General features: G+C 38.8%; 3 protein-coding genes across 4 annotated transcripts; all 3 read left to right on the forward strand.

Moving 5' to 3' along the window:
- Positions 1-9483: 9483 nt before the first annotated feature.
- Positions 9484-10011, forward strand: LOC143878933 (uncharacterized). The gene has a single exon (XM_077381150.1). It carries the CDS (start codon positions 9484-9486, stop codon positions 10009-10011), a length of 528 nt encoding a protein of 175 aa, XP_077237265.1.
- A 69-nt stretch (positions 10012-10080) lies between these two features.
- On the forward strand, positions 10081-10545 carry LOC143878934 (uncharacterized). The gene has a single exon (XM_077381151.1). It carries the CDS (start codon positions 10081-10083, stop codon positions 10543-10545), a length of 465 nt encoding a protein of 154 aa, XP_077237266.1.
- Positions 10546-35393: 24848 nt separating this feature from the next.
- On the forward strand, positions 35394-36960 carry LOC143878558 (uncharacterized). 2 transcript variants are annotated; one of them, XM_077380828.1, is made up of 4 exons: positions 35395-35523; positions 35693-35890; positions 36393-36483; positions 36582-36960. In XM_077380828.1, exons 2-4 carry the CDS (start codon positions 35800-35802, stop codon positions 36703-36705), a joined length of 306 nt encoding a protein of 101 aa, XP_077236943.1. In that variant the 5' UTR covers positions 35395-35523; positions 35693-35799; the 3' UTR covers positions 36706-36960. The 2 variants fall into 2 exon arrangements, with proteins under 2 accessions (XP_077236945.1, XP_077236943.1); XM_077380830.1 differs by lacking the exon at positions 35693-35890 and having other exon boundaries at positions 35394-35523.
- Positions 36961-72089: the final 35129 nt, after the last annotated feature.

Consider the following 72089-nt stretch of genomic DNA (forward strand, 5'->3'; position numbering starts at 1 on the left):
ACCATTTCTGCACGAAGCCTTGGTGAGAGATCACACCCTCTTACAACGATTCACCTTTCTTAACGGGCCGAATCGGAGACCCTCAAATAAAAATAAAGAAATAAAAGAAAAGAACTCTCTTGCTTCTTGATAGGCGGATTACAAACAATGAAGCTCTCAAACTCTCAAAGGAATAGATACAAATGTAAAGCCTATGGAGATCCTCTTGATAGAATGTAGAAATACAAGTTCAAAGAGGTTTAACCTTTCATGTAAAAGTTTGGGTTCAAGAAGATAGGATTTGATCTTGCAAAAAATTGTTTAGAAAGGTTTTGATAGTATATATATAGCCCACAAGAAAATATGACCGTTTGGGGATAAAACTGTAAAAAAACAGGGTTGAAAAAGTCAACCTGCTCAGGCCCCAACGGCTAGCTTTCCAAGCCGCGACGGTTGACCTAGGCACGGCGGTCGTCCACCCTTATCGGGCTCTCTATTTAAATTTAAAATTCATACCGGGGCGGTCGCCTAGCGTGGGCAATCTGTTTTGAATTAAATTTTGCTCAAAAATACTATTGCGGTCGACCGGCCCCATGGCGGTTGCCAGCCAAGACTAACCGGGAATGGTTCTGTTTCAACAGAACCATTTCCGCGGTCGCCCGACTAACCCCGATCGACCGGCATGATCAATTCGAGATGCCCTGGAATTCCAGGTTCGACCGGCCTTGTGTGAAATTCTATTTTTAACTTTAAAATCCATGGGCTTTTAGGCCATGGTCTTTGGGCTTAGGTCCTAGGTTTCCAAACACATTTTTGGGTGTGTGTATGGTTTTCAAAAATATAAAAACTTAAGTATGAAAACCATTTGAAAACCTTTTGAAAGTGCTTTTAACATAAAATCAAGAGGACTATACATACATTCTAATAGTGTATACCATTGAGTCTTCTTGGAATGTCTTTGCTCCTTTGCACTTCCTTTGAGAGAACATATTGAACTCTATCTTGGCTCTTGTGACTTTCTCCAATCTTCAAATCATGTTGAAAGGTGCATGAGCAGTCACCATGGCATGTTCATCTTCAAGCTCCTTCTTGACACTTGTTGGGAACTTGTAGGATCTTCATGTTGAGCTTCTAGACTTGAACATCTTCAAATGAGGATGCCTCCAATGTAGGTGCAAGCTCTTGGTTACTTTGCTTTCTTGATCCACAAGCTATGTGTTGAGAAGAGTTGTGTAATGGCGATTATGACATGAAAATCCTGTATACAACACAACATCTCAAGGCAACACATTAGTCCATAAGGCTAATCAATGTGAGTTTGCTAGCATCAAAATAAGAGGTAAAGTGTATGATTAGACCTATGGGAACCCTTGGGCATATATGTTCTTCGACCATTTGTGTGAAACTAAGGATCCTATTCAATCAACTCGCGAGTTCGCGGCATTTGGAACCATCGCGAACGTTCGAGGAGTAGATCAAACAGAGGGTTTTTCTTCTCTACTCAAAGAAAGATATTTTGCGAGTTCTAATAGTTTACACTAGGGACGGAGCCAGGAATTTGCTCTAGTGGGGGCAGAGGATGGTGGTTTTATAACAATTACTAAATTAATATAAAGTAAAAAAAATATCAAAGGTTCACATAAATTTCAAATCAAATTGCTTTTAATAAAAAAAAATTCATTCTCGACCCCATTTAGTGATGAAAACACTCTCATTTTTCTCTTGTTTATTTGTGTACTGTAATAATCAACTGGGGCTTCAATTTATCACATTTTTTTATAAAAAAATAAAATAAAATTGGAATATGGAAATAGGATTCATGGTTAGAACAAGGGGATATTTTATACTGTATTTGAGGTTAAAGTCCAGTATTTTTCAAAAAGTACAGTGGGCCCAGTATTTACATTGTTGGATTTGGCCACAATGTAAATAAGTTGTACCCCGTAAATCATCTCGATAGGATGATCCTAACCCTCAGATTTATAAAATTTCCCATAATGTGCAGTCCCTCTACCAATCAGAGGGTTAAGGTCATCCTATGGAGATGATTTACATGTACAACTTATTGAGGTTGTGGCCCAACAAATGAACGGTTTGGATCATCCTATGAAGTGGGCCCAACTTACTTTTTGAAAAATTAATGGACTTTACTCCCTCCCACACCATAAAAAATGGACACAGTTATACACTTATTTTTCTCCCTTTAAATATTTGTCTCATCTTCCTTCCTACTCCAAATGTATCTTGCTTTTGGACCCTAGAGGCTTAGACATATTAGGTGTTGAAATTTAGAATGAACGGTAGTGATGAGGATCTTAAATGCTTTAAAAATGCCACAAAAATAGTTGTTTTTTGAAACAAGGTGAAATCCCTTAAAATACCTAATTAATTTTCTAAGAAATCCATGGGGGCAGGCAAGATTACGTATGGAAATTATACGGTGGCAAAACAATTCCGCAAAAAACTAGGGGGGGCAACTGCGCCTCCTCACCCACCCTTGGCTCCTTCTCTGTAGTCTGTACACCCCGTTTAATCTAAGCCACCTAAAATATTGAACGGCTATGAGTAAGCGACAAATCGCCATATAGGTGAAACGGCCTCTTTTATTAGAAGAGTTTAGCGAGTGGTTCTTTGTCCTCTTTATTTAGATCAACAATTCCTGTTATCTAACCGGTGTGCTACACGTATGGGTTATGGCCAGCCAAAATAGTTTGGATAACACTATCCTAGTCGTCCAAATGTTTGGCAAATACACCCGTGTTTCGCCACTAACAAATTATATTCTCCCCCTTTAATTCACCCGGCCACCTCCTTCTATTGTATAGAGAGGAGTCACCAATACACAAGTGGAAGTGGGATAGGGGCATAGGGCGGGGAAGAAAAGGGAGCGAATATATGATGGAGTTTCACTTTTCAATTTTTTAAAAATTCCACAAAAATCCAGGGGGGGCAACTCTGCCCACCCCTCGCCCCCCCTTGGCTCCTTCTCTGTAGTCTTTACACCCCGTTTAATCTAAGCCACCTAAAATATTGAACGGCTATGAGTAAGCGACAAATCGCGATATAGGTGAAACGGCCTCTTTTATAAGAAGAGTTTAGCGAGTGGTTCCTTGTCCTCTTTATTTAGATCAACAATTCCTGTTATCTAACCGGTGTGCTACATGTATGGGTTATGGCCAGCCAAAATAGTTTGGATAACACTATCCTAGTCGTCCAAACGTTTGGCAAATACAACCCTGTTTCGCCAGTAACAAATTATATTCTCCCCCTTTAATTCCCCCGGCCACCCCCTTGTATATGATGGAGTTTCACTTTTCAATTTATTAAATGTAGCTGCTATGGCGGTATTATATGTTGTCTGTCAAGAATAAAAAGCCACAACAACTTCGCGTGAAAGGAAAAATAGTAAAATAATCAAATTAGTAAAAGCCAGTTGTTTTTTCTGCTATAGCGTCCAAGGTTTAGGAAATCCAGGGGCACCAAACGAACCCCGCACCGAACAAACCCCTTCAAATCCTCCTATAAATATGCATTCTTACCTTCCATTTCAGAACCCACTAACTTTACTCTCTCATTCTCTCTAAACTTCTATTCGTTTTGCTCTTAGCCTTCCTGATTATTGAAGATATGGGCTCCTTGCAGTCATGGGTTTCTGAGCACAAGCTCACCAGCATAGGTAAAATTTGCTATTCGAAAGGCTATATTATCTCTAGTTACTTATTTTGATGATAGAACTCCATATTTTACTAAACAATTTCGTACTCAGATCTTACCCATCATGGTCACAGTCTCATCCATACGCTTCTGTTTTGGGACAAATTATATGATGTGTGACCATATAATAGGTTATTTTTCAAAAAGTACGGTAAGGCCCACTCAATAGGATGATCCAAACCGTCATTTGTTGGGAAACAAGGTGAGTAGGTTGTTCCTCAATAACCAGTTCTATAGGATGATCCTAACCGTCGGATCTAGAGGGATTGTACTATATGGTAAGGCAGGGCATGAGGATGATCCAAACCGTCCATTTGTTGGGAAACAAGGTAAGTAGGTTGTACCTCAATAATCAGTTCTATTGGATAATCCTAACCGTCGGATCTAGAGGGATTGTACTATATGGTAACGCAAGGCACTAGTGTCATCACGACGGTAACAATACTGAGATTTGTGTGCTGGCGAGATCTCCGACCAGAGGAGACAGGTGATGGCAAAGGGTGGGTTACAATCCTTCAGCCGCGCTATTATCTCCCCTGTTGGCAAAGATCTGCAGCTGCTCACCCGGACTCTTGGCAATTTTGGGCCACATTGTGTCGTCATCCGGTGAATCGTTCAAGATTTACCCCCGTCACTTTTTATCCTCGAAAATGATTATATTTTTTCAAGCAAAAGCCTCTCTCCATAGAAAACATAAAGCACGTTCAAGCAAGTTTTTGTTTATTTGGTTTTTAAAGCATATTAGGGAGTTTTCTCATCTCATACTCCCTAATAAGTCTTGTCGATCATTTAACTCATTTCATGTATAATATATTGTTTCTCAGGCGCGCTCTGGGCATCAATTCTGGCTAGATCTCCATCACTTATATTAACATAAGAGAAGTGTGACTTAACTATTCAAATCAAAACACTTGTAATGTCGAATGCAGGATGCACGCACAAGCATTAACCCTTGCAGTGCTATCGAGCGCGGCGATCATACATTACTACGACAGCAAGCATGCCAATGTTGAGGAAGGCAAAAATGTTAGTCAAGTACCCTTGGCTAATTGAGAAAGTATCAGCAATTATTATGAGATTACCCTTTCTACGAGTCTAGGATTTATCCTTCATGTAGCCAATTATAATTAGGGAAAGCGTATTGACACCCACTAATGCAGACTCTTTCCAGCAAGTTAGTTTGTCTAATTCGATTACAGCTTGTTTGGAAACCTAAATAGACCGTTATATGTCTAATTCGATTACGGCCTGAATAGACCGTTATATGTATATGAGGAAAATGATTGTGAGCTTGAAGCTCATAGCTTATATGAGCTTGAGGGCCCAAACACATATGGGCCCATATTGTTAAGATGATCCAAAGCATTCATTTGAAAGGCCCTTATATACATAGGATGTGTACAAAAAATCAGATCCATAGGATCAGCCTAACCCATCCAAAAGTGGAGGGCAAAATGGACAGACACCGTTTGCCACAAATCTGCCCATTTTCTCCCTCCGCTTTTGGAGGGGTTAAGATGATCCAATGGAGCTGATTTTTGGTACACACCCTATCTATGATGGGGCCTTGTAAATGAATGGTTTGGATCACCACAAAAAATGTGGGAATCATGTGTTTGGACCCTCAAGCTCATATAAGCTATATGAGCTTATATATATATATATATATATATATATATATATATATATATAACACTAGTGGGACACCCCATGCGATGCACTGGGCAAGGAAAAAAATGCTCTTAGTAAAATTTCTTTTAAAAATAGAAGAAGATACATTCAAAAGGATGAATGAATATAGGAAAAACGGATAAATAGCTATAATAAAGGGAAAACCTATATATAGAGAGGGATAGTGGTAATACCAAATACCATAAATTAATAAGCAAATGATGAAGCAAGAAAGATAACTATTGGTTTAAATCAATATTTGTGAGAAATCGTTTTTTAAAACCCTTAATATATCGAAAATCAGTTGTAATTTTTCAAAGATCAATAGTTTAAACCAATAGTTTCTCAAAAATTTATTTTTAAACTCATAATCTACATGGTTTAAACAACAAAAATTCCTAATTTCTGCAAAATCAATGGTTTAAACCTACAGTTTGTAAGAAGTTATTGATTTAAACCACTAAGTTTTGAACTATTAATGGTTTAAACAAATACTTTGGGTGAAATATCTGCTTTAAAACCTAAAATCTGTTGAGAAAACCCCTAATTGTTAAACAATTAATGGTTTAGACCAACAATTGATAACAAATTATTGGTTTAAACCCACGTATTATGTAAATCTGTTCATAAAGACCTACATTTTCACAGATCAATGGTTTAAACTTATAAGTTCACAGACATTATTGGTTGAAACCCCTAAATTGGGAGAAATCATAAGTTCAAACCCCTAATATTTCTGAAACCACTTAAGAAAACCTCTAATTTTTAAAAAATCAATGGTTTAAAACCTATAGTTTCTAACACATTATTAGTTTAAACCCCTACAGTTTGAGAAATAAATGGTTTGAAGTAATAATTTGTTAAAGATCAATGATTTAAACCACTAATGTTTGAAAAATCAATGGTTTAAACCAATAATGTGTGAGATGTCATTGGTTTAAACCCCTAATATTTTAGAACTCAGTTGAGAAAACCCCTAATGTTTCAAATATCAATGGTTTAAATCAATAATTTCTCACAGATTATTGGTTTACACCCCTAAAGTTTGAACAATCAATTGTTTAAACCAATAATGTGTGAGATATCATTGGTTTAAATCACTAATATTTTAGAACTCAGTTGAGAAAACCTCTAATTTTTCAAATATCAATGGTTTAAATGAATAATTTCTCACAGATTATTGGTTTACACCCCACAATCAATTGTTTAAACCAATAATGTGTGAGATATTTTTGGTTTAAACCCCTAATAATTTAGAACTCAGTTGAGAAAACATCTAATTTTTCAAATATTAATGGTTTAAATCAATAATTTCTCACAGATTATTGGTTTACACCCCTAAAGTTTCAACAATCAATTGTTTAAATCAATAATGTGTTAGATATCATTGGTTTAAACCACTAATATTTTAGAACACAGTTGAGAAAATCCCTAATGTTTCAAATATCAATGGTTTAAATCAATAATTTCTCACAGAGTATTGGTTTACACCCCTAAAGTTTGAATAATCAATTGTTTAAACCAATAATGTGTGAGATATCATTGATTTAAACCACTAATATTTTAGAACTCAGTTGAGAAAACCTCTAATTTTTCAAATATCAATGGTTTAAATCAATAATTTCTCATAGATTATTGGTTTACACCCCACAATCAATTGTTTAAACCAATAATGTGTGAGATATCATTGGTTTAAACCCCTGATATTTTCGAACTCAGTTGAGAAAATCCCTAATGTTTCAAATATCAATGGTTTAAATCAATAATTTCTCACAGATTATTGGTTTACACCCCTAAAGTTTGAACAATCAATTGTTTAAACCAATAATGTGTGAGATATCATTGGTTTAAACCACTAATATTTTAGAATTCAGTTGAGAAAACCTCTAATTTTTCAAATATCAATGGTTGAAATCAATAATTTCTCACAGAGTATTGGTTTACACCCCACAATCAATTGTTTAAACCAATAATGTGTGAGATATCATTGGTTTAAACCCCTGATATAAAACCCCTTATGTTTCAAATATCAATTGTTTAAATCAATAATTGGTCACACATTAATGGTTTAAACCAATATTTGTGAGAAATCATTGTTTAAAACCCCTAATATATTTAAAATAAGTTGTAATGTTTCAAGGATCAGTGGTTTAAACGACTAGTTTCTCATAAATTATTGGTTTAAACCCATAAACTGTTGAAAATCAATCGTTTAAACCAATAATTGTTAAGAAATCATTCGTTCAAACCCTTAGTATTTGGGAAATCAATTGAGAGAACCCTTAAACTTTGAAAGGTTGGCTTTAAAGCAATAATTTGTCAGAAATTATATGTTTAAAAACATAATATTTCTGAAATCAGTTGAGATAACCTCTAATTTTCGAGAAATCAATGGTTTAAACATATAATTTGTGAGACATTATCGGTTTAAATCCCAAAAGTTTGGAAAAAATAAAAAAATAATGGTTTAAACAATAATTTGTTGAGAAATCAGTTGTTTTAAACACAGAACTTTGAGAAATCAGTTGAGAAAGCCCATAATGGTTAAAAAATCACTGGTTTAAACCACCATTCCATTGCTTCCTTTGTAGGGGCATAAACCACCATTCGATTGGTTCACTCCAAAGTACCATTCTATTGCATTGCACCAATACTAACCTCCCTTCCATGGAAAGGTATGTAGTTCCCTTTCCATTCTCCTCTCTTTCCATTTTTAGCACGTTTAAATTGCTTTAAACAACTTCTAATCAATATTTTATTTTGTCTTTACAGGAGAGAGGAACGAAGGGCTTCTTTTGTCTTACACATCGACGGCATTCTAAAGGATGTGGTATTATTTGAATACGTGGGCGGGAAGATGTTGCCTCTTATTGTTGGTCGGAGAGCAAAATACAGAGATTTTGACAATCTAATTCATAGCAAAATTTGGACCAATCGAAGTGAGGTTTCTCTATCTATAAAGTGTCGATATGTTTTCGACTCATCTCATATCTTCTTATATGATATTCGAGATGACGACGACCTTGATCTAGTAATGATACTCTTTGATAGTACGGTCATTAACACTATGAGCCTATATGTAACTAAAGAGTTCAGATTCGGAGGAACCAATTCTCCAGAGCCTACGATTCCTTCCACATTTGCAGAGGCTTCGAGGCCGAATATTAGTACTGTCCTCGTGGTTCCTGCATCACTGATTCTAACGGCCATTGCTCGAAAAGAGAAAAGAACGCTTGGCGGTATTCATACCATACATCGGTAAATTATAGTATTGAACAATTGTTGGGTGTGATTAATATTCATTCCTTTCATTTGTAAATCAATTACTTTAACTTTAATTGGCTACCGATCTGCAGGTATGAAGTGGACTTGAATCAGGATTTTCAAGATCCCACTTTGAATGAGACCGACGCGACTGAGACCTAGTTTGAGAAAACCCAACCAGGCAGAAACGATTGGGACTTCTGTACGGATTTTGGAGGTGATATTCATGCTATTGATTTGGTTCGACCGAACGATGGCAGTAATAACGACGATGAAGAGGACTTCGGTTATGATGAAGAGGACTTCCGTTATGATGAAGAGGACTTCAGTGATGACGATGAGATGGGTGATGAGGAGGAGGATGAACCTAGTAATTATCTAGGCAATGCTTTAGAAAATACCAATATAAGGCAGCCGATGGAAGCGGATGAAATGGTTGTAGGGGGTGATGAAGTAAATGTGATCGTGGGACCTGAGGATTTCACGGTCGGGGCAATCTTCCCAAATCTTAAAGTCTTTCAGAAGAAAGTCACAGAGTACGCAATCCGGCATCGGTTTGTATTTGTCCCACAAGAGACAAATCCCACAAAGTACGACGTTAGATGCAAGGATCGTACATGCCCATGGCGTATCACAGGGACCACTTATACATATTATGTTAAGGTAAAAACATTTATCCCTCAGCACACATGCTCAAGCACAATGAAAAGGAACGATCATCCCATGGCCACTGCAAAGTGGGCTGCTGAGTGCTCTCTAGCCTTATTCGAAAGCCCAGAAGATGTTAGGGCTCCTATGATAAGACGGTACATCAAGGCCTACTAGAGTATAACAATGTTGTATCGAAAAGCCGACATGGCAAAGATGATCATACATGAAATTATGTGTGGGAATGCAGAGGCGTCATATCGCATCCTGACTGCATATGCTGATGAGTTGGTGAGAAGGAATCCTGGCACAGTAGTGCGGTTGTGCCGAACTCGAGAGTTGCGGCCAAGAGGGGATGATACATTTGGGTGTTTCTTTTGGTCATTTGGCCCTAGCATTAGTGCATTCAACCGAACAGTTAGGCCCCTCGCCCTAATTGATGGGACCCATCTGCGGGGGAAGTACAGGGGGACTCTACTAGCCGCAACTGCGATAGATGGCAACAATGGGTTATTCCCGCTGGCACTTGCAGTAGTCGAGGCCGAGACGTATGATAGCTGGGTATGGTTCCTGCATTTGTTCCGTCAGAATTTCATTTTGGCAGGACGAGATGTCATCACAATTGGGTCCGACCGGATGAAGGGGTTGCCTAGAGCCGTAGGGGAAGGTCTCCCAGGGTCGCACCATTTCTATTGCATCCACCACCTCAGTGTCACCTTCCATGGAAAATTTTAGAGTGAAGATCTGTGGAAACTTTTTATGAATGCTGCATATTCCCTAAGGGAGGGTGCTTTAAAGGATGCGATGGAGAGTATTAAAACCATGAGTAAAAGCACAGAGAAATGGATATCGGAGATTCCTAAACAAAATTGGGCCAACGCTTATTTCGAAGGTTCTAGATATAACGTGCTGATAACTAACGCGGCTGAGAGGTTCAATGCACTTTTAAAGGGCGCAAGGGAGCTGCCTATTGCAGCACTTGTCGAACAGACAAGATGGAAACTATCTGACTTCTTTCAGTACCGTCAGAAGGCAGGTAGGAAGTGGACGACTCGTTTGACCCCAAACACGGAAGACTGGTTGGCCGAACAATGTATTCTAGCAGGTGCTTATATGGCGCACCAGTGTGGTTGGACCGTATATGAGGTCAAGTCCAAGTACCACGTTGATGAGGTGGACTTGGAAAAGAAAACATGTACGTGTCGTTTGTTCCAAACGATGGGAATGTCGTGCTCCCATGCGATAGCAGCCATGGGACTGGACCAATGAGACCCATACAGTTACTACGAGGAATGGTATCATGCCGATACGTATCGGATGACTTAGGATGGAGCAATTTATCCCACGTTAGACTGATCGCAATGGCCAGAGCGTACCCATCCTTTGCCGTTGGTATTGCCGCCAAAATCAAGACGACAGCCAGACCGACCGAAAAAGTGAGAACGGAGAGAGATGCAAAGAGGAGTGCACCATAAGTGCGGTACTTGCGGTCAACTTGGACATAATAAGAGATCGTGCAAGAATCCGCCCATCGTAAGTCCTCAGCCAAACGCGGTCCCAATCGGGCCTTCCGCCCCAATGGGAAACCGGTATGTAATTTTTAAACTTGTGTTTTCTCTTATATTATGATCCTCAATACAATCAGTGCCCCAGCTTTAAACTATTCTTCTAAATTTTATTAGAAAAAGTCCTATCCCGGCCGCCTCCGTTCTTTTAAGTACGATTCTTTTGTTGTATTTTTGGGGTCATTTGAATTGAAGGGAGTTGGATTTCGTTGATAGAAACTGTTTCGAGGGTCGTCATCTAGACGCAACTCCAAAACTTCTGGTCTAAGGACCAATGACCCACTACGCAATTCAACCAGTGAGGATTCATCTGAAGATTATGAAGTTATATGGGAATGGCCTAGCATTATGTGTAGATATGTTTTTTGAGAAATTTTACTGTTTTATACCCTATAATGTACAGCCTTCAATTTGTACCTAGAAAATGGTTGATTATATAACAGCTCCGGCATTGGATTTGCGCATAAGAAAATTGTTTACTCTCTATATTTCTCTCCATCAATGAAGTTTGAAACACATGTTTCATTTTAGATGCTACTTTCATGCCATTTGCAAATGGGGTATCCTTGATCTTTATTGCACTGGGGGCAATTATGAAGCCAAGTTTTGTTCTGCCTAAAATGGGTATCCTTGATCAAGCACACTCACTGTCAAAAAGTATAAAGCTATATAAATATAAAGCTCCAAAAATATCCAACCATCATATAGCAGCTGTAGAAATATAAAGCTAATACAGCCCAAAACATCCACAAAGAGACTCCTAATATAGCAAAGGAGTCGGACCCAAAAAATTGAGCCATCAGCAAATAACTACATCCATCTACTGCTCTGGAGGAGGTGGTGGCGGATAAGAAGAGGAACTGCCCGGGTGCTGACTCGACGGACCACCGGAGAGGTACTGATAAAGGGTAGAGAACTGGGCGTCAACGTGAGTGGAGAGCGACTGGAAACGAGTAGACATCTCTGTGTCAACATGGGTAGTGAGCCGCTCAAACTGCGTGGTCATAGATCGCTCAAGGGCCTCCTGCATGGCTGCAAAACCCTGAGAGAAATCCGAAGAGGGATAGGGCGCCGCAGGGGCCTCAGTGTCCGGAGCGTCCTCGTCTTCTTCTTCATCGGGGTCTACGGCAACTTCTTCGTCAGGGTCAACGGCAACAACTTCATTCGCAAGTGCCATGCGCCGGAAGGTCCGATCATCAAAAGGAGCGGTGGGAGTGTCGGTGGCCTCACCTTTCAGAGTGATACCGAAGTGGCGAAATACATAGGTAAGGAGCATGCCATACGGCAATGAGGGGCGGTATCGAGAAAGAGTCTGGAACATGAAGCGAAAGATGATGTATGGTAGACAAAGTCGGCAACCCTCAAGGATGCAATATATGAGGTATGCCTCAAGGAGTCAGATGGCATCGGTCATGCCACCGCGTGGGGTGAAGTTGTTGAAATGAAGTTATGAAGCATTTTGGCCACGGGTATGAGGTCAAAAGTTTGCACAAGCATGTTGGGCCGATAGTGCTTGGTAATTCAGCCAAACATAGTGTCGTGATCAAGATCTGGGAGGGAATGGATCCCATTGCCTGGCCAAAAGTAATGGTCAAAGCCGTCGGAACTAATTGCGAGAATCTCAGCAAGTTGATGAATATTGAGTTTGATGGAGGTGTGCTTGACACGAGATTCAATTCGGAAGTAAGAGGGAGTGATAGTGAGATTGGTATAGAAAAGACGAACTAACCGAGGGTAGACAAGCTCGTGGAGATGAAGAAATTGGGTCCACCCAACGGCATCAAATCGTGCTTGAAGGTCGAAATGGTGGAGAACGTCGGGTTCAATGAATCGGCCGGTGAGGATGCCCCGATTAGCCAGTTTTGGCCATGTCTTCTTGGCTTGGGCGGAGGAGAAGTATGAATCGGAAATAACCTCAGTTTCCGGAACCGGAGCTTTAGCCTTGGCTTTCTTTCTTGATGGTCCTTGATCGTCTCGCCCGTCGGAGGAACCGCCAGGGTTTGGATTTTTTGTTCTAGGCAAGGTTGGAAAATTAGGGTTTGAAGAGAAGGAACAAAAAGAGAGAAAAAGAGGGATTTGAAGCCCTAAATGGAAGAATATGATGAAAGAAGGGGAGACAAGGAAGAAAAACGGGTTGGATGTAGGATGGAGATGAGAGATTGGGGAAAAGAAGAGGAAGGGACACCTAAAAGATGGAAAAATGAGAGAAAGAGGAAAGGGTTTCAAGAAAAATGGTGTGGGTAGGGTTTAGGAGAGAAATGTAGGGTTTGGTAAGGAAGAAGAGGATCGATGATGGATGGTGGATTTAGGGAAAAAAAAACAAAAACAAAAACAAAGTAGGTTTTTGAGATGGAGGAGAAAAAGGGAGAAAGAAATAAAAATGAGAAAAACGAGTCGGTCCAGGCATTATGCGCGCCTGGGCCGACTCTCGGAATTCTAAGAAAAAGAATTCGGAATTCCGACAGCTTTTTTTTTGCGTAATTGGGTTGCTGCGGAATTCTGAGAAAAATACTCAAAATTCCGAGCGCAGACTTCCGAGAATTTCGCGGAATTCCGCAGTAACAATTTCGTCTGTTGGGGTTTTGTATATGGCTACTGCGGAATTCCGAGGCTTTTCTCGGAATTCCGAGATTTTCGTCGGAATTCCGCAGTAGAGTTTGTACGTTGTTTTTTTTTTTTTTTAATGTTTCCCCAAATTTCGAACTGATTATTGCCCACAAATTCCGAACTGATTATTGGCCACGGAATTCTGGGTTCAAAACTGATTATTGGCCACAAATTTACTTTTATAAGTTCGACTGAAGTAATCAACTTTCGGCTTACATTGGATCTCAAAATCTAAAACAAATTTATAGAGTACAAACCATCATCCATGTATTTGATAAGATCGACATATAGAACAAGAGAGATGTTTTCGTGTTGGAATGTGTACCACTTACATATCCGTGTAAAGCCTATCTTATTTACAACAGCATTTTCTGGTTGTTGCTACAAAAAGACAAACCAAATACAATGTTGATATGAAAAATGATTTTAGGCATCTTCCCAGCTGTGGGACCCGATCCCGCGAGAGGGGTGGGGCGCGAGCCGCCACGCTCTCTCTTGGTCTCTCGTACCCACGCGATTGGCGTGTGCATTTTTAATATTGATTTTAATTCATCTTTTATGTGAACTTGGGATCACTGAGGCAATCCGAATTCCACACAAAAGAGACTGACAGAGTCGCCACCTAGATGTGGGATCTAGGACCCATTATTAACCAGAAATCTAGACTCGCTACCTGTTACGAGAATGGAAGGTATATGGAGTTATCCACCACATGCACCATTCCTGCCCGATAATCGGTCTTCGATTCCAAAAGCTAACTCTTTTAAATTTATTTTAAATGGCTCATTTAACTCTATGTTAGTGTGCGAAATATGTGACATGCATCCTATGATCTAATTTCAATGTAGATCCTAAGTGTGCATCTTGATTACTTTATTTGTTTGAATTCAATCTAAGTGAAAGTTCTCCTAAAATTCTAATTTCATGGAAAATCCTAAGTGATTTGATTAAGTATTTACAAGAAAATTAATATACAAAACACCACAATTTGTTGTAGTGCCGACTCGCGGTTGGTATGCCATCAGACATCCAAGCTGCCTACGTACCCAAGCCTCACTGGGATCAGAGTCGACGTAGTTCGGTTCACCTAAGCTAAGCTACTTATGCCTAACTCAACTAAGACACCGACCTAGACGGGATTGACTGTTTCAACAGTTTTATGAGAAGTTATTTAATTCAAGTTGAAGATTTTATTATCCTAGGATTTCATCTAAGATGCTATATGATTCTTATCTAAATGCAAGTTGTTCCTTAGACTAATGCAGGTTAGCCTACATCTTAGTTTACTAGGCTTGTCCTAGGGAAAGATTGGGCGACTAGTGTAACTAGACCTATGGTACGGTTGCTATCCATAGCAAGCGTCCGTGATGAGGCTGGACTCCTAACTCTAGGACTCCCTAAAACCTAGGACAAGACACGACACCAGTGTTCCTAAATTGGGCTCTAAGGGTTCTTACGACGGAAACCGTGATCCAACGGTTCCGAGAGACGCGAGACAAATCGATTCAAGTTCGTGAAGTTAGTTAATTTCAGATTTCAAGGATTTTCAGGGTTTGGACATTTAAGGATTATCAATGGCTCTAGGGTTCACCAATTTCGGCCCAGAATAACATCCAAGGAAGGGAATCGTGCGCTCTTTCCTTGCGCAATTTAATACTTAGGTTATAGCATCTTATTGCCTGGCATATCTCAGGATTTTCGTGGACAGTAACCTCGGAGCCAATAACATGCTATACCTTAAGTATTCAAATTGTCAAAGATCGGTTGCAATTGGGATACGATTATGGATGCACTAGCCATTTTTCCAGGGAAATCTAAAGATCCTAAGATTTCTGTTTCAATGGATTAAGGAGTTAATACGTGACAGAGTTTTAAGGTTCTTTAGAGATTTGCAGATGATTTTCAATTAATTTCAGATTTTCAATCAATTTTATCAATTTTAAACATATGAGTGATTTTACAAGTGAAACTGTTGTAAACGAATTTGAAATGAGTTGAAACTTCTGCAGCAGCAAGATATGATGAGATGTAGCTTACTGAAAGATTTTTACAGATTTTTACAAAAAGCTCATATTTAATTTTGATTTAACAATTAATTGATCAGATTGCAAAAATAACACAGAAACTACAAGAAATAGGAATCTAAATTCAATGAAATTTCTACAGTAATAAGATATAAGTAAAAATAGCATGCTGTGAGAGTTTCATGAATTTGACAAACCATTTACTATCAGTTTCGGATTTTTTAATGATCAGACAAGATTATGAATTAACAATACATCCCATATGAAACAAGATCTAAATCGCTTGAAAATTTTACTAAAACTACAAATATGGAATATAAGACTACTGTAAAAATTTTGGGAATTTTATTTGTTCATCTGATGTCTGTAAAAATTCTCTTAAAATCTGGTAATTTTCAAAGAAAGCATAAAATAATACACCAAACCAATTCCAAAAATTCTCACAAATTCATGGTAGAATGTATCAGCATTATATTATTTTCCGACGAAATTTCATTAATTTTGGAATTCGTTTAGTATATATTTTAGTTTTCTTCGTCGAAAAGCTATTTTTGAAGAGTTTTCTATTTTTAAAACACAATTTTCGAGAAAATTACGATTCCGGAAAACGTCCTCCAACCTTGTTCTGATGTGATTAACACAAGAAAAATTTAAAATTCCAAAAAATAGATCATCCTGAGATGGCTATTTTTTCGAATTTCGTAATTACTCAGCCAATATTTTAAATAAAATACCACTCTTCACTCAAATTCTAAAAAACCGTTGATCCAATGTCCGATCCGATCCGATAGTTATTTTACTCTATTTAAGTAGAACATCGTATTAAATTTTGGGACGAAACGGATTTGAAACACTCATGCAGATCATGATTTTGAGCATACACATTTAATATTACATTAAATTCATTTAAATGCTTAAAAATCATGCAAAAATCCGAAAATATACCAAATCATCCGAGAAAAATCTGAGAATAGTGTACTAACCTGTGATCGAGTTCCTCGCCGCATCCAAATGCCAAAAACTCTGAAAATCACGCCGACGGGCAATCCGCTCGCTTTCTTTCTTTCTCTTTTTTTTTTCTTTTCTTTGCTTTTCCCGCTGTGAATGGGGGTGGCTGGAGAGAGAGATGGAGAGAGAGAAAGAGAGAGAGATGCCAAGAGAGGGAGTGAGAGAGATAGAGAGGTAAAAAGAGAGAGACAGAGAGAGAGATAAAGAGAGAGAGATGGATAGAGAGAGAGAGAGAGATAGAGAGGTAGAGAGTGAAACAGAGTGTGAAGCAGAGGCGGGGATAGTGAGAAACGAGAGTGATTGAGACAGAGAGAGATGAAGAAAAATGATCCGCAGAGATTGAGAATGAGAATAAAAATGAGAAAAACAGAGAGAGAGAATCGGCCAAAGCTCTATATAAGAAAAACGATGCTCTGTTTTTATTTTTTTCTTTCTTTTGTTGTTTTTTTTTTTATATTTTACCCTTCCTCTCTTGCTGTTGGGAAAGAGATATAGGGGAGATGGATATATATATAGAGATGGTGGAGGGCGGCTGGGAGATGGTAGAAATCTAGTGATGGGTGAGAGAGATAAAAAACAGAGTGAGAAAGTGAGAGAAGTAGAGAAACGGAAGGAATAACATTGAGAGAATATGAGTGATGGAGAGAGGGATTAAATCCTCTGCTTTTCTTCAAGGGAGATGTTTCGAAACTCCCACAGAGGAGAGATCAAGATCACCCAAAACCAAGCTGCCGTTTTTCTGTTCTTTTTTTTTTTTTTTTTGAACTCTCATCAGCGACCGAAAAACGGAGCGTGATCGAGGAAGGAGATAGAACAGAGGCTATGACAGAGGGAGGGGTAGAGGATGTAGAGAGATTGAGAGATGAGAGAGATCAGAGCTAGCCGAGAGAGAGCCGTTCCGAGGGTGTTTTTTCTTCCTTCTTTCTTTTTTTTTTTTTTAGGTAAGAACCGTATCTTTTATTTAGAACATCCTCCCTTTTCTGCCGAAACTTTCTTCTTCTCTTAATGAAGTTGAAGTTGGGAGATAAAAATAGCAAGCTTTATCGAATGGTAGAGGAATGTTAGGTGTCACAAAGATCCAAATTTGAACATTTCCAAAGTTACCGACCTACATAAAGCAATTTCTATTTTTGAGAGCCCCAAATCCGTCCACTCTAATCCCAATACTACGTCCTTCTATGAGATGATCATGGCCGTATATTTGACATGCTACAATGTAGATTGAATGCGCCTGCTCCAACATTATTTTGATAAGATGATTCGAACCATCCATTTCAATGGGCTACCGAATAAATGATTCGTTCTTTTAATTCATCGTCGCAAGCTGATCTTGGCTGTCCAATTGATAGGGCCACTTGACAATCTTGACCGTTGAATGTTGGACTATAATATGAATAAGATTGCACCCCCTTGAACTATTCTCAAAGACTGATCTGGACCGCTCACTTTGAATGGGCCACAGTTTGAATTGGCCGCGCCTCCCCTAACACCACCTTGATAAGATGATCCAAACCATCCGATTAGTGGGCCACCAATCGGTTGGTTGCTAAAAATTACTTCTCTGAAATCTTGACCGCTCCCTTGATGGACATCTTTATGCATTGGATCGAAGTAGGCTCAAAAACTCATTTTTCATTAAAACAATGCGCGGGCCTCCTGTTTGATCCAAATCTAAACAAATGTTCAATGCGGGCCCGCCGAACGGGTCCAGATTCTCCCTTGCTCGGATTCTCGTGAATAACCCCTCTCAACACTTAGCGGAAAAATGCGAAACACGACAGAAATGATCGAGAAAACCTACGAGGTGGACACGGGAATAGAAAACACTTGAAAAACCGACAGCGGAATACTAACTTCTTTGTTGATTAAAGCGGAACAAAATGGGGGTGCCTACAGATGCCCCTTTTTGGTAGAGATGACGTAGTCATTGAATACCAAAGAAAAAATAACAGAACCATTTTGCGTAGCTTTAATCGACAAAGGACTCCCTAGACACAATGAAACCTAACATAATGCACGACCCTAAACGAAATCCTAGAATTGGAATGCAATAAAAAAATCCCGCTGGAGTGCCTCTCACAAACGGGCAACTAGAGAATGAGATACCACTTTTGAATGGATTCTGAAGAGGATGAAATACCTTATTTATACGGATTCCAAGGAATGAGACATCACATTTGTGTGATGTTCAAAGGGGATAAGAGACCATAGTCGTATGGACTCGAAGAGAATGAAATACCGTATTTGTACGGATTCCAAGGAAATGAGACATCATAGTTGTATGATGTTCAAAAGGGTATAAGAGACCATAGTTGTATGGACTCGAAGAGAATGAAATACCGTATTTGTACGGATTCCAAGGAAATGAGACATCATAGTTGTATGATGTTTAAAGGGTATAAGAGACAATAGTTGTATGGACTCGAAGAGAATGAAATACCGTATTTGTACGGATTCCAAGGAAATGAGACATCATAGTTGTATGATGTTCAAAGAGTATAAGAGACCATAGTTGTATGGACTCGAAGAGAATTAAATATCGTATTTGTACGGATTCTAAGGAAATGAGACATCATAGTTGTATGATGTTCAAAAGGGAATAAAAGACCATAGTTGTATGGACTCGAAGAGAATAAAATACCGTATTTGTATGGATTCCAAGGAAATGAGACATCATAGTTGTATGATGTTCAAAAGGGTATAAGAGACCATAGTTGTATGGACTCGAAGAGAATGAAATACCGTATTTGTACGGATTCCAAGGAAATGAGACATCATAGTTGTATGATGTTCAAAGGGTACAAGAGACCATAGTTGTATGGACTCGAAGAGAATGAAATACCGTATTTGTACGGATTCCAAGGAAATGAGACATCATAGTTGTATGATGTTCAAAGGGTATAAGAGACCATAGTTGTATGGACTCGAAGAGAATGAAATACCGTATTTGTACGGATTCCAAGGAAATGAGACATCATAGTTGTATGATGTTCAAAGGGTATAAGAGACCATAGTCATATGGACTCGGAGAGAATGAAATACCGTATTTGTACGGATTCCAAGGAAATAAGACATCACATTTGTATGATGCTCGAAGAGAAAATATTATTTTCAAATGGATTCAGAGAAATATGATAATTTGAGCTTTGAAAGAAATCGAAATTTCCAATTAACAACTTTAGAAGCAAAGGATTTAACAACACCATGCACCAAAGGACTTTCAGGGCTTAAATATGAGATGCCACTTCATTAGCAACCTGCCCCAGTTTGAGGCATTCTAGCCTCCTTCTATTCATTGACCAGAGATCATTCTTCAAAGATTTTTCGCCATTCACGATAGTGTCACCTTTTTCCAAGTTTCTCAGAACCTGTTAATGAACCTGCCTTCAGAGTGATTGCACCCTACAACAATTCTAAAAATAGAGTTCGTAAATTTTTCTAAAAAATAGAACCACAGACATTTGTAATAAAAAGACAAAATAAGAAAGATTACTCAAGTAATCTCGTGATGCTTCTGACTTATCAGCATTTTCTTTTGGGTTAGGCTATCCTCTTTTAAAGAATGTTTCTCCATTGATAAACATCTTCACTTATTTTTAAGACAGTGATACTCCATATATCTTTCTATCGACTTTCAGATTGCTTTGAAATTAATGCCCCTAGTTTCAGGAATTGTTGTTATTAACTTTGCCTGACCTACTGCGACTTCAGAGATCGAGGTAATTCTTCTGGCGTGAATCCCATCTTACCACGACCAAGTTCCCCTTTTCGGATTTTCAACTTGGCGGACCGGTCGGCCTTAACTTTTGCCTGAATCACCTTTTCAGGTTTTCGACTCAGCAGGCCACCCCCTTAACTTTTGCCTAAGTCGCCCTTTCAGGTTTTCCACTTAGCAGGGGAATGATCCTAAATTTTGCCTAGATCGCCTTTTCAGGTTTTCAATCTAGCGGATCTTCAAGCTCCATTTCTTTTTTTTCTTTTTCTTTATCTTTTCATTTTCTTTTTCTTTTTACTTGAACACCAAAAGGACTTTATAGGTGGGGTAGGGCTTTTCAAAGAATGGCTTAAGGTTTTGCAAGAGTTTCGACCGAACCTGTGAACAGGTTGCCTACGTATCCCAGTGTAGGAATCAGGTCATGCGTAGTTCAGGGCGGATGCCCCTAGTTCGAAGGTATTTCAATTTTTCTTTTCATTTTGCATGGATTTTTTTTTTTTTTTTTTTAACTTTGGAATAATTGATTTTCTTCTTTTGAAACAACCGAACTCGGTTTGATCGAGCTGCCTACGTACCCCGGTGTAGGGATCAGGTCATGCGTAGTTCAGGGCGAATGCCCCTAGTATATTGGGTTTTGAAGGAAAATTTTATTTAGGCTCAAAAGGGTTTGCAAAAGGTTATATATATATATTTTTTAATCTTGGGTTATGAATTTGGGATTTATTCGGCCAAAAGACGGCCTTCTGGTGTTCAAGCATAGAACCTCTTGAGTTGATCAAGATTTGTTGGTTCCGTTAATATTTCTCCATTTAAATTACGGAGCTTGACGGCTTTTCCGGGTAAGATTTGGTCCACAATGTAGGGTCCTGACCAATTTGGCTTAAACTTGCCCCTTGGGTCAAACACTGGTGCTCGGTTCTCTTTCAAAACAAGATTGCCTTCTTCTAGATCTCTGATTTTAACCTTTTTATTAAAAGCCCTGGCTATTCTGCGCTGATAACCCTGCACATGGTAAAGCGCCTTTAATCTCTTCTCGTCTAGCATGTTTAGCTCTTTATATCTGGCATCTGCCCATTCATTTTCTGGCAACTTGACCTCAGTCAATATCCGGAGCGAAGGTACACGGATCTCAACAGGTAGTACTGCTTCCATCCCATAAACAAGAGAGTAGGGGGTTGCCCCAGTTGAAGCTCTAATTGACGTTCTGTAAGCCCACAAGGCGTACGGCAACTTGTTCGACCAATCCTTGTAAGTTTCTGACATTTTGCTAATGATAGTCTTGACATTCTTGTTTGCAGCTTCTACCGCTCTATTTGTCTGTGGATGATAAGGCGAGGATTTATGATGCTTAATCTTGAACTCTTCGCAAAGAGCGATTACTTCCTTCTTGAAATGAGATCCATTATCTGAGATAAGTTCATGGGGAATTCCATATCTGCAAATGATGTTGGTGCGTATGAATTTAGCAACTGATGCGGATGTAAGTTTTGCATAAGAAGCGGCCTCGACCCACTTGGTGAAGTAGTCAATTGCGACGAGTATGTACTCGTGACCATTAGATGACCTAGGAGAAATCTTGCCAATGATGTCGATTCCCCATACCGAAAAAGGCCAAGGAGAGGTAAGAGAATGCAATTCGGTGGGTGGTACATGGATGAGATTCGCATGTATCTGACATTTATAGCATTTCTTCACAAATGTATGACAATCCGCTTCCAATGTTGGCCAATAGTACCCCAGACGTAGGATCTTCTTTGCCAGCATCTTTCCATTCATATGAGGCCCACACACCCCTTCATGAATATCTGTGAGAATTTCCTCTGCCTGATCTTCAGTGACACATAAGAGTTGAATTCCATCGAAAGACGGTCGATACAACTCTCCTCCACAAATGAAAAAATTAGCTGCCAATCTCTGCAAAGTCCTTATTTCTCGGAGCATTTCTCGGAGCTCCGAGAATGTTCTCGGAGTTCCGAGCTCGGAGCTCCGAGAATAATTCTCGGAGTTCCGAGCTCGGAGCTCCGAGAATAATTCTCGGAGTTCCGAGACTGGTTTCCAGCAAACAGTGTCGAACTTGTAAAATTCATATCTCCCTCATTTCTAGTCGGATTTTGACGTTTCTATACTCTACGGATATGAGAAAAATGAGAGCTATCTGCTAAAAATATTTTCAAAAATAATTGAAAATGTTTTAAATAAGTTTTGATAGGATTTAGTTGCTGGTCCAGGTTGTTGGTTCGGAACTCTGTTTTGTTTATTCTTGTGTTGAATGACATATGGGTCCCAACATGTTGGTACACCACCATGGCCATTCACTTATCCATTTAAGTCCTTAAAGGGTGTGTTAGTCTCTTTGAAAAACATATTTTTAGGGGTTTAAACAATGTGCCTTGACAAGAGAATATGCAAGAGAGATAGAAATACATTCTACCCTTTCTATCACTCTCTTGAAATCTTCTTTTGAGCTGGGATCTTCTATGGTTGAGCTTCCATGCTTGACATCTTCAAGTTGTGGTACAAGCTCCTTGGTCCTTTGCATTAGGTTCTTGATCCTCCACCTTTGCCCTTCATGAACTTTCTTTGTTTGTTCAATGCTTTGAGATGGTTGATGATGAGCTTCTCCTTGGTACTTCCAAGGTGTGATTGGTCCAAGTATGTTCCAAGCTCATTTGCCATTGTGTTTGGTTCATCTTCAAGCATAGGCCAACAAGGTGCGTGCTAGTACGATTTGACTTGTGTAGGACCTGTCTAAAGCACAACACTCAAGGCAAATGATCAGTCCATAAACAACTAATCAATTTGCGTTTGTTAATCATCAAAACAAGATGATTGAATGTACCCATGGGGAACCCTTGGGCTTACAATCTCCCTTTTTGATGATGACAAACCAAATTGATTAGATAGGTGGGAGGAACCTCTTATGAGGATAAGATAGACAAATTAATCATTACTACTCCCCCTCATCATATGCATGAGTTATATTTAACAAGTTATAATACAAGAATGCATATGGTAATGGATCTAATCAATTATACAAATTCTCCCCCTTTTGGCATTAGCAAAAAGGAAGGATTAAGCATTTAAGCACAATTACATAAAGCATCAAAGATATTCAATGAAAATATGATGCTCCCCTAACTTCTTATCATGAGCTAGCAATTAAAATCAAAGTATATATGGCATGATAAGAGACAATCAACATAGGAAATAAATAATCACAAAACAAATAAAGCCTATGTTGGCAAAACAAAGAGACATTTCAATTTTAGCACAAATTTTTAGGGTGTATCTTAGTATATATATAAATCCAATATTAATCTACCCTATGACCCATAATATAATAATAGATTAGCAAGTTAACGCTTTTGTTTAAAATGATAGATCATTTAAGCTTCCCCCTTAGTATTTGTCATTGGCCTTAGATAAACCTAAGATTTAAGGCATGGAATGACAGATAGGCCAAAGATATGACAATGGAATACTTGGCCCCCAAAACTTATTCTTGGAATAGATGATATCATATTAGACTATCCAAGATAACTCAAAACGCCTAAAGGATATGACACTAACACCTAGGCAATGGGCTTCTTGTCTTCAACTCACTTGAAAATACAAGACAAGCCCGATCATAATCCATATGGAACAACAATGCTCCAAATGAGTGTACTTATCATATGCATAATGATATACACATTTAATATCATATGATAAGCCATTTAGGACAAAATCTTATCATACTAAGCTCCCCCTTTGAAAATGAGTCATGCAATGCATGAATCCAAAGGGATGTCCTTGCATAGACTCCAAAGGTTTTTGGATAATTTTCCAAAAGATACCAAGTTAAACTCAACCCTTGGGCTACAATGACACTTACTCTCCAAGTGTCGGTTTATCATGATAAAATGATAGCCATAGTTTAGCTCATCATGATAGACAAGCATAGCACAAAAGATTTTCAATCTTTGGCTCATGCTCCCCCTAAATGTGATATCATATTTTCAAATTCACGCTTTACTTCCCTAAGTATGTAACGTACATAACTAGCTAGGGAGATCACATACAAATGTATACCTATTCATGTTTGAGATGTTGGCACAAGGCCAATTTGTTAGATATTTTAATTAAGGTGAATGTACCATCTCCCTCTTAGAATCTAAGAAGGCTAAGGGCACCAATTGAGTGACTTTTAAGATTAAGGTTTAACATCTCATACGTGTAGATATTATCAAACAAGGGGTGATAACTATAGAATATATATATACCAATTTGAGTTCAATTCTATAGGACTAAGACATACTGAGAATGGTCAATAAAAAATAATGTCTTAGAGAGGCATCCATGATTCATGAAGGTGAGAGTCTACCTTATGAGAAAGATATGATCATCAAGGTTTCCATGGATAATCTACCATGTTTGGACACAAAGGACATGACACATAATGTGCATGGTCCAAACATTACATCTACATCCACAACCACATGTAAAATGACAAGGCATTAGGCACAAGGTGCATAAGCCCTATTGAAAACCAAAAAAAAATGTGTGGGAGGCACATGTTCCCATCACAATCTAATACATACAACCACCGTAGTGAATTTTAATTTTACTCAAGTGAGTAAATGCCCAAATATGATTCTAGATTTCTATGATATTTTCATTTCAAGTCATACATTAAATCTAGATTCATGATTTAACTTTCCTATATAATATATATCCTTTTATGAACTTAGGAAAAGATCCAAGAATTTTATAATATATATGTATCAAAGGATGTAAACTACCTTGGACACATGTATTCCATTTATGAACTTTCATGACTACTTGAACAAAATACATATAACATATCTATACATATTAAGGTTCATCTTAGTCATGAGATTATCCAATTAAAGCTCTTTGGAAATACACTAATTTTTAACCCATCTATGATTCTTACTAGATTTGATGAAAATCATTAAGCATGTAATAGAATGGATTTTGATAGGACAACTAGGTGCAAAGTAATAAACATGTTTGTTTACCTATGGCACAAAAAGATATCTAAGAAGGGATTTGAAGTGAATTCTTAGACATAGCATCTAATACCTTAGTTTTGCTAGAAATGATATATTAAAATAATTAAATACTCAATTGTCTAGCAAGTGCCATGTTTGTCCAAAATAAAGTTCAAAGAATAGTACTTTGGCATTTTCTCAATTTTTGCTCAAGTACTATTTGATTGCCAAAAATAATTTCATTTAAGTTCAAGTTTTAAAACCTATGGGTTTCTTTTCTTTTGGTTTTTCTAGAATGATGTGATCAATTAGCCTAACTCCTAGCAACTACCAAAACGGGTTCAAATTTTAAAAATGTACTTGAAGCTTTTAATTTGAACACATGGGCAAGAGATGTTGTTGTACACTCTATAAGGATCAATTTATGGTTTTCACATTAAATGCTCTATTGTGGTTGTCATGTGGATGAATGACATATTTTAAGTGCATGATGATTTTTAAGTATATGTGAGCACTTAAACTCGGAAACTCAACATGATATTCAATTAGGCTCATCATATCAAAGTCTCAAATTAATTACATTCAAGCATATAGACTTTGAGTTTTAAGGTGATATATATATATATATATATATATATATATATGTTAAGCAAATATGAGCATATGATATCTATATACACATGTTTTGAAAGGATTTTTAATTTTAGGCACAACATGTATTGATACAAAAAAAATTAAACAAGAACAAGCACATTGTATCAACAAATATATTTTCAAATTATATTCAATTAAAGCACATCCCCTAATCTAAAATAAACACAATATAGATCATGTTAGGGGTTTTGGAACCCAAACCATCTTGGTTCCAAGCAAGTTTGTCCTAGGTGATGAGTCCTTTTTAACCCAAACAAACTTACTACTTTTTACAAGTTTAAATGTACATTTAAACTTGTAATGTCCAAATCTACCACAATAGTCACAAGATGCATAAGAGTAGGTAGATGGACGGGATGAACATGATGAATTACAAGAGTGATCATGATGGTAATTGAATTTTACATTCTCTTGTAACTTATGATTTTCCAACCTTAATGTTTCATTCTTTATGTTTAAGTCATTGATTTTCGTTTTAAAATTTATTAATTTAAGAGATGAAAGCATTTTAATTTTCTCTTCTTCTTCTTTAAGGAGTTGATTTTCCTCTCTTAGTGAAGCAATGGTATCACTTAGTTCAATAAAATCTTTTTCAAAAATTTCATTTTCTTCACTAAGATGTGCATGATCTATTTCTAGTGACCTAAACTCCTTGTGAATACTAGCTAAATTGTTTTTCAAGTTTGAATTCTTAGCTAGTTGATCCTCAAGTTTCTTATGTAATTCTTGGACATTTTCAACAAGTTCTTCAAGTGTGAATTCGGCATTATCCAAGGGGTCTACATTAGATAATCCCATTAAGCACATGTTTTGATTTTGAAGATTTTCAATAGAGTCCAAAACATTTTTGGCATTTTTACAAGAGGATACTTTCTCATAAATGTGTGGTGGTAATGCACAACATGTTGCAATTAGGGCTTTTGTATTTAGTAAAGATAATTTTTTATTATATTCATTTAATCCTTTAGATTTAGCATTTAATATAAATCCATTTTCAATTATCTTTACCATATCTTTATCTAGACCTTTTAAGTATGTCTTCATATGGATCAACCATGATCCATAATCCGAATCATCTAAAATAGGTAGTCTAGATCCCATCTTTTAAGTTGCCAAAAAATTTGATCTTTTTAACTTTTAACCGGTTAGGGTCTTAATCAAGAGCCCAAGCTCTGATACCAATTGAAATCCAAGTAGTGACTTGGTTTGGCAACCTAGAGGGGGGGTGAATAGGATGTTTATAAAATCTTTTCCTAAGATTTCACCCAAGACTTATCCCTTGTTTAATTAAGTTTGAAATAGTTGAACTTAAACAATATTACAAATTAATATAAGTTCAAAACCCTTGTTGATTAGCAAACTTAATTAGGTAATTTTAATAGCTTAGTTAGCAAAGTTAAGATATTTAGGTTGATTATCAATGCTAACTACTCACTCAATTCTAAGCACAAATAATCAAATAAGAGAGAGAGAAATACCAATCACACAAGTGACACAAAGATTTATAGTGGTTCGGCAAACGGCCTACTCCACTCTTCTCAAAGTCGCACTTGAGGATTTTCACTGTTGAGACCTCCACGACGCCCGGCTCCGAGGCTTTTACACTCCAAGGGAATTAAATAAGGATGCTCTTCCACCTTTACAATGACTCTCCTTCTCCGCCGAGTTCTAAGCGGTTCACCCAAGGGAATTAAAAACAACGGATGCCCTTGCCACCGATCGAATAAAGAAGAAGATAAAAGCTTTGCCTCTATGTAGGCTACAATGCAAGTTGAAGCTCCAAGGATGCTCTCAAGAATAAACAAGTTTAAGCCTAAACCAATCTCAAAAGATTTTCTCAAATCAAGGCACAAAGAGTTTGGTTTGTGAGAGAATTTAACCCAAAAATAGTTCACAAATGGATTTCGAGGGTTTATTAGAGTTGGACAATGTTCCTCTAGTGTTTTGGACCCTTGAATGGGTATATATAAAGTCCCAACTCCATGTGACCGTTTGGAGGGTAAAACAGTCAAAACTGGGTCAAAAAATCAACTAGCCGTTGCACCCCAACGGCTATATTTTTTTGAAGAAAAACATTTCTCGGAGTTCCGAGCGAAATTCTCGGAGTTCCGAGAATTCAAACAGAGCCTTTAAGTTTAGAATCTGGTGCATTTCTCGGAGTTCCGAGCTCGGAGCTCCGAGAATAATTGTCGGAGTTCCGAGACTGGTTTCCAGCAAACAGTGTCGAACTTGTAAAATTCATATCTCCCTCATTTCTCGTCGGATTTTGACGTTTCTATACTCTACGGATATGAGAAAAATGAGAGCTATCTGCTAAAAATATTTTCAAAAATAATTGAAAATGTTTTAAATAAGTTTTGATAGGATTTAGTTGCTGGTCCAGGTTGTTGGTTCGGAACTCTGTTTTGTTTATTCTTGTGTTGAATGACATATGGGTCCCAACATGTTGGTACACCACCATGGCCATTCACTTATCCATTTAAGTCCTTAAAGGGTGTGTTAGTCTCTTTGAAAAACATATTTTTAGGGGTTTAAACAATGTGCCTTGACAAGAGAATATGCAAGAGAGATAGAAATACATTCTACCCTTTCTATCACTCTCTTGAAATCTTCTTTTGAGCTGGGATCTTCTATGGTTGAGCTTCCATGCTTGACATCTTCAAGTTGTGGTACAAGCTCCTTGGTCCTTTGCATTAGGTTCTTGATCCTCCACCTTTGCCCTTCATGAACTTCCTTTGTTTGTTCAATGCTTTGAGATGGTTGATGATGAGCTTCTCCTTGGTACTTCCAAGGTGTGATTGGTCCAAGTATGTTCCAAGCTCATTTGCCATTGTGTTTGGTTCATCTTCAAGCATAGGCCAACAAGGTGCGTGCTAGTACGATTTGACTTGTGTAGGACCTGTCTAAAGCACAACACTCAAGGCAAATGATCAGTCCATAAATAACTAATCAATTTGCGTTTGTTAATCATCAAAACAAGATGATTGAATGTACCCATGGGGAACCCTTGGGCTTACAACTTCCTATTTGAAAAAGAAAGAAAACTATTTTTCTATTTTACAAAGGATTATAAGTGAAATAATTGGAAAGCTTTTAAAGAGGGAAACCATACTCCTTATAAACAAGTGTGGGACGTTTCCATTATAACACAAGCATTGTAATTCACATTTTTGGAGCTCTCCAAAAATGCCCAAAAACTCCCTTTTTATCTCTCTTCTAGCTTTGTGAAGCCTAATAAAAGTTCCATCAACAAAGTTTGTTTATCCCATCCAATACTCTAATTTATTCCAGAATATAAGTGAGAATAATAATTGTTCTAAAATACAAGAGTGACAACCCAAGAGGGGGGTGAATTGGTCAATTAAAAATTCTTGGCTTAATTAGGTGAGTAATTAAAATTAAATTACTAATTAAACATTTCTAGTCTAAACCTTGTTCAAATAATCAAGATAATGAAGACTAGGGTTTAGATGTTACTTTAAGCATGCATTCACTAACCCTAGTTCGATTAATATATAAACACAAGTTAGGTTACAGATTACCAATCACCATATGTGCAAATGAGAAGGAGAAAGAGAAGTAATCCATAAGGTACAAGATTTATAGTGGTTCGGTCTATCACAAGACCTACTCCACTCTTCCAAGTTTTACCTCCTTGGGATCTCCACTAAAATGTGAGATTCTTCAATAGGGCGAATCTCCAAGCGGTACACCAACTCCTTCAACTCCAAAAGGAACACACGCTTTCTGCACGAAGCCTTGGTGAGGGATCACACCCTCTTACAACAATTCACCTTTCTCAACCGGCCGAATCGGAGACCCTCAAATAAAATTGAAGAAATAAAATAAAAGAACTCTCTGCCTCTTGATAAGTGGATTACAAACAATGAAACTCTCAAACTCTCTAAGGAATAGATACAAATGTAAAGCCTATGGAGATCATCTTGATAGAATGTAAAAATACAAGTTGAAAGAGGTTTAACCTTTCATGTAAAAGTTTGGGTTCAAGAAGATAGGATTTGATCTTGCAAAAGGTTGTTTAAAAAGGTTTTGATAGTGTATATATAACCCACAAGAAAAATATGACCGTTTGGGGGTAAAACTGTAAAAAACAGGGTTAAAAAAATTAACATGTGCAAGCCCCAACGGCTAGTTTTCCAAGCCCAGCGGTCGACCGAGGCATGACGGTCGTCCGCCCTTATCGGGCTCTCTATTTAAATTTTAAATTTCATATCGGCGCGGTTGACCGGAGTGGGCAATCTGTTTTGAATTAAATTTTGCTCAAAAACACTATCGCGGTCGACTGGCCCCATGGCGGTCGCCCTCCAAAACCAACCTGCCATGGTTCTGTTTCAACAGAACCATTTCTGCGGTCGCCCTGCTAAACCCGGTCAACCGACCCGATAAATTTCGAGATGCCCTGAAATTCCAGGTTCCATCCCGAGGTCGCCCTGCATAGCCCGGTCGACCGGCTCTGTGTGAAATTCCATTTTTAACTTTAAAATCTAGGGGCCTTTGGGCCATGGTCTTTGGGCTTAAGTCCTAGGTTTTCAAATACATTTTTGGGTGTGTGTATAGTTTTCAAAGATATAAAAACTTAAGTATGAAAACCATTTGAAAACCTTTTGAAAGTGCTTTTAACATAAAATCAAGAGGACTCCAAATACATTCTAATAGTATATACCATTGAATCTTCTTGGAATGTCTTTACTCCTTCGCACTTCCTTGGACTACTTCGGCTTGAGAGAACATCTTGAACTCTGTCTTGGCTCTTGTGACTTCCTCCAATATTCAAATCATGTCGAAAGGTGCATAAGGAGTCAATATGGCATGTTCATCTTCAAGCTCCTTCCTGACACTTGTTGGGAACTTGTAGGATCTTCATGTTGAGCTTCTAGACTTGAACATCTTCAAATGAGGATGCCTCCAATTAAGGCACAACCCCATATATAAATAATTTCAAACAATAATTTGAGTGGGGAATTTTGGAACCCAAATCACTTTGGTTCCAACCAAGTTTGTGTGTAGAAGTGAATCTTTTCTTACCGACACAAACTTGTTTGATTTCACAAATCTTAGCCTACACCTAGATTTGTGATGCCATAATCTACCACAATATGAACATGAGTAAGCATGGGTGGATGAGGAGCAACTAGAACCACAAGAATACACATGAGAACATGTATGTTTGTCTTTATCTTCTTGTAATCTTTGGTTATTCAAAGAGAGTTCTTTATTTATTAACTCAATCTCATTAAATTAATTCTTAAGATGATCTATTTGGTGAGAAAAGTTAACTTTACATTTTTCTTCATTTTCACAATCAAATTTACATTTTTTCATGTAACTCCTTGTTTGTGTTTTCAAGGCATTTATTTTTGTTTTCAAGGATATTGCATTGTTTAATTAAGTCATCATTTTTGTTTATCAAAACCTTACTCAATTGACTTAATTTTTCGTTTCTTTTCAAACTTTCATTAACTTCTAATTTCAAATTTTCAATTTGACATTCCAAATTAGAAATTGAATGTTTGAAGGAATTTTCATTTGCAAAAGATTTTTGTATAGTCTCCTGTTGTTCAAGAACCATAGTTTTATCATTTGAAGAGAGACTCATTTTTCTCAAAAAAAAATTCAAGATTAGTCCAAATACCTTTTGCATTTGTACATGATGAAATTTTCTCAAAAGCATTGGGACATAGTCCATAACATATTACAATAATAGCTTTCGAATTTAATGAAAATAATTTTGCATCATTTTTAGTACATTTCCTTGGAATAGAAAATCCCCTTTCAATGACATCTAAGATGTCAAAATCTATGGATTTGAGATAGGCAATCATTTTCATTTTCCAAGCTCTAAAATTTGTTCCATCAAAGAATGGAGAAATTAGAGCGGATTGGAGTCTCTCAAAATCCATTTGGATTGTCACGGATCTTCATCTCTTGTAGATTTTCGTAATTAAAAATCTCTTTAAGATCCTTAGCTCTGATACCAAATGAAATACAAGAGTGACAACTCAAGAGGGGGGTGAATTGGTCAATTAAAAATTCTTGGCTTAATTAGGTGAGTAATTAAAATTAAATTAGTAATTAAGGATTTATAGTCTAACCGTTGCTCAAATAATCAAGATAATGAAGACTAGGGTTTAAATGTTACTTTAAGCATGCATTCACTAACCCTTGTTCGATTAATATATAAACACAAGTTACGTTAGAGATTACCATTCACCATATGTGCAAATGAGAATGAGAAGGAGAAGCAATCTACAAGGCACAAGATTTATAGTGGTTCGATCTATCAGAAGACCTACTCCACTCTTCTAAGTTTTACTTCTTGGGATCTCCACTAAAATGTGAGAATCTTCAATAGGGCGAATCTCCAAGCCGTACACCAACTCCTTCAACTCCAAAGGGAACGCACCCTTTCTGCACGAAGCCTTGGTGAGAGATCACACCCTCTCACACGATTCACCTTTCTTAACGGGCCGAATCGGAAACCCTCAAATAAAAATGAAGAAATAAAAGAAAAGAACTCCCTTGCCCCTCTTGATAGGCGGATTACGAACAATCTCAAACTCTCTAAGGAATAGATACAAATGTAAAGCCTATGGAGATCCTCTTGATAGAATGTAAAAATACAAGTTTAAAGAGGTCTAACCTTTCATGTAAAAGTTTGGGTTCAAGAAGATAGGATTTGATCTTGTAAAAGGTTGTTTAGAAAGGTTTCGATAGTATATATATAGCCCACAAGAAAATATGACCATTTGGGGGTAAAACTGTAAAAAACAGGGTTGAAAAAGTCAACCTGCGCATGCCCCAAAGGCTAACTTTCCAAGCCACGGCGGTCGACCTAGGCATGACGGTCGTCCGCCCTTATCGGTGCTCTCTATTTAAATTTAAATTTCATACCGGTGCGGTCGACTGGGCCAACGGCTGTCGCCCGACGTGGGCAATCTGTTTTGAATTAAATTCTGCTCAAAAACACTATCGCGGTCGACCGGCCCCATGGCGGTCGCCCGCCAAGACTATCGTGGAATGGTTTTGTTTCAACAGAACCATTTTCGAGGTCGCCCGACTAACCCCGGTCGACTAGCATGATAAATTTCGAGATTCCCTAGAATTCTAGGTTCCATCCCGCGGTCGCCCGGCATAGCCCGATCGACCGGCCCTGTGTGAAATTCTATTTTTAACTTTAAAATACAGGGGCTTTTGGGCCATGGTCTTTGGGCTTAAGTTCTAGGTTTCCAAACACATTTTTTGGGTGTGTGTATGGTTTTAAAAGATGTAAAAACTTAAGTATGAAAATCATTTGAAAACCTTTTGAAAGTGCTTTTAACATAAAATTAAGAGCACTCTAAATACATTCTAATAGTGTATATCATTGAGTCTTCTTGGAATGTCTTTGCTCTTTTGCACTTCCTTGGACTTCTTCGGCTTGAGAGAACATCTTGAACTCTGTCTTGGCTCTTGTGACTTCCTCCAATCTTCAAATCATGTTGAAAGGTGCTTGAGGAGTCACCATGGCATGTTCGTCTTCGAGCTACTTCTTGACACTTGTTTGGAACTTGTAGGATCTTAATGTTAAGCTTCTAGACTTGAACATCTTCAAATGAGGATGCTTCCAATATAGGTGCAAGCTCTTGGTTCCTTTGCTTTCTTGATCCACAAGTCATGTGTTGAGAAGAGTTGTGTAATGGCGATTATGACATGAAAATCCTGTATACAACACAACATCTCAAGGCAACACATTAGTCCATAAGGCTAATCAATTTGAGTTTGCTAGCATCAAAACAAGAGGTAAAGTGAATGATTAGATGGGAACCCTTGGGCTTATATGTTCTTCGACCCTTTGTGTGAAACTAAAGATCCTATTCGATCAACTCGCGAGTTTGCGGCATTTTGATCCATCGCGAACGTTTGAGGAGTAGATCAAACAGACGGTTTTTCTTCTCTACTCAAAGAAAGATATTTTGCGAATTCTAATAGTTTACACTAGGGATAGAGCTAGGAATTTGCTCCAGGGGGGAGGCAGAGGATGGTGGTTTTATGACAATTACTAAATTAATATAAAGTAAAAAAATATCAAAGGTTGACATAAATTTCAAATCAAATTGCTTTTAATAAAAAATAATTCATTCTCGACCCCATTTAGTGATGAAAACACTCTCATTTTTCTCTTGTTTATTTGTGTACTGTAATAATCAACTGGGGCGTCAATTTTATGACATTTTTTTATAAAAAAATAAAATAAAATTGGAATATGGAAATAGGATTCATGGTTAGAACAAGGGGAGATTTTATACGGTGTTTGAGGTTAAAGTCAAGTATTTTTCAAAAAGTACAGTGGGCCCAGTATTTACATTGTTGGATTTGGCCACAATGTAAATAAGTTGTACCCCATAAATCATCTCGATAGGATGATCCTAACCCTTGGATTTATAAAATTTTCCATAATGTGCAGTCCCTCTACCAATCAGAGAGTTAGGGTCAACCTATGGAGATGATTTACAGGTACAACTTATTGAGGTTGTGGCCCAACAAATGAACGGTTTGGATCATCCTATGAAGTGGGCCCAACTTACTTTTTGAAAAATTAATGGACTTTACTCCCTCCCACACCATAAAAAATGGACACAGTTATACACTTATTTTTCTCCCTTTAAATATTTGTCTCCTCTTCCTTCCTACTCCAAATGTATCTTGCTTTTGGATCCTAGAGGCATAGACATATTAGGTGTTGAAATTTAAAATGAACAGTAGAGATGAGGATCTTAAATGCTTTAAAAATGCCACAAAAATAGTTGTTTTTGGAAACAAGGTGAAATCCCTTAAATACCTAATTAATTTTCTAAGAAATCCATGGGGGCGGGCAAGATTACGTTTGGAAATTATAGGGTGGCAAAAAAAATTCCACAAAAATCCAGGCGGGGGGGGGGCAACTCTGCCCCCCCTCGCCCCCCCTTGGCTCCTTCTCTTTAGTCTTTACACCCAGTTTAATCTAAGCCACCTAAAATATTGAACGGCTATGAGTAAGTGACAAATCGCGATATAGGTGAAACGGCCTCTTTTATAAGAAGAGTTTAGCGAGTGGTTCCTTGTCCTCTTTATTTAGATCAACAATTCCTGTTATCTAACCGGTGTGCTACATGTATGGGTTATGGCCAGCCAAAATAGTTTGGATAACACTATCCTAGTCGTCCAAACGTTTGGCAAATACAACCCTGTTTCGCCACTAACAAATTATATTCTCCCCCTTTAATTCCCCCGGCCACCCCCTTGTATATGATGGAGTTTCACTTTTCAATTTATTAAATGTAGCTGCTGTGGTGGTATCATATGTTTTCTGTCAAGAATAAAAAGCCACAACAACCTCGGGTGAAAGGAAAAAATAGTAAAATAATCAAATTAGTAAAAACCAGTTGTTTTTTCTGCTATAGCGTCCAAGGTTTAGGAAATCCAGGGGCATCAAACAAACCCCCCACCGAACAAACCCCTTCAAATCCTCCTATAAATATGCATTCTTACCTTCCATTTCAGAACTCACTAACTTTACTCTCTCTAACTTTAGTCTCTCATTCTCTCTAAACTTCTCTTCGTTTTGCTCTTAGCCTTTCTGATTATTGAAGATATGGGCTCCTTGCAGTCATGGGTTTCTGAGCACAAGCTCACCAGCATAGGTAAAATTTGCTATTCGAAAGGCTATGTTATCTCTAGTTACTTATTTTGATAATAGAACTCCATATTTTACTAAACAATTTCGTACTCAGCTCTTACCAATCATTTTCACAGTCTCATCCATACGCTTCTGTTTGGTGACAAATTATATGATGTGTGACCATATAATAGGTTATTTTTCAAAAAGTACGGTAAGACCCACTCAATAGGATGATCCAAACCGTCATTTGTTGGGAAACAAGGTAAGTAGGTTGTTCCTCAATAACCAGTTCTATAGGATGATCCTAACCGTCGGATCTACAGGGATTGTACTTTATGGTAAGGCAAGGCATGAGGATGATCCAAACCGTCCATTTGTTTGGAAACAAGGTAAGTAGGTTGTGCCTCCATAATCAGTTCTATTGGATGATCCTAACCGTCGGATCTAGAGGGATTGTACTATATGGTAACGCAAGGCACTAGTGTCATCACGATGGTGACAGTACTGAGATTTGTGTGGTGGCGAGATCTCCGACCAGAGGAGACAGGTGATGGCAAAGGGTAGGTTACAATCCTTCTGCGGCGCTATTATCTCCCCTGTTGTCAAAGATCTGCAGCTGCTCACCCGGACTCTTGCCAATTTTGGGCCATATTGTGTCGTCATCCGGTGAATCGTTCAAGATTTACCCCCGTCACTTTTTATCCTCGAAAATGATTATATTTTTTCAAGCAAAAACCTCTCTCCATAGAAAACATAAAGCACGTTCAAACAAGTGTTTTTTTTTATTTTTATTTTTTTATAACGCATATTGGGGAATTTTCTCATCTCATACTCCCTAATAAGTCTTGTCGATCATTTAACTAATTTCGTGTATAATATATTGTTTCTCAGGCGCGCTCTGGGCATCAACCATTGGGGCATCACTCGCTTACACCGGTGTGAGATCGCCCTTGAAGACTAGTCTTAGGCTCATACACGCTAGGTAAGCATCAATTCTGGCTAGATCTCCATCGCTTATATTAACATAAGAGAAGTGTGACTTAACCATTCAAATCAAAACACCTGTAATGTCCAATGCAGGATGCACGCACAAGCATTAACCCTTGCAGTGCTATCGAGCGCGGCGATCATACATTACTACGACAGCAAGCATGCCAATGTTGAGGAAGGCAAAAATGTTACTCAAGTACCCTTGGCTAAATGAGAAAGTATCAACAATTACTAGGATATTACGTTTTATAAGTCTAGGATTTATCGTTCATCTAGCCCTGCATAATTAGGGAAAGGTTATTGACACCCACTAATGTAGCCTTTTTCCAGCATGTTAGTTTGCCTAATCCGATTAGTCTTACTTTTCTACAAATAAGACAAACTGGCATGTGTCTCATACCTAATTTGACGGGTATATGTACCTTTTCCACAGGTAATTATTTATGTACGTCCTTTGTGTTGCATTTCAGTCCATCGTTTTGTAATGCAAGTACTAATTGCAAAGAGTACATCTATGAACCTAACCATCTTAAAGCTTGTTACATAATTAGGAAGGTCATTGTCATGCTACAACTAAATATTCCCTCACAAGAAAACTTTTCAAGACCCACCTATTGCATGACCAAAACAATCATACCTGACCAATGTGGGCAATCCTTCTTCTCTTTGTTATTCATTTCCCCATGACAATTTTAGCCCTAATTTTTTATGTTATAACCAATAGGAGTGCACTTAGAGATCTTAAAGTAAGAACAATAATGTTAGTATTAAGCCGACATGAACCGACATGAAACTGTTCAATTGATGAGCTCCTTTGATGGGCCATATCACGCCCGGACCGAGATCCAGGCCGGGCACGCGAAAGCGCCGCACACCTGCAGGTAGGGGTGCAACTTGGGTCGGGTCGGGTTGAGCTTTTGCTAAAAAATGAATAGGAATCAACCTGAATCCGACCCGATGTTAAGGTAAAAAGCTCAACCCGAATTCCAAAAAATCAACCCGAGTTGCACCCCTACCTGCAGGGCATAACCTCAAAAGTGTGCAATGCCTTTCTTCATTCAAACTTATCATTAAGCGAGACTAAATCATCCATAACAATAAAGTCATTCTATTCCCAATTTAATGCATAATGGAAATTAGAGCCACTACTAACACTTTATAATCTAATGTTTCAGATAATCCAGGTCTCACATCCATGCCCTTCCCATTACTGAATTTAATTAATAGTCAAACACTCAATTTCCATAAAAGATTCTAATCAATGAAATCTCTAAACTGGGAAATCGAGGCCAATCTATCCTTCATATCATGTGATGCTATACCAATTAAACCTCAAATATGTAAAAATAAGATATAGTGCTTCGTTCCTTTAAGGTCAAAGGCCTTTCCCACTCCACCAAGACACTTTGATGGCTTCTCTATCCCAATACCCTTAATGGTGGGGATTAAACCACTTGGAACCGAGGTGGCTCCGCGCCTCACCACTTGCCAACAGAGGTAGCTCTGTTCCTCCCACACTTGCTCAAGAAGATGGCTCCGTGTCTCCGAGCACTCACCGAATACAATCCAGATACAAAAAAAAGGAAAATAAAAATGCTCTCTAACAAGGGAGAAGACACACTAAGCTCACAAACAAATTTATTTCTCAAAGATATACAATTTGAATCCTAGGTCCAATCCTTAACAAAATAACTAAAGTGAAGCTCAACGAGGGTTTTCTTACTCTAGGAATGTTCCATTAAGGTTCAAGAATGTTCTCCATGTGTTTAAAGGGTTTTGGAGCCCTTATATAAGTTTCGGCACAAAACTAGCCGTTTTAAGTGCAAAATGGTAATTTCTGTGAAATTACGAAAACTAGCCGTTAAAGTTCCAATGAGCAGATTTTTTACCAGGCCCGGTCAACCAGCCCTGCCTGGTCAACCAGCCCTGCCTGGTCAACCAGCCCTGCCCGTGCCGGTGGTCTCTTGGTTGACCTAGGGTGGCCCGGGTGGGCCGGTTGACTGGCCCTGCCCATTTTCCTCTTCTTTTGGATTTTTCTATTCGAAACATTTCATCCTTTGGTTCATTCTTTATAAATAATCTTTTGACATTATTTCGGACCTAACTCTTATTTGTGCCTCATAGTGGGACAAATCTAATTAGCTTAATGCATCTGATGGGGATCTTTTGGAAAATCCTTCTTCGTATCAGAGACTTGTAGGCCGGTTGATTTACTTAACTATTACAGACCAGATATTGTGTATGCAATACACGTACTAAGCCAATTCATGGAAAAGCCACGTATGCCACATTTGGAGGCTGCGAGTACTAAGGTACATCAAGGCACCAACTAGGCAAGGAATCCTTTTATCAGCCTCTAGCATGATTCAATTGAGGGTATTTGTGATGCAGATTGGGCACGGTGCAGAGATACGCATAGGTCAGCTATTGGATATTGCATATTTATGGGTGATTCACCCATTTCTTGGAAGACCAAGAAACAAACGACTATCTCATGCTCGTCGGCTGAGGCTAAATATAGACCCATGGCAACGACATGTTGCGACGTCACATGTTAAAGTACTTGTTGAATGATCTCAAGGTGGAGCATCATCAGCCAGCTTTGCTTCATTGTGATAACAAAACAACTCTACACATTGCTCCGAATCCAATCTTTCATGAAAGAACGAAACATATAGAGCTTGACGGTTACCTCATTCGTGAAAATTACAAGAGGGGCTTATTAGAACAACATTTGTCGACAACTTAAAAACCTGCAGATCTTTCACAAAGGCCCTCGGAGAGGCACAGTTTTGTCATTTGGTTGGCAAGTTGGGTGTACTTAACATACACCTACCAACTTGAGGGGGGAGTGTTAAGGATGGCAACAATCTGTTGAGAATGGCAACAAATAGTCGGCCAAATAACTAGCCCAAAATAGACATTATAATACGCCCAAATCATGGAGAGCGAATATTGGAATATTTGGCAGCAATATTACTGTAATAGAAGTATTACCAAATACAAGATGTATGGTTTAATTTGTTTCTATCTTTATCCCTAAGGCTTGGGGATACAGATGTAAAGTGTATATATACACATGTAAAATGAATGGAGCGAATTCAATTCTCTCCCAAATCACTTCTCTACAGATTTTTCAATACAAGAGAAATTTCTCTAATTCTCAAATCATCAAAAGGTAAAATGAGAGACCATGGGCCTTTATATAGACTATCCCATTATTTTTTTTACTACAATTGTCTATCAGTATTTGTGTCATGCGTTTTTTATCTTTTAAATGTCGGAGCTTTTAGGTAATTTGGATCATAGGATTGCTCTTCATTTGTGATGATTGTCATTTGATGTGCCCCACTGAGTAATAAATGTTGTCTTTATCATGTCCTCGGGTGCCATCTTAATCTGATTGTACCTGAAAAATCCATCCATAGAGGATAAGAATGCATGCCCAGCCATATTATCCACCAAGAGATCCATGTTCGGCAATGGAAAATCGTCTTTTGGACTTGCCTTGCTCTGACGAATCCTCCTCCAGATGAGGTTCGAGACCGGATGACACAGATCCAACCCTCTCGTCACCTTCAGTTACTCCTTGTAACATCGCTTTCAGGGCCTCGTTCTCCCTTTCCAACTTCTCGACCCTGGCCCTCAATCGAAGATCCTCTGAGCCTTGCTAAATAAGTTGATCCGCCACCCCTCATCCTCTTTCCATAGTATGCTTATAATTGGCAACAAAGTGGGGGACGTCACCCGGAGCAAGACAGTTTTTGGAAGTAGGGGAACCTGAATGTTCCTTGGGTTCCGCTTTCCGAGGGCGAATTCACCTCCACCAACGGAATTATTGCTCCTGGTTGGTCATCGCCCACAAGCTCCTGAGACATTTTCGACAAAGAGAAAAGAAAAAGGAAGAGGAGATGGCAAATAATCCTTTTACCCACTCCTATTTTATAGGCGCTACTGGGCGGAAAAATTAGGTGGGATTTGACGTCCCGCCAATTTTCGAAAACTCAGTTGAAGCGGGAAAATAAAAACCTCTCCCATTTTCAAAAAGCTGTACGAAAAATTAGGTGGGATTCAATGCCTCTGCCACCCAAAATGATGAAGACGGTCGACAACCGATGAAAAAACGTGTCCCGTTATGAGCCGTCTCCTCAAGAATCCACGACTATCAAACAACGTGATCCACCGATTCCCGATAAAAGCTCTTCAACTCCATCATCTTCGAAGAATCGGCACCGGTCCACTGCATGAAAAATTTAGCTACTTCCTTGACCCTTATAAAGGGATAAGAAAGTAGGGGGGGCAGTATGTTAGGGGTAAAATCATTATACGCGGTACCGACTCTCAAATCCATCCTTCCCCGAACGACTAGATCACGTCAACCTCCACAAGCAGCACTCGTTAAAGAATCACACCCATTAGACTAACCTTCATACGGTAATGAACCTCAGAGGAAGTCAAACACAATCGCGGGAATCTCGCCATAGTGCGACCAATCCGGGCTACCGTTGCACGCAAGGTGCAATATTCAAATTCAAACATCCCGCCCAGGCCACCGTCCAAGATCTCCACCCAGAATCATCAAAAATCTTATCTCCAAGATTTTATTCTCCATCCATCATGCTCCACGTAGGCTAAATTAAAGGCCTAATTGATATCTTCAAGATCGTGGATCTCCCCCCATATAAAAAGGGGTCTACACACTCAAGCAAAGGCATTCAGTCAATTCCCCTTCTCCTTCACCTTTTCCTCTTTAGTCTGGTAACTTGGCTTGGCCCTCGTCCATTCATCGTCCATTGTCTGTGATTGCCTGTTTCTGACTTGAGTGTCGAAGTGGCCGCCCGGAGCCACAACTCCGGGTCCACTGACACTTTTTCTATGAGCGAAGGATTCCAAGTTCTGCCAAGCTAGTTCGTGCGGTCAGATTTTGGGTGTCATCACAACTTATATTTGGTAATCCAAATGGTTGCTGCTCGGATCAGACCTCAGGGTTTGAATGGGCTCGCCCTCCATCTTGTTGAGGTAGAAGGCTAGTCGGCTTTGTTAAGGTCAAAATCTGGTTGGTCCTAGGTGGGAACAAAGAGGTCTAGCTCAGACCTGCAGCCACAAGAAAACGGTTAGAACACGGACCTGGATATGGTTCTCCAAGAAGGCCCTCCGATGCTTTGACAGCAACTGATAAGGAAAATTCAAAGGGAATAGTAAATTTTGGGAATTGTGTCATGTACCTTAGGCCTTTACCTCCAATTTATAGTGGGTGGCTATGTAGGGGGCTGTTGGTAATTTCCACATGATGATCTTACCATATTACCCCTGGAACGTGGCAAGATCTGATTGGGTGTTGCTTCCTTTAGGTCCTCCCTTCTTTTAGGGTTCATTCACTTGTTTTCTTGCTGAAGGAAAAGAAAAGAAAGGAAAAGAATCTGACGTGGCAAAAAGGAAAAGAAACTGTTCTGGGAAGCCTTTCCTGTGGCTGTTCAGTTGCCCAGAAACCCTGAGAAAGCGACAGAAAGCATGCAGGAAACTGGAAATAAAGATGTTCAGTTGTATAGAAACCCAGTGAAACTAAATATAAATATGATAAAGGTCCTTCCAGGCCTCATCTGGAACACATTTGATAGTGTAATATACATTAGTTATGGCCCACAAGTGGGCCCAAAAATATGTTTGCTACATATCCGTCTAAAATATGAACACCTTAGCTGCAATCCTCACACCAATGACTAACACCAAAAACCATGGAATAGTACAATTGGAGGCCTCAGAACCTCAGGGATGTGGATGTCTTTTTTGCGATCTTCACGCTTGTCTTCAAAGTGCTCTTTATGGCATTCCTCAGAGTGGGGAATGAGGCCCTCTACACTAATGCATTCAACATACGCATTGAAGACTGCTTCTGCCTCCTCCCTCGTGCCATAGGAATGATAAGTTGCTCCACTAAAGCCGTTGACTTGAAGGTGATAGTGTGCCCAACTGTCAAATATGCCTACATGTCTTCCTTTAAAAACGACATAAAATTTCACCTAGGCCATTACCTGCTACCCATTAGGAGTGTCTTTTAAACAGGAAGAACATGTAAAATGCTACGAGAGATACTAATGAAGATACATAGAAGAATGGAATATAAAGGATCCAATGTGTACAATTGGCAAACCTATTCATTACCCACATAGTTAGCTTATGTAGTAATATCAGTTAGTATATGTTAGTATATTGTGGACCCCGATCACGAGTACGGTGAGCGAGGGACGCGAGATCCCCGTCAATCCTCTAAGATCTCCACAATGTGAAGGAGAGCTCTACCAAGGAACTCTCGAAACAGGTGCCATCGCAACATGAATGGCGATATGTGGGATACCTCTTGATCCGAAGATAGGAGCCTCGAAACCAAGACGTACCTAAAATAACTCAGAGTCGCTATCTAAGGGAGTCGGCCCTGGAACAACATAAACTACTCTGTCACAACGGATAACCAGAGATGCAAAGGTCCGTGCTTGGTGACGAATGAAGAAGATCCGAAGAGCACCCCTAATTCGCCCAAATGCAATCACTTGGTCTCTCATGCCATTTTAATTAACTTTGATTAGTTTTGGATGAAAATCATGTGAAATGGGAATGAGTACCCCGAGAAAACTTCTATCTAAGCATACATGACCCAGGGATGGGGAAAAGAAAATAAACATCCAAATCCTACCTCATCGCATCTAATCCTAACTCATCACATCTAGGAAAGCAGGAACATCTGCATGCACAGCTACAGCTAAGGAAGTAATATAGCAGATATGATAAGCACGAAAGCAGTAAATAGCTACAGCTAAGCATAAGATCATAATAAGTAAGCAGATAAATGCAACAGCTAAGCATGTAAATAAATATGTGAAATTGTATAAGAGACGAGCTAAAAGATGCAAGGAAAGAAAGGAATCAGAAAATAAACGGTATGCGAGAACCAAAAATGCCAGAGAAAAAAAAAGGGACATACGATAGACTCAGGGAGCGATTCTAAAGGAATCAAGCTCAGCGATCCTAATCCGCTAAAGATCGGACAAGTCTCGCGGTCGTCATAGCCTATCGTTGGGCTCAGCGAGGACAATCCCTGTGAAGGGACCACGCTACGTCATTACTCGTCCCAAAACCTGATAAAACGTCGAAAAACCGATGGAAACCAGAAAATCACGATCAAAATCAGAAATAGAATGAAAAGAAGGGCTCCGCGTGACCTGACAATCACCATCCTTGCCCATTTTTTAGTTTTTTTGTTTTGAAAGGTTTGAAAATGTTTAAAAATATTTATTAAAAAGGTTTGACTGAACTTGGGTGGACCCAAGCTACCTACGTACCCTGTGGAAAGGGATGAAGCCAACGGAGTTCGAAGAAAAGTTTTTGGTGTTTTTGTTGTTTTTGTTTTTATCCCTATAGATTGGGGTTTTGGCTCAGGAGGTTTCCGTCCGTCGTCACCTAAACCCGACGATGTGTTCCCAAAATTAATGGAATCCCGAAATGCAAAGAGTATCCCAAGGAACGTGATGAAAGAAAGACCTGAAGAAGGGAGCACTCCTAAACCCTATAAGCAGAAATGTCCCTGGAGAAGATAGAATCCATGAACCCTCTGGAAAGTCCCAGTACGAGAAATGGGATGAGAAGGGTAACGGGGTTCAAGTTTTCTATATGAATTTCCACAAGCTTAGGATAGAAAGTGATAACTAAATGCACGAGAGAAAACATCGTCCATAGTAGCATGAGGTTATCGACACTTGCACTGCAGTATTTTGATAACGTCATATAGTTATCATGTTTATCCATTTTGGTCAGTTAGTGAGAGCCTTCTGAAGTGAGGTGATTTTTTGTAATGAATTGAAGGGCGAAGAACACACCACACCAACATGCCCTTTTGAAGTGATACTTTAGTTCATATGGGTGTCTCAATAAATTCTAAGTATAACCTACCCTAACCAAAATGAATCCAGACATATTGACTTTACAATGACAACAATAATGAGCTTAAGAGATTTGAAGAGAAGACTAAGTATGAATGAAATCCCAGCTCGAATCAAAGTAGGCCACAAAAAAGATGGAACTTGAGGCCTATTGATTTCAACCTGTTGCATAAACCTTCACAAAACAAAGTGCTCATATCACATCATGAAAGCTTATTAAACCATAAAATCTATTTGCATAAATATCACTTATGAAGATTAGAGTGCCTTACTGTTATCAAAACATGACAATGCAAGCATATATAGCCTCAAATCTCCTCTACACAATTAAAATGACTTGGGGAACCGACATGTGGACAAGGACTGAAAATTAGTAAATCAATTTGGGCCTTCATCTCAAGATATTGAAGAAGAGAGTATTGACACAACTCTGATATCTACAATTTCAACCCAAGGTAACTTTACAGGGGTTCTGAGTAACTTGAACTTACAAACACTAAGAAGGAATATTTCCTAAGCTATCTACTGAGAACACAAAAGGGGGGATCTCAGTTGATTTTCAAATGGAAAGCTTGATTCACTTTTCGAAATACTTCGATAGCCTGACTCCATGTATGAAAACAAAATTTCAGGCACATTATTAATGCCCAGACACTCTTGAACTCACATGTGTCACATAGAATTATGCCCAAACACATGAAAAATGAAATCACAGTTGGTCGGCGCATACCCCAAGCAAAATTTGTCATGGAATCCATTTCTTCATATGAAACAAATGGAAGAAATATTTACGAACATGCCAATGAAAACCTCCCGCTCCATATAAAAGTTTTCTACACCAAACGCTTATGAAGCAAAAACGAAAATCAACACACCATCACAGATATAATATGAGAGAAATTAGAACAACATGAGAGCAAGATATTTAATAGAACGGAAGCTAATCAGAGAATTGAGCACATAATTAAAGGAAGAAGTCTAGATAGATGTTACCTTTTTGCTTATCTCCTTTACCTTGGAATTGGGGTAGATTGATGGTCGAATCTTTTGCTCCAATTCTCGAAGTTGGCCAGGCTTCGAACTCACCTCCTTCTCTGACCTTCTTCAAGCTTTAAATCTCAGAAATGAGGATAGGATCTGATAAATGGGGTGAGCAGGTGATAAAAAAAATGGAGGAATCGAAGTGGGTTTGAGTGATAGTTGTGATGAAAATCAGAGAAGCGGAAGATGTTAGTGCTGGCAAGGATGTTGGAGGTTAAGGGTAAGGGTTAAAGGAGATGGTAATGGTGGTGCAGATGGAGGTGGGCGATGGCCGGGGAAGGTGGAAGCTGCGATGGTATTAGGAGCTTAGGATGGGAATGGGTTTGGGCTAAATTTGATCTGAGGTTGCAGATGGGGTGGTCGGAGGTGGCTGATGGGAAGTAGAGGTGGCTGATGTAAATGGGCTTGGTGAAGGGTCACCGGATTTCGGCGAGATTACCGGGATTTGCAGGAGATTTGGGATTGTTGGAGAGTACAGGGGTTCAGAACAAGGTTGCAAGGAGAGCTTAAAATTGCCGAAGAAGGCAAAGGGGAGTGATGGAATGGGTTTAGGTAATGGAGTTTAGAGAGGATGATTGGAATTGGCCGGAGAAGATGGTGGAGGAGGAGATGGAAGACGGTGGCGGCTGGGAGCTTGGCCAGAATCCGTGGTGGAAATGACAAGGGTTTGTAAAAAAAAACAATAGTGTAGAAGGTGAAGTTGCAGGGGTAGAAGATGGTGATGCTGTAGGTAGGCTTGGTCGGGGAAGATGGGTTTTTGATCCAAAACAGAGGTAATGGTGGTGAAATTGGTGGTGGAAATGGAGGTTGAGCGGAGGAAGCAGAGGTTGTGGCACGGCCGGAGCTCCGGTGATGGAGAAGTTGCGTAGATAGTGGAGAGCCGAAGGTAGAGGTGGCGGTGGAGATGATGGCTGGAGGTGGAGATGGTGTTAAAAATGGAGGAGTGTCTGACGGTGGCGTGAAGACGATGAGGAGATAATGAGGGTGGCTGCCCTCCCTCCCTCTCTATGATCTCCTTTTCTCTCTTTTCCTTCGTTTTTCTTGTTCCTAAAAAAAAAAACCCCCTGAAACCCTAGTCGATTCCTTTTTATCCCAAGGACATGATATATTTTACCCCCATTTTATTCTCCTGGACAGCCCCCCCTCTAGATGTATTTAAGGCTACTCTTTTATACAGGGGATGGTTCGGATAAGGTAGGGGAATAAAAAAAGAGTGATAAAATTGCTTCCCATTTAAGCTGATAGGCACCCCCTATTTGGATGATCCATCCCCTCTTCTGCCTGGGACAAAGGGTAGTGATATCAGCACACCAATTTTGATAACGGTACAAACTCGGCTTGTCTTTCTATTGATTTTTTGCCCATCATATCTAAAAATTTGCAGGGGCCTCTTGGGAACATTAGCAACCTCTTGGGAATTTTGCACCCAAGAATGGGCATAATGGGTATGTAATCATTCGGGTTTTCTTCGCACTTGGGTTTGGCTCTTGGACTTTCAGTCAGGGCTCAATTTCAGGGTTCAAAAATTGATTTCGGGATTCAGGTACTCAGGAACTTTGTTCAGTTCTAGGATTTTTATTCAAATTCCGAAAATTGGGTGAGGTCAAAATGGGGTGTCTACAGGTGCCCATTTTGGCCGAGGGCTCTTGTCGCACGAATGCCAAAGCCAAAAGGACAACTCATTTTGACCTGCCTCGGAAACTGGTTAAAGAATAAAAGAATAGAGAAAATGATTTTGCGAAGATTGAATTCTTGAAATGATCAGATGCCTCAAGGGTCTTACTTAGATTGGATGCCTCAGAGTTCTTTAGAAGGAATGTGTCGGGGGCTTTGGAAAGGGTGCCACAGGGACTTTGGAAAGGGTGCCTCAAGGGACTTTGGTAAGAAAGCCTCAGGGGACTTTGGAAAGAATGCCGTAGGGGACTTATACCGATTGGATGCCGTCTGGAAACTGGCATTTTGGAGTGTTATGAGAGACGGGAGTGAAAAGGAATTGGCGTAGATGGCCGGATGAAAATAGCATGTCTGCAAAATTGACCTGTCTGCGAAATTGACAGGGCTAGCGGGACTGAGGGTCAGCGAGACGGGAGCTAAAGAAAATTTAATTTGTCAGTGAAATTGACCTGTCTGCGAATGAGACACGGCCAACGGGACTGGGGTCAACGAGACAGGAGCTAAAGAAATTTTGATTTGTCTCCGAAATTGACCTGTCTACGAAATTGACTTGTTTGCGAATGAGACACGGCCAGCGGGACTAGAGGTTAGTGAGACGGGAATCAATAGGGATTGGCCTAGATGGCCGGATGAAAATAGCTTGTCTGCGAAATTGACCTATCCACGAATGAGACGTGGCCAGCGGGACTAGGGTCAGCGAGACGGGAGCTAAATAAAATTTGATTTGTCTGCGAAATTGGCATGTCTGCGAAATTGGCATGTCTGCGAAATTGACATGTCTGCGAATGAGACACGGCCAGCGAGACCGGAGATCAGCGAGACGGGAATCAATAGGGATTACCCTAGATGGCCGGATGAAAATAGCTTGTCTGCGAAATTGACCTGTCTGCGAAATTGACCTATCTACGAATGAGATGCGGCCAACAGGACTGGAAGTCAGCGAGACGGGAATCAATAGGGATTAGAGAAATTGTATTGGATTTGAAAGTAGAAGAGGATTTTGACTGACTCTACCGGGGATTGATTGATCATCTCTTGCCGAGAGAAATTAAGAGTGCGTGTTCTCTACTGAGGACAGAACTTGAATGACTTGTTGGGGAATTGATTTTGATGGAGAGTTCACTGTATTTGAGAGTGGACTCAGCTGGAGATACTGATTTTCTAAGGAATAGATTTTGTTAGAGAGCGAACTCAGCTGGGAGTTGACTCAGTTTGGGATTTGGAGGCTTGACTCAAGACGTGCTCATGCCTCTCTCATCTCAACTTGCTGAAGACATTGACACTGATTGCCTTTGTGTCTGATATCTTTTATGACGCAAGTCATAAAAGATGACCCTAGTGTATTGTACTTCCATGACAAGGGTCTTAAGGAGGCGGAACAATGATGGTTGAAGAAAAGATGCTTTGCTTCATGAAGGCTTGAGGTTGCACATGTATTTTTTTTTGGTACGGAGAGAGTAGGCCAATCACCATGATGGTTGAGTCTGAGAATCTCTTTCTGGCATTGCTCGCTTATGGAGGCTTAAGGTCTCTAGTAGGTTTGACTAGGATGTCTCTTGCCCCTTTTTATACCTAAACTAGGAGTTACTCTGAATTTTTTTATCGTTTGGAGGGCGTGCTGTCGTTCTTTCAATGCCAGTGACTTTGACTTCAAAGGGAAGAGAAAACGAATGGAAAAGGAGGAATGGATTTGAAAGGACTCATCCAAAGATGACTATAACTCCAAGGACTCGACTCACTGAGGGCTTACTTTTGGATCTAATGTGTTATTTCTTAAAGGTAAAGGCTCAGCCACTGTCAGAGTATTTTGAATACCGTGTCAAGAGGCACTACTCTTCCCATTCAGTATTTCCATCATGGTTATTATCCCTTTCGGATTGCTTGCTTTCAATGCCCCTAGTTTAGATTAGCGTCAAAGTAAGCTTTGTCGGCGCTACTTGAACTCTGAGATTTTGCTGTGACTGAAGATTCTTCCTTCGCCTCATTGGTTCGCGCCTTGCAGGAAGTCATTGCCAATGTCCAGATTGCCTTTTCAGATTTTCAATCCGGTGGACCACGTGCCCTATCTTTTGCCTGGATCGCCCTTTTCGGGTTTTCGGTCCACCAGGCTCTGTACCCTAACTTTTGCCTAGGTCGGCTTTTAGTTGCCAACTTAGCGGGTGAATGACCCGAAATTTTGCCTAAGCCTCCCTTTCTGGTTTTCAACCTAGCGGGTCTTTAGACTCGATCAGTTATTTTTTATTTTCAACCTCTGCTTGTTGCACCAGAAGGACTTTCTAGGTGGGTTAGGGTTCAAAAGGACGGGATTTGGTTTTAGTTTTCAAGGTTTCGATCGAACCTGGATTGGCCAGGCTACCTATGTATCCCATGTGGTGAGGATCAGGTCAGCGTAGTTCTCTCTGGGTTTGGAAAAGAATGATTGGGTTTTTCTGAAAAAGTCGACTGAACCTGGATTAACCAGGTTGCCTACGTACCCTCGTGAAGTTGGGATCAGGGCGAGTATAGTTTAAGGCAAAATGCCCCTGGTTTGTGGGTTGTTTGAAAGAGATTTTGATTTTGTTTAGGCACAAAGGAGTTTGCAAAAAGATTTTTCAGACAGGGATTTTTGGTTTTGAGGGTTCAACAGCCAAAGATGGCCTTCTGGTGTTCTAGCATACAACTTTCTTGAGTAGTTGAGCCTAAATAGTTTTGAATCTTTTTTTTCTTCCTCCTTTTTTTTGGAGGAATCTGACGGCATTTCCAGACAAGACTTCATCTATACTGTACAAGCTTGACTGATTGAATTCCCACTTTGTCTTTGGGATCCTGAACTGGTACTCGAGATTCTGTGACTCTAGGTCTTCTCTGAATGCTGAAGACGATTTGAAACCGACTCTACTTCTTGGGATTTCGATATTTCTAAGGAGTTGACGTAGGGGCATGTTCCCTTCTCCTTTTTTGTTATGGATTCCATCTTTTTTTTGTCATTTTTTCTTTTCTTTTTTCTCTTTTGGATGTTCATTTTCTTCTGGTTTTTTTTTGCTTGAATATCGGGATCGTCCCCTACTCCTTGACTATTTTGACTTGAAATTCCATCGGAATGTATGGCCCAAGTATTCTTTTGGGGCTCATATTCTATGGCCTTGATTTTGTTGCTCACAAGTCTTCTCTCAATCTTTTCACTATCTTCACATGATGTCTAATGCTCCCCTTTCTGAAATTTTAGCTTTTTCGACCTGATGTCTAAAGCTGAGGGGGCTTTCATTGAATAGCACTAGGGCATGCTCTCGGTTTATTCTCGTAAGGCCAAGCAGAACTACTTTGAACCCTCTTAGTAGGCTTATCGATTCTTTGCGCTCTTCGGGAGATAAAGTTTTGCCAATCCGTATTTCCCGAGTTTTAGATTTCGATACCACCATCGACAGTTTCGATTTCTTCTTCAAGTGGATTTGCTCAACGCTCTTCCTCTAGTTTGACCATCTTTTAGATCTCAAGGAGAATTTCGTCGGCATCCTCATCCGAGGACGGTGTCTTAGTTTGTTTAACATTAGATCCAAGAGGAAACACAGAGGAAAATTGGACAGTGAAAACACATGTTCATTTCATTGAGAAGTTTATGTACATTGATGATACTTGACACACAACATTGGGCTCTATATCAGACATAACAATGGGTTGAATGCTGACTCACCATAAGAAAGGCGAGCAGACGCAAAATACTTGAACTTGACACTAACATGATTATTTTACCTACCAACTTGGACAAGAGAATTGTTACACACACGACAAGGACGAATTTCAAAGAAATGACACCTTTTGGAGGCAATGGACTAGCGCTGAAAGTTCATGACATCGTGCCTTCATTAATGATGATAATGACTGGACAGATCAACCCCGGAATTAGAATCTCAGAAGGGACGACCTCTTTAGTTTCTGTTGACCCAGCTCAAATTGTTCTTTAGCACTTGACAATGGCAAGGCTTTCTCTAGCATGATGTTTTTAAGGGGTTCAAGCTATGACATCTTGCCTTTTCCTTCCCATTCATTTTCTAGCCCAGAGGTGGTACAGGTAAAGGTGGTGAGATCTATGAAGGGTTAAAAGGGTAGAGTGGTTCCCATGGTGGGTGAAAGAGGTGCAACATGGTTAGGTGCAGAGTTCTCGGAAGCATTTGAGTTCGAGAAGAATGAGGGGCTCCCCGTCTGTCAGGTCCTGAATTTCATCATCATCTCTCTCATTTCTGCCAGGACGAGACTCTCAGTATACTCAACCATCTGGGTAAGGTGAGATAGAATAGGTACAACGGACTGGTGAGACTGAGGAGTTTAGATATGAGAGCTTGTTTATGAGGTATGATGAGCAACTGGGCAAGACTCAAGACACCTGTCATGGAATTGACAAACACTCGGCTCAATGAGAAGTAATCACATGACAATGTAATGTGCAAGTTGAAATAAAAGGTAACATAAACACATCTTTCCCCTGGATAAAATCCGGCAGCATAACGGTTGTACAGGGAGATGTGGTAAGGTAAGCACATGGTTCACCAACAAACCTAAAAGGACAATGATTACGCTCAAGGTTTTTGGAGAAAATCTGGCAGCATGACGGCTGTACTAGGAGGGTCTCAGCAACTAAACATAAAGAGTACGCCGACAAGGTTAATATGAAGCAGGTCTCTCAGCAAGAACACACTCTGGTAGTGATAATGACAAGATCGACTCATAATCGACAAGCAGAACACGATCTGATCAGGATCATTCAAAGGATCAGACTCAAGGAAGATCGATCGTGGCTATCAAGATAATGATGTGAAACCAATGATCTGATCATAATCCGAAAGACGGATAGATAGGGATAGTTGATTAGATTAGGAAGGAAATCTAACTAAGAAGGGAAGCTCTAATCTAATAATAAATATATATACTTATATCCTAACCAGGGGCACCAGCCTAGTCTATTCTAGCAGAGTCGAGGGTCTCTCGACTCACGACAGACTTCTGAGTGTACTAGGACTGCGCTGTAGCCACATAAGTGAGCTACCCTAGTCTATAAATGGGACAAGGCTCCTAACTCTAAGCTCCACATATGTAGGTAACACATGTTTGTCCCTATATACAAACAAAAGGACAATGCAATATATAGAGGGGGTAAGGCTGAGGTCCACCTAGCCGGATGCATAGTTACTTGTATACCGTGAGTTCCCTCTAGTATACGAACTATGTCCGTTTTACACAAGAAGTGTCCAGGTGTTAAGTAAACTACTAGTGCGGTGGCGCTAGAAGGGGGTATAGCCCTCACGGCTCCTACTCATAGTATCCCGAATAAGTCATCTGATAGCACATTCTCAACAAACCATAGTAGAAAATAACCACAAAACAGGAATATATATGCAGGGATGGGAGTGAGTGTGTGAGCCCTTGTTTTATTTACGCACCTACTTGGTGCCCCTGGATTTCTAAGAGAAAAGGTTCCGATTTATAATGATTTTAGCCTAAATTTCTCCAAAGTTAGTAAAAATGGCATTTTTACAGAGTTAACCAATGCTTCAAGAACTCCCCAGCAGAGTCGCCAGCCTGTGGACCCCGATCCCGAGGACGGTGAGTGAGGGACTCGAGATCCCCGTCAATCCTCTAAGATCTCCACAATGTGAACGAGAGCTCTACCAAGGAACTCTCGAAACAGGTGCCATCACAGCATAAATGGCGATATGTGGGATACCTCCTGATCCAGAGACAAGAGCCTCGAAACCAAGACGTACCTAAAATAACTCAGAGTCACCATCCAACGGAGTCGGCCTTAGATCCCCCTAAAATACTCTGTCGCAACGGATAACCAGAGATGCAGAGGTCCGTGCTTACTGACGGATGAAGAAGATCCGAAGAGCACCCCCAATTCGCCCAAATACAAGCACTTGATCTCTTATGCCATTTTAATTAACTTTGAAGAGTTCTGGACGAAAATCATGTGAAATGGGAACGAGTATCCCCGAGAAAACGTCTATCTAAGCATGCATGACCCGGGGATGGGGAAAAGAAAAGAAACATCCAAATTCTAAGTCATCGAATCTAATCTTAACTCATCACATCTAGAAAAGCAATCACATCCGCATCCACAACGACAGCTAAGGAAGTAATATAGCACATATGATAAGCAGGAAAGCAGTAAATAGCTCCAGCTAAGCATATGATCATAATAAGTAAGCAGATAAATGCTACAGCTAAGCTTATAAATAAACATGTGAAACTGTGTAAGAGACTAGCTAAAAGATGTAAGGAAAGAAAGGAATCGGAAAATCAACGGTAAGCGAGAACCAAATATTCCCGAGAAAAGAAAATGGGACATACGATAGACTCAGGGAGCGACTCTAAAGGAATCAAGCTCAGCAATCCTAACCCGCTAAAGATCGAACAAGTCTCGCGGTCGTCATAGCCTATCGTTGGGCCCAGCGATGACAATCCCTGTGAAGGGACCACGCTACGTCATTGCCCATCCCAAAACCCAATAAAACGTCGAAAAACTGATGGAGACCGGAAAACCACGATCAAAATCAGAAATGGAATGAAAAGAAGGGCTTCGCGTGACCTGGCAATCACCATCCTTGCCCATTTTTTAGTTTTTTTTTGTTTCGAAAGGTTTGAAAATGTTTGAAAATATTTATTAAAAAGGTTTGACTGAACTTGGGTGGACCCAAGCTACCTACGTACCATGTGGAAAGGGATCAAGCCAACGTATTTCGAAGAAAAGTTTTTGGTGTTTTTGTTGTTTTTGTTTTTATCCCTTTTGATTGAAAGGGGGTTTTGGCTCAGGAGGTTTTCGTCCGTCGTCACCTAAACCCGATGATGCGTTCCCAAAATCGATGAAATCCCGAAATGCAAAGAGTATCTGAAGGAACGTGAGGAAAGAAAGACCTGAAGAAGGGAGCACTCCTAAACCCTACAAGTAGAAATGTCCCTGGAGAAGATAGAATCCATGAACCCTCTGGAAAGTCCCAGTACGAGAAAGGGGACGAGAAGGGTAAGGGGGTTCAAGTAGCCTCATCATAGTTCTATATGAATTTCTACAAGCTTAGGATAGAAAGTGCTAACTAAATGCACGAGAGAGAAGATCGTACATAGTAGCATGAGGTTATCGACACTTGCACTGCAGTATTTTGATAACGTCATATACTTATCATGTTTATTCATTTTTGGTCAGTTAATGAGAGCCTTCTGAAGTGAGGTGATTTTTTGTAATGAATTGAAGGGCGAAGAACACACCACACCAACATGCCCTTTTGAAGTGATACTTCAGTTCATATGGGTGTCTCAATAAATTCTAAGTATAACCTGCCCTAACCAAAAATGAATCCAGACATATTGACTTTACAATGACAACAAGAATGAGCTTAAGTGATTTGAAGGGAAGACTGAGTATGAATGAAATCGCAGCTCGAATCAAAGTAGGCCACAAAAGGATGGAACTTGAGACCTATTGATTTCAGCCTGTTGCATAAACCTTCACAAAACAAAGTGCTCATATCACATCATGAAAGCTTATTAAACCATAAAATCTATTTGCATAAATATCACTTATGAAGATTAGAGTGGCTTACTGTTATCAAAACATGACAGTGCAAGTATATAAAGCCTCAAATCTCCTCTACACAATTAAAATGACTTGGGGAACCGACATGTGGACAAGGACTGAAAATTAGTAAATCAATTTGGCCCTTCGTCTCAAGATATTGAAGAAGAGAGTATTGACACAACTCTGATATCTACAATTTCAACCCAAGATAACTTTACAGGTGTTCTGAGTAACTTGAATTTATAAACACTAAGAAGGAATAAATCCTAAGCTATCTACTGAGAACACAAAAGGGGGAATCTCAGTTGATTTTCAAATGGAAACTTGATTTTCTTTCAAAATACTTCGATAGCCTGACTCCATGTATGGAAACGAAATTTCAGTCACATTATTAATGCCCAGACACTCTTGAACTCACATGTATTACATAGAATTATGCCCAAACACATGAAAAATGAAATCACAGTTGGTCGGCGCATACCCCAGGCAAAATTTGTCATGGAATCCATTTCTTCATATGAAACAAATGGAAGAAATATTTATGAACATGCCAATGAAAATCTCCCGCTCATTATAACTATTTTCTACTCGAAACACTTATGAAGCACAAGCGAAAATCAACACACCATCATAGATATAATAAGAGAGAAATTAGAACACCATGAGAGCAAGATATTTAATAGAATGGAGGAAGCTAATCAGAGAATAGATCACAGAATTAAAGGAAGAAGTCTAGATAGATGTTACCTTTTTTCTTATCTCCTTTACCTCGGAATTGGGGTAGATTGGTGGTCGAATCTTTTGCTCCAATTCTCGAAGTTGGCCGGGCTTCGAACTCGCCTCCTTCTCTAACCTTCTTGAAGCTTTAAATCTCAGAAATGAGGATAGGATCTGATAAATGGGGTGAGCAGGTGATAAAAAAATGGAGGAATCAAAGTGGGTTTGAGTGATAGTTGTGATGAAAATCAGAGAAGGGGAAGATGTTAGTGCTGGCAAGGTTGTTGGAGATTAAGGGTATGGGTTAATGGAGATGGTAATGGTGGTGCAGATGGAGGTGGGCGATGGCCGGGAAGGCGGAAGCTGCGATGGTATTAGGAGCTTAGGATGGGAATGGGTTTGGGCTAAATTCGATCTGAGGTTGCAGATGGGGTGGTCGGAGGTGGCTGATGGGAAGTAGAGGTGGCTGAAGCAAATCGGCTTGGTGAAGGGTCACCGGATTCCGGCGAGATTGCCAGGATTTGCAGGAGATTTGGGATTGTTGGAGAGTACAAGGGTTCGGAACAGGGTTGCAAGGAGAGCTTAAAATTGCCGAACAAGCCAAAAGGGAGTGATGGAATGGGTTTAGGTAATAGAGTTTAGAGAGGATGATTGGAATTGGCCGGAGAAGATGGTGGAGGAGGAGGCGGAAGAGGGTGGCGGCTGGGAGCTTGGCCGGAATCCGGGGTGGAAATGACAAGGGTTTGTAAAGAAAACAATAGTATAGAAGGTGAAGTTGCAGAGGCAGAAGATGGTGATGCTGTAGGTAGGCTTGGTCGGGGAAGATAGGTTTTTGATCCAAAACAGAGGCAATGGTGGTGAAATTGGTGGTGGAAATGGAGGTTGAGTGGAGGAAGCAGAGGTTGTGGCACGGCCAGAGCTCCAGTGATGGAGAAGTTGCGGAGATAGTGGAGAGCCGAAGGTAGAGGTGGCGATCGAGATGATGGCTGGAGGTGGAGATGGGGTTAAAAATAGAGGGTCTGACGATGGGGTGAAGATGATGGGAAGATCATGACGGTGGCTACCAGCCCTCCCTCTCTATGCTCTCCTTTTCTCTCTTTTCCTTCGTTTTTCTTGTTCCTCCAAAAAAAAAACCCCTGAAACCCTAGTCGATTCCTTTTTTCCCAAGGACATGATATATTGTGCCCCCATTTTATTCTCCTGGACAGCCCCCCCTCTAGATGTATTTAAGGCTACTCTTTTATACAGGGGATGGTTTGGATAAAGGGCAGGGAATTAAAAAAAAACAGTGATAAAATTGCTTCCCATTTAAGCTGATAGGCATCTCCTATTTGGATGATCCACCCCCTCTTCTGTCTGGGACAAAGGGTAGTGATATCGGCACACCAGTTTTGATAAATGTACAAACTCGGCTTGTCTTTTTGTCAATTTTTCGCCCATCTTATCTAATAATTTGCAGGGGCCTCTTGGGAACATTAGCAACCTCTTAGGAATTTTGCACCCAAGAATGGGCACAATGGGTAAGTAATCATTCGGGTTTTCTTCGCACTTGGGTTTGGCTCTTGGACTTTCAGTCAGGGCTCAATTTCAGGGTTCAAAAATTGATTCTGGGACTCAGGTACTCAGGAATTTTGTTCGGTTCTAGGATTTTTATTCAAATTCAGGAAATTGGGTCAGGTCAAAATGGGGTGTCTACATATATCTTGCATATGCATCATACCATTTAGCATCCACATGCATAACCCCATTGGGGTACGTTAGTACGCTGGGCATTGCATAACCCTGACTAGTTGGGTATGTTAGTACGCTAGGCATGAATCCTCCCTCAAGAGTGCTATGAGTTCTGTGCATTCTCCCGTACTTAGCCAGACCAGCTAAGTCTGTAAAAGATACTACAAACATAATGATTCTGAAAGCCTATGGTTGCCAATTCAGTAAATGCTTGCGGGCTCTGTAAAACGAAGATACTCCCCTGACACTCTTGGGTGACTCTGATTCTGGTTGTGATTCTTATTCTGATTGTTATTCTAATTCTAGTTGAGATTCTGATTCTAGTTGAGATTATGATTCTTGTTATCATTCTGATTCTGGTTGAGATTCTGATTTTAACCCTGATTCTGATTCTGGTTCTGATAGTGCCATATTATTAGCCCAGTTCTTATATGCTATATATACCCTTTTATTTACAGGGAAGTAGCAAGATTATCATACACCACAAAATTATTGTATTGCTTACAAGCTTTATGCTTATGTGCTCGATAATTCTTGTTATATAACTATATGTGTCTGTTGGCTTTGAACATAAATAACATCATTGTGTGTGTGTGTACAGGCTTTAAACATGAAAGTATATCTGAACATGATATGAGATAATATGTATATGATACTATAACTAGTAACAGATTATGATACACTGCTAGATTACTGTTTTGCGTACTAGCTATTTGCTAATGTTCTCAATGTTGCACATTTTAGATCCTGAGTAGTTGCCCATTCGCAAGCCTTGTTGAGGCAGTGAGAGTGTGACCATACTATAGTGAGTATGGGCTTGTACATTGTATTTATTTTATGTTTATATATAGAACCTGAGAGGCTGTGTAAATGAAAGAATGTCTTTTCTTTTCTATCTCTTAGTTATTTGTGGATATTATGTCTCTACCATGCTTATCTGGATGATTATCTGCTCAGAGGCCTTGCACTCTTACCAGGGTCGCCTAGAGAGCGTGTGTCGCTGCCATGTGCCCCGAGAGTCTGGATCAAGGGCGTGACACTTACATTCTCTCCATTTTTTATGATAAAAACACACAAGGGATTTGCCTATAAAAACTCTGTCTAATATGCAATTATGATATGCCAAATCAAATCAGTGCATACAAATGGAACCATATGACTCTCCCCCTACAACAAATCACTTATCTCTCCCCCTTTGGCATCAACAAAAAGGAGGTGAGGGAGTAAAAAAAGGGATAAAAGATATGCAATTTAAAGCTCTCCCCTAATCAAGGATGATTTGAAAACATTACTCCCCCATTTTGAGAGAATCATGCAAAATAAGAGGGGTTTTCCAAAATGGGGTAAAAAGGTATAACTCAAGTTTGATCTCCTCCTTTGTCAAATAAGCTCCTCCTTTCAAAATCAAAATGATACTATAAGAGGGTTTTCAAAAACATATATGCCAAAAGTTTAAAGAATACTAAAATGAGTTGAACCTTGGGCTTAAGAATAATATCAATAATCCAGAAGATATTCAATTTGAGGTGTACGCCCCTAATCTAAGACAATTAAGTGGGGGCTTTAGGAATCCAAGTTTCCTTGGTTCCACCACCATCTCTAACCCTTTTAGACATGAATTTGAATTTATAATTACCATTCAAACCACAACAATGACATCTAACATTAGGGTTGGCATGATGACTATATACAAAAGATTTTTTTATTTTTAAACCCATACCTAGATTTCTTAAGAACTATGTCTATAATTTTATTTCCATTAGTGAAGCTTTTTAGATATATTCTTAATCTCTCATTTTCTTGAAGAAGGTTGTTTTGTTTTAGAAATTCATTTTTCTCTTCTTCAAAACTCTTAGAGGAACATGCTAATTTAAGATTTTCATTTTGATGTTCACTAACTTGGCAAGTAAGCTCTGTAAGCCCAATGGTTTCCACCTTGGCATTCCCATCTTATTTTGATGATTCCAATACACAAGTGATTTATGATCACTAATGTGTTTGATTGTCTAAGTTGTAGATCACATTGGTGCTAAGACAACATTGCTTGGATTGAGGCCAAGAAGATCTCATTGCACCACATCATGAAGGCCAAAGACATCGAAGTCCAAGACAAATGAAGACTTGAAGATTCCATTGAAGACCAAGTCATATTTAGATTGTAAAAGATCCAATCTTAGTTTTAGATTTTAGAAGCATAATTAAGCAAATAAACACACACCCTAAATATATAAGTGATTGTCTTTGTGAAGTTCCAACACCTTGGAACCCTCATAGCAATCCCAACTTGGTGTTAAGTTGGAAGCCTAAAAACAGAAATGAAAATCTGCTCAACATAGGCTTCTCGGAACTCCGAGAAATGGTCCAGTAGACTTTTTTCATCTTCTGTTAGTATTCCCGGAACTCCGAGATTTTTTCTCGGAACTCCGAGAACACTGTAACGGTCATATTTTGAGCCGTTGGGAATTTTGCTGGAATTACCACAATGCCATTGAACTGTCATATTTTGGTTTTCCTATATATATGGGCATTCTAAACTTCCAAACCATCTATCCTAACACTATTAAACTTCATTTGAACATCCAAAGAGTGAATCAAACTTGATTATGCCTCTCATCCTCTAAGATTAGGATTTGGATCTTTAGGCCATATTTGTACATCTTCTGCAAAGTTGTAAACCCTTGTGAGAGATTTTTGTTCTTTCTTTCTTATTCAAGAAATTGTATTCGGGCGAGTGTTCGGAGAAGCGTAGCCCACTCTCCGTGGTGAAGATTGCCATCAAGGTTAAAGGTAATCGGAATTTGTAATCGGCACCGATCTTCGCCGAAGTTAAGAAGATCTCTTAGTGAAGCCATCAACGGGTCTTTGTTGGTGGAGTGGAGTAGGCCTCGCGTTTTGAGGACCGAACCACTTTATAATCTCGGGTGCACTCTCTCTTGAACTCTAGCTCTTTATTTTACATTGCACCTCTAGATTTAACTTGTGTGCTTGAATTTCATTTTGATCTCTTAATTTTCAATTTAGGTTTGAGTTTTCAAAAGATTAAAACTTGTTAGAAACCTAATTAATTCTCACTCCTCATAGTTGCCGTACTAGGGACCACCCTTGGATTTTCACTTGGTATCAGAGCAAAGGCTCTTAAAAGATTTTCTTTTCTATAAATCTTTTGGTAATTTTTTTTTTAAATTTTCAACAAGGGAAAGATCATAAGATTTTTGGCAACTTTCTAATTGTGAAATGGCGGATAGAAATGGAACCGAACTTCCGGAGGGCCATTCCACAACTAGACCTCCCTTCTTTAATGGGTCCAGCTATGGACATTGGAAGACAAGGATGCGCATCTATATTCTTTCGATAGATGTGGAACTTTGGCATATTGTTGAAAATGGATACATTTTGCCTTCCACACCATTTGAAGAATGGAATGCGGTAGAAAAAAGGCATGCAAATTTAAATTACAAAGCTATAAATTCTTTGTTTTGCGCCTTATCTACGGAGGAGTTTAATCGAGTTGCTCTTTTTGATTCCGCCAAGATTATTTGGGATACACTTGCCGTTACCCATAAGGGAACATCACAAGTCAAGGATTCCAAAATAAACTTGTTAAAGAGCAAATATGAAATGTTTAGAATGGATCAAAACGAAAGCATTTTTGAAATGTATACACGCTTTTCTAAAATTTCTAATGAACTAGCTAATCTTGGTAAATCTTATCCTACTGATGAGCTTGTAAGTAAGTTGCTTAAGTCTCTTCCTCCATATTGGGATCGAAAGGTAACCGCCATACAAGAATCAAAAAATCTTAAGACGCTAACCATGGAGGAGCTTGTAGGATCTCTCATCACCCATGAGATGCTCCTCACTAGCCGACAAGAGGAGAAGAAGACGAAAGAGAAAGAAAAAGAGAGTCGATCTCTAGCTCTAAAAGCCTTCAAAGCAAACTCATCATCCTCTAGCGAGGCGGATAGCGATGAAGAAGAAGCGTTGAGGAAATTTAAAAGCTTATGGAGAAAGAAACATAAAAAGGAGAAAACGAAGAAGAAAGTGAAGTAGAAGGAGGAATAAGGTGCTATAATTGCAAGAAGACCGGACACAAAAGACCGGATTGTCCACTTCTCAAGTCATCCTCTTCTAAATATAAGGGAAAGAAGGAATGGAAGAAACACAAAGCTCTTGCCGCCGGATGGGATGCTACTAGCACCTCGGGAAAGAGTTCAAGTGAAGGGAAAGAAAAGAAAGATGATCTTTGCTTCATGGCACTCACCCATGAAGATGAGGTAGACTCTAACCCCTCATGTTATTCATCTAGTAGTGATAGTGAAAAAATATCATATAATGAATTGTGCTCAACCTTGCACTCTCAAATTTCTAAAAATAAAGTTCAAAAGAAATCCATTTCAAAATTAGAAAATGAACTTAATTTTTTGAAAAATGAATTTTCTTCCAAATCTCAAGCACAACTTGAAAATTTTGAACTTGAGATTAAAACCCTTAAAGGTTGTTTGGATGAGAAAACTTGCCAAATTGCAAAACTCCAAGATGTGGCAAGCTCTTCCAAATCTTATGAAGATGAATTTAATGATCAAATAACCCATCTTCATAATGAAAATGAAAGGTTAAGATTATGTCTCCATGGATTCTTAAATGGTGACAAAATTATTGACATAATCTTAAAGAAGACTAGTCAAAGACCTAAACATGCATATGATAGGACTAGCGTATCTAACCCTCATGTTAGATGCCATTATTGTGGAATAAATGGTCATTACCAATTCCAATGTGCATCTAAGATTAGGGATAGTATTGGAACCAAGAAATCTTGGGTTCCCAAAGCCCCCATATGATTAACTTCATATGTGCTTAGATTAGGGGCTTTTGCTTTAAAATTGAATATCTTTTTCAAAGTTAATTAAATATCCCCTCTTATGTTGAATAAAAATTATAAATAAGGGGAGTTCTATATTTGTCTTTTTCCTTAAAAAAGGGGGAGCTTTAAATTGAATATTTCATCCCTTTGTTTCTCTTTTACCCCAATCTTTTTGATTGATGCCAAAGGGGGAGAGAATTCTAGTGTAAGGAAAATATGAATGCTTTTATTGGAAAATCTCTTGTGCTTGTCATCATCAAAAAGGGGGAGATTGTAAGCCCAATGATTTCCACCTTGGCATTCCCATCTTATTTTGATGATTCCAATACACAAGTGATTTATGATCACTAATGTGTTTGATTGTCTAAGTTGTAGATCACATTGGTGCTAAGACAACATTGCTTGGATTGAGGCTAAGAAGATCTCATTGGACCACATCATGAAGGCCAAAGACATCGAAGTCCAAGACAAATGAAGACTTGAAGATTCCATTGAAGACCAAGTCATATTTAGATTGTAAAAGATCCAATCTTAGTTTTAGATTTTAGAAGCATAATTAAGCAAATAAACACACACCCTAAATATATAAGTGATTGTCTTTGTGGAGTTCCAACACGTTGGAACCCTCATAGCAATCCCAACTTGGTGTTAAGTCGGAAGCCTAAAAACATAAATGAAAATCTGCTCAACATAGGCTTCTCGGAACTCCGAGAGTTTTTCTCGGAACTCCGAGAATTCTCGGAACTCCGAGAAATGGTCCAGTAGACTTTTTTTCATCTTCTGTTAGTATTCCCGGAACTCCGAGATTTTTTCTCGGAACTCCGAGAACACTGTAACGGTCATATTTTGAGCCGTTGGGAATTTTGCTGGAATTACCACAATGCCATTGAACGGTCATATTTTGGTTTTCCTATATATATGGGCATTCTAAACTTCCAAACCATCTATCCTAACACTATTAAACTTCATTTGAACATCCAAAGAGTGAATCAAACTTGATTATGCCTCTCATCCTCTAAGATTAGGATTTGGATCTTTAGGCCATATTTGTACATCTTCTGCAAAGTTGTAAACCCTTGTGAGAGATTTTTGTTCTTTCTTTCTTATTCAAGAAATTGTATTCGAGCGAGTGTTCGGAGAAGCGTAGCCCACTCTCCGTGGTGAAGATTGCCACCAAGGTTAAAGGTAATCGGAATTTGTAATCGGCACCGATCTTCACCGAAGTTAAGAAGATCTCTTAGTGAAGCCATCAACGGGTCTTTGTTGGTGGAGTGGAGCAGGCCTCGCGTTTTGAGGACCGAACCACTTTATAATCTCGGGTGCACTCTCTCTTGAACTCTAGCTCTTTATTTTGCATTGCACCTCTAGATTTAACTTGTGTGCTTGAATTTCATTTTGATCTCTTAATTTCCAATTTAGGTTTGAGTTTTCAAAAGATTAAAACTTGTTAGAAACCTAATTAATTCTCACTCCTCATAGTTGCCGTACTAGGGACCACCCTTGGATTTTCAAGCTCTTTCATCTCAAGTTTAAGATCTTTAAAAATTTTATCTTTAGATTTCTTTGTCAAAATTTTAAGTTCTTTCTTTCGTTTTTCACATAAATCCAAAAGATATTGGTTTTTAGAAACTTGAGTTTTCAAAGTATTTAACAATTCATCATATGAAAAGTCATTCTCACTTTCACTTTCACTACCACTATCACTACTACTTGAATTGAAACTACTAACCTCTTGTAGTTGTTGTAGTAACATGAAACAAACATAGGGTTCTCCTTCACTTGATGAGCTTTCACTTTTGGAGATGTCCCGAGTTGCCATCATGACTTTCTTCCTCTTTGAATCCTTCATGTGTTTTGAGGTAGATGGTTGGTTGAGTGGACAATCCAGTTTTATGTGTCTTCCTTTCCGCATTTGAATCTTATTCTCCTTTACTCTCACTTCCTTCTTTTTCTTTCTTCTTTCTTTCCTTTCTTGTCTTCTTCAAATTTTCTTTAGTTTCTTCAAAATCTTCTCCTCATCCTCACATTCAGAGTCACTTGAAGATTGTGCTTTGAATGCTATATCCTTTCTTCCATTAGGCTTCTTCTTCTCTTATGGCTGGGTGGCTCTCTTGTTCATCTTCATTTTATGTGTAATGAGAGAACCCACAAAATCCTCCATATTAATGTTGTCAAGGTCATTTCCTTCTTCAATCGCCGTGACTTTGGGGTCCCAACTTGGAGGTAGGGAACGAAGGAGCTTGCTCACCATCTCTAGATTTGTATATGTCTTACCTAATCCTTCAAGCTTATTGATAATGTTAGTAAAACGAGTTTACATATCCGAAATAGTCTCAACATTATGCATGGTGAATGCCTCAAAGTCACTAACTACCATGTTAATTTTGGCATCTTGACTTGAGAGGTACCTTCATGGGTTACTTCTAAAGTATCCCATATCTCTTTGGCAATTTTAATGTTGGATTTTCAATTGAACTCATTGGGTGAGAGAGCACAAATAAGGGCGTTCATTTCCTTATAATTCATTGATTCCATAAAACGAGTATACATCTCTGAAATAGTCTCAACATTATGCATGGTGAATGCCTCATAGTCACTAACTAGCATGTTAATTTTGGCATCTTGAGTTGAGAGGTACCTTCATGGGTTACTTCTAAAGTTATCACATATCTCTTTGGCGGTTTTAATGTTGGATTCCCTATTGAACTCATCAGATGAGAGAGCATAGATAAGGCCATTCATTGCCTTACAATTTTGGGTGAACTGGGTCTTCCTTTATCTTTCCAAAGGTCTATGTCATGACTAGGTTAACATAGCCCTTTTTAATGATTCTCCATATTTGAAAATTGGACCCTCTAAAAAAATTCACCATTCTAGCCTTCCAATAGCCATAATTGGATACATCAAAGAATGGAAGCCTAGAAATGGATTGACCCACTAGATTTTGAAAAACGGTTGCCATAAATTTTTACTCTTCTAAATTTTTTAAAATTAAAATCTATATAGAAGAGCCCTGTGGTCTAATATCAAATGAAATCCCAATAGGGAAACCTAAGAGGTGTGGTGAATTGGGCAACAAAAACTAAATTTTCCAAAAACTAACCCTTGTTATTTAATAGGAAATGAAAAAAGGTAAAGAGTAGATGTTACCAATCACCAAGATAAGGAAAAGAGAGAGGACGCTGAGAATAGACAATGCACACCAAGATTTATAGTGGTTTGATCCTCCATCAAGAGGCCTACCCCACACTTCCAAGATTCTCTCCTTGGACTCTCTGATATCTAATTCCCTTGAAGGTGAGAATTAAACCCAATACAGCCGAAGGAAGCTCTGCGCCTTCAACACACGCTCTTTGCAGACGGCTCCGCATCTCCATCACACTCTCCAATACAATGAATAGATACAAAGAAAGGGAAATAAAAAAGAATGCCTTTAAAGGGCTACGAGAGATAAAAGATATACAAGTTGATTCTTATGTCCAATTCCCTTTGATTTTGATTCAATATAGGCTTAGTCGGTTTTCCAACTCCAAATGATTCTTCAATTGAGTTTAAGAGTGTTAAGATTGAGTTTATAATAGGGTTAGGGAACCCATATATATATATATATAGGTTAGGGTAAAAACTAGCCATTTGAGTGGCAGAATGGTAAAAACTACAAAGTTTAAAGAACTACCCGTTGGAGCTCTAACGGCTAGAATTTTTGTTAGCCCAAGGGTTCCCATGGGTTCGATCATTCACCTTTACCTTGTTGTTTTGATGCTAGCAAACCCAAATTGATTAGTCTTTATGGACTAATGTGTTACTTTGTAGTGTTGTGCCTTAGACAGGAACTTTACATGTAATATCGCCATTACACAACACACCACTTGGCTTGCGGATCAACATGCACAATGAACCAATCGAGCTTGTACATACATTGGAGACGTCATCCTTAGAGATGGACTAGCATTGGTGACCACCTCAAGTACGATTGAAGATATTCAAAGGATGGAGGAAGTCACAAGGTCAAGTTGAAGAGTTCACTCACAAGTTGAAGATGTCCAAGAAAGTCCTAAGGAGCCAAGACAATCCAAGAAGACTCAAGGTTCTATATTTTTAGATTGTATTGGAGTCTTCTTATAAAATGTATTTTCTCTTTCAAATGGTTTTCATAATAAAATTGACATATTTGAAAACCATCCACACACCCAAAAATGTGTTTGAAAAAACCATGGACAAAAGCCCCAAGACCGAAGCCCAAAGCCCTAAGATTTAAATTTGCAAAAACAAAATTTCAAAGCAGGGTCGGTCGACCGGGGTCTCCCGGGCGACCGCGGGGAGGTTGCTGGAACTCCAGCAATCACCCGTTAATAGTGGGCCGGTCGACCGAGGAAACCCCGGTCGACCACGGATATGCTCTTGGAATTAAACGAGCAATCCAGAAAGGTCTTGGCGGTCAACCGTGGATAGGTTTGGACGAAAATTTCAATCTAACAGAAAGCCCTCGCTGGGCGACCGCGATAGGCTCAGTCGACCACGACAGTAAAAAATTTGAAAATAAAAATAGGCACTCGATAGGGGCGGCCGACCGCGACACCCCGGTCGGCCGACCTTGTCTGGAAAACTAGCTGTTGGGGCTTGCACGGCTTTACTTTTTCTACCCAGTTTTTTATGAAAATGCCCCCAAATGGTCATATTTCTTCTTGGACTATATATACCCTATCAATGACCATCTAAACAATCTTTTGCAAGATCATCTCATATCCTTCAAAGCTTAAACTTGAAAATATAAGGTTGTTTCTTAAATCCTATTCTCTACTTTGATTTGTGTTTTTACATTCAATAAGAGGCACTCCTTAGGGCTTTTATTTGTAATCATTTGGAGTGATTGGTGAGCTTTTCATTGGTTGTATTAGCCTATCAAGAGGCATCGAGTGAGCTTCATCTTCTTCCTTTTTATTGTAATCGGGGTCTACGATTCGGCCCAACAACAAAAGTGAATCTGGTTCACAAAGAGGAGTGATACCCTTGGAGGCGGTTTGCGAAGAGGGTTAATCTCCTTGGAGGCGGTTCACGAAGAGAAGTTGTGTTAGCCCAAGGGTTCCCCATGGGTTCATTCAATCACCTTATTTTGATGATTAACAAACACAAATTGATTAGTCTTTTATTGACTAATTGTTTGCCTTGAGTGTTGTGCTATGGACAGGAAATTCATAGGTTAATCCATGCTAGCACACACCATTGATGGCCTATGCTTGAAGATGAACCCAACACGTGTCAAAGGAGCTAGAGCATACAAAGGATCAATCATACCTTGGAGGATCAACCAAGGAGAAGCTCAACATTAGTCATCTCAAAGCATTGAACAAACAAAGAGAGATAGATGAAGACCAAAGCTTAGAGATCAAAAACTTGTCTAGGAGCTTGAACCAACTTGAATGAGTGATCCATGCAAGAGACCAAGACTTGAAGATGAGCTTTAAAGTTGAAGATGTGAGTAATGAGTCTTGTGTTAGATTGTATAATTTAATCCCACTTAGGTATCCCTTGTTGAGGCATAATCAAGTCACTAATAAGGTCCCAAACAATATTAGAATATAAATAAAAGACTCGTGGACCAAAGCCCTAGTGCCATAGCTTAGAATTGGAAAAGATTCAAATCGGCACACTTAGCACTTGACTTTTGAGATCAGGTCATAAATCCTTTCATAACTGATCCTAAACATTTTTAAATATTTTTGAAAATATTTTTAACAGAAAGCGCTCATCATTTCCGTTCAAATCGAGTATAAGAATGTCAAAATCCGACAAGAAACGAGTGAGATATGATTTTTACAAAACCGAGTCTGAAATCTGGAAAATGTCAAAAATGCCCTGAAATAGATCCGTTAGGAAGTTGCCAAGAATTACAGAAATGCCCTTGTAACAGCTAGTTTTGGGTTTTCTCTATATATATGGGTTTCCTAAGCATGTGAACCAATCTCTCTCATTCCTAAACTTGTTGTAAATATATTAGAGAGTGGAAAACACCCTTGTGCCTCAATTTGGGAATATCTAAAGGGATTAGACCTAGGCTTATCTTTGTAATTATCTTTGAGAGACTCTTGTGAGCTTTACATTGTATCAAGCCTTCAAGAGGCTAAAGAGTGTGCTTCAATCTTCTTCTTCATTGTAAACTTGGCAACAAAGGGCGCCGTATTTAAGACCCTTGAGCTTGGACGCTCGGATTGTACAAGATGAAAGGAACGCCGTATTTAAGTTTCTTGGAAGATAGTGGATTCCTCAAGGAGACAAAACTTGAGAAGATCGAGTGGAGTAGGTCTTGGGGTTAAGACCGAACCACTATAAATTTTAGTGTCTCTTGTGTGGTATTTATCTCTCTCACCCTCACTCTTATTCGTACTTGCATTTATACACTTAGAATTGAGTGAGCAGTTAGCAATGGTAATTAACTTGCTTATCTAGTACCTTGGTAATTAGCCCATTTAATCTTGTTAATTAAGTTTGCATGAGCCTTCCACCAAGTGTTTGATAAAAGGCCTAAAAGAAACCATTCATCTAATTCATTTACCTTGTTGTGGAATTTACAATCTTTAATCAACCACCAAGTATTTTCAAAGAAAGATTAAAAAGGGAATAATCAACTACGATTTTCAAAAGCCATCTAATAAGTGTTTGACAAAAGGTTTAAGAGACGATATTCATTTAAGATTTTGAAATTAATCTTACAAAAGTTTTTAAAGGCGATAATTTTTTTTAAAGACACCCAATTCACCCCCCTCTTGGGTTGCCTAGTGGGATTTCACTTGGTATCAGAGCTAAAGGCTCTTATATAGATTTTTGTACTTCCAAATTTCTTCAAGAGAAAAGATATATATTGGTAACCTAATGGCTTCTAGATTTTCTTGTTTTGATGGAACCAACTATGGATCTTGATCGATCCATATGAGGTCTTATCTCAAGAGTCTAGATAGTGAATTATTGAAAGTGATTGAAAATAGTTTTATCTTAAACTCCAAATCTAAGAGAATTAGTGAACATGATAAAAGATTATATTGCTTGAACTCAAAAGCTATGAATGCCATATGTTGTGCCTTATCTTCTCATATGTTTGAGAAAATAATGATTTTGATATGTATGAGCCTCTTACAATTGAAGAACTTCTTGATGGATGTGAGAAACTAAATAACGCCTTAAATCTTGAAGTCTCTAAGAATCAAAAACTTAAAAACTCTCTCAACTCAATTTCTAAGGAATTTGAAAACCTTGAAAATGACTATCAAAATTTGCTAAATGAAGAAAAGAAGTTGATTAAAGATAACAATATTCTTGAAAAGAGAAATTTTGAATTAATGGAGGAACTCAAAATCTTGATGGAAAAAGAAGATGAAGTAAAAGCATCCCCATCTCATGAAATAAATCACTTGAAAATAGAAATTGAAGAAATGAGATTGAAAAATAAAAATCTTGAGTTGGAAAATAAATTCCTACAAGAAATGAATGCTAAACATGTTTGTCTGCCTATGCATTCTTGTAATTGTTCATCTAGATCCTCATTTACCTATTCTTATGATTCATGTGATTATTGTGGTAGATTAGGTCATCACAAATCTATGTGTAGATTTAGGTTTGTGAAATCTTGCAAGTATGTGTGGATTAGAAAAGATGATCTATTTCGTAGAACAAACTTGCATGAACCCAAGATGGTTTGGGTTCCAAAACTCCCTACTTGATCTATTTATGACTTAGTAGATGTAGGGATGTGCTTCAATGTTTATATCATATGAAAATGGTTGTTTGGATACCAAAATATCTATCTTGCATGAATGCCATGTATCCATATTTTGTGCTTAAATGTTTATCTTTTTGAAAATCCAGAGTATATATGCTTAAAACTTGATTTGTATTAGACTTTGACACATTGCACTAAATTGTTATATCTATTGGAAAAGGTTCCCTAGATATCTCACTTGATGTCTAGTTTATGTTTGAGCTAAAATAGTCAAATCCCATGGAATGTATACTTCTAGATACAATATGCTTGATTCCCATGTATCTAGTTAATCTTGAGCTTAAATGCCATATCCCTTCAGTTTATTTGGGTACTAGATGTCACATTAATATTTTCTTGCATCTAGCCTCATATGTGTTTTAAAGATCACATTTAAAAAAAAAAAACAACTTATAGATACATTAGACTTATATTGTTTGATTCTTGTGTATCTATATATACTATTCTAAGTGCACTCACTAAGACTTAGATCATTTTTCACTTAGTAATCATCCACATGTAAAACCACAACAGAGCAGTTAATGTGAAAACCATGATTGATCTTATATGAATATCAACCTTTTCATTGCCCATGAGTTAAAGTTAAACTCATAAGAGTAAATCTTTCATATTTGAACTCTAATTTGGATAAAAATGGCATTTGCTAGATTAGTATATACTGGAATTGATTTATTTATTTCTTCTAGCAAAATTATGTGCTTAAATGTCATGTCTAGGAAAATTATTTCAAATCCTTTCTTAGACAACTTTTAATGCCCTAGTTGAGAAAATATATTTGAAAATCTCTGTGCACCTAGTTATCCTTTACACTATCACTAGACTTTCCTATTATACCTAAATTGTTATCATTATATGTAAAGTCTTTGATGAGTTGTAAGTATATGTATTTTCAAAGGTTTTAATTGGATATTTTTTCATGACTAATGTGAATCTTGCTCTTTACAAGTAATATAAATTATTCATATAGTCTTGAAAATCCTTTTTGGAATGCATATGTCCAAGGTATTAACTTGAAATTTATCCTTAGAGTCGTTGGATCCATCCCTAGAATCTTATAGAATATATTTTGTAGGAAAAATTAAAAATTGTCTAGATTCAATGTATTTAAGTAAAATTGAAAACATCTTGTGAATCTAGTATCTTATTTTGGCATATTTCACCTTGGTGGTTGATACCCTATACCTTGTGATGGGAACATGTGTCTCCCACACATTTTGGTTTTCCTATGGGCTTATGCACTTTATGCCTAATGCCTTGTCTTTATATTGGTGGTTTGTGGATGTAAATGCAAATATTTGGACCATGCACCTTATATGTCATTTTCTTTATGTCCAAACATGGTAGACTATCAATTGATGTTTTGATATAAATTATATCTTCCTCATGATTACCCATAGTGGTATACTCTCACTCATGAGCCATGGATGTCTCTCTTAGACATTGTACTTTATTGTCCATTCTTTTATGTCTAAATCCTATAGAATTGATCCAAATTGGTATATTTAAATAATCTATAGTTATCACCCCTGGTTGGTAGTATCTACATAATTGAGATGTCAAACCTTAACCTTAAAAGCTACTCAATTGGAGCCTATAGCCCACTTTGACCAGAGGAGGAGTCGGTACCTTCACAATAATTAAAATACTTAATCAATTGGCCTTGTGCTACCATCTCAATCATGAATAGGTATATGTATTTGTGTGATCTCGCTAACTTGTTTGTATGCTATATACTTAGGGAAGAAAATTTGAAATTGTAGAAAATAATATCACACTTAGGGGGAGCATGAGCCAAAATTGCAAATCTTTTGTGCTATGCTTGTTTATCATGATGAGCTAGACTATGACTATCATTTTGCTCATGATAAACCGACACTTAGAGAGTAAGTGTCATTGTAGCCCAAGGGTTGAGTCTAACTTGGTATCTTTTGGAAAATATATTCAAAAACCCTTGGTAACTATGTATTGGACAGCCATTTGGATTCATACTTTGTATGAGTCTCTAACAAAGGGGGTACTATATATGTAATATATGTCCTTCATCGCCCCTTGCGATGAATGAGGACAACGGTTCAATGGTATCTAAAAAGCTAAGAAGGCCTATACACAAAAAGAGAAAAGGGAGATGGTACTACCATAACTTGGTAAGTCCCTCAAAAGGATAGGCTTGGGCTAACGCCTTCATCGCCAACTAGGTTAAGCATGAATCAAACATCAAAAGCACACATTCTATATGAAAGCTGAAAATTTGTATTTAAAATTACACTATCCAAATGGCAAAACTAACAAAAGAGATACACTTAGAAGTTGTAGGGGA

Source organism: Tasmannia lanceolata, unplaced genomic scaffold (assembly GCF_043159265.1).
Source record: "Tasmannia lanceolata isolate RefF3 unplaced genomic scaffold, GAP_Taslan_0.1 ptg000006l, whole genome shotgun sequence".
Lineage (NCBI taxonomy): Eukaryota > Viridiplantae > Streptophyta > Magnoliopsida > Canellales > Winteraceae > Tasmannia > Tasmannia lanceolata.

What these genes read in the sequence shown, in the direction of transcription:
- LOC143878933 (XM_077381150.1), top strand. Translation starts at nt 9,484, where the DNA reads ATGGCAAAGATGATCATACATGAAATTATGTGTGGGAATGCAGAGGCG.
- LOC143878934 (XM_077381151.1), top strand. Translation starts at nt 10,081, where the DNA reads ATGGAGAGTATTAAAACCATGAGTAAAAGCACAGAGAAATGGATATCG.
- LOC143878558 (XM_077380828.1), top strand. Translation starts at nt 35,800, where the DNA reads ATGATCCTAACCGTCGGATCTACAGGGATTGTACTTTATGGTAAGGCA. An exon ending in TCCATTTGTTTGGAAACAAG is followed by an intron (nt 35,891 to 36,392) that starts GTAAGTAGGTTG and finishes ATTGTTTCTCAG; the next exon opens with GCGCGCTCTGGGCATCAACC. An exon ending in CTTAGGCTCATACACGCTAG is followed by an intron (nt 36,484 to 36,581) that starts GTAAGCATCAAT and finishes TGTCCAATGCAG; the next exon opens with GATGCACGCACAAGCATTAA.